Source organism: Dasypus novemcinctus, chromosome 16 (genome assembly GCF_030445035.2).
Source record: "Dasypus novemcinctus isolate mDasNov1 chromosome 16, mDasNov1.1.hap2, whole genome shotgun sequence".
NCBI classification, from domain to species: domain Eukaryota; kingdom Metazoa; phylum Chordata; class Mammalia; order Cingulata; family Dasypodidae; genus Dasypus; species Dasypus novemcinctus.
Window position 1 is genome coordinate 37,950,110 of NC_080688.1, and position 72,089 is coordinate 38,022,198.

Consider the following 72,089-nt stretch of genomic DNA (forward strand, 5'->3'; position numbering starts at 1 on the left):
ATCAAGGATGGTGTGCATGCAAGAAATCCCTTTGGAGTACCCATTGGAGATATCCACAATCTCATCCTGCTGACGATTGTGAGGGGCACATCTCAGGCAGGGAAGAAGGAGTTAGACCACTAGCAGTCTCTGTTAGTGGTGGCAACATCAAGAGGTACAGGGAAGAAGGCTTTGTTTTGGTTGACAACTACAGAAGGGTTCTGGGACTGGAAGGCTTCAGATGAAGATGGAAGAAGAGGGCAAGAGAAAGGACTTTGAACTTAAGATCTTGCTTGCAATTCCCACTGTGTCCCTCACTGGCTGTGTGGATCCCCCATTCTGAGCTCCAGGCACAGCTTGAGAGGAAGTTGACTAATGCTAAGGTCTCCTTCAGGAATGTTAATGCTATGATGTCACTGGAACTGAACAGAAGCTTTTAGAGCAAGGTTGTGGCATTGATGGAGTTACTAAAGAGGTTCTGATTACTTGTAGAGTTTGCAAGGGTGTTGTTATCTTCAGTTGTAGGAATTGAAATATTATTCCTGTGCCTATTAAGTCACTGATCCTTAACCTCTTTGGGATTACTAATCCCTTAGAGATGCTGCTGAAAATCATAGATTATCTCCTAAGAAAACTGTGTATTCACAGAAATTTGTAGGCCCCTCAAAGCTAAACATTTTAAGTATTCCCAATTAATAAAAACTTTTCAAGCCTAGTTAAGCCTCTATGGTCTCCTTGCATCCAGATGGATATCACTTTATTCTTTTCTAAAATACTGTGTTTATAGCTTATATATTAAAATATTTTGGAAATTCCTCCTAAATGTTGTTGAATATGTAAGTTAATTTTGAGCAGCTATCAGTCATAACTTTTCGCCTTGCCTGATGGTGCATCATTTCCATCTTAATTCCCCTGTTATTAAGGCTTACTTTGCTCACTTGTTGTTGTCACCTCATCTTCTTGCTAACCTTCTCTCATTCTGTAGCATATCTCTAGAACACAATTTCATGTTCTTGCATAAATATATGATATTTATGTATATGTAGGTACACCCAAATCCTTACCTCAAGTTCAGACTTTTCTTTTGGGCTCCAGATCCAAATATTCAACATATTTACTTGTGACCTCCACGTGTCACAAAGTTAACATGTTAGAAGCTGCAATGTCGATCTCTACTTAAACTTCCATCTCACAGCTGGCCCTTCCTGGTCCCAACATCTCTGTAAATGGAACCACAATGCAACTAGTTGCTCAGGTCAGATACTTCAGAAGCATCTTCAATATCTCCCTTCCTCTCATCATAATTCTCAGTCACATATTTATTTCTATTTCCAACTGGACATCCTAGACAAAGCTACCATTATCTCAATCTTGATTCTTATAACAGCCTTGCAGTTGGTCTCCCAGCTTTCTAGTCTGTCCCTCAACCAGCAACCAAAGCTATATTCTTCAGATGCAAATCTGAGAAACAACCCAAATGCCCATCAAGAAGAGAATGAATAAACAAATTACCATTCATTCATACAACAGAGTGCTAAAAAAGAACACGAATAAAAAGAAATGATTACCTGCTCTCTGTAACAGTAGGAATGAATCTCAAATACACTAAAATGAGGAAAAGAAGTCTGACACAGCTACACAGTTTCATTCCATTTATATGAAGTTAAAGAGCAGCCAAACTAATCTATGGTGGTAGATATTGCCTGGAAAGGAGCATAAGGGAACTTTTTGAAATTTCCTGGAAATGTGCCATGCCTTATTTTGGGTGAGTGCATGTAATTGTCAGAACACATCCAAGCGAACACCTAAGATGTGTGCTTTTTATTACATGTAAACTGTATCTCAATTTGAAACACAAATTTGTTCATTTGTCATTTTTCTATTAAAAACCACTAATTGCTCTCAGAGTAAAGTTTGAGGTCCTCTGTTCGGCCTATGAACTTCTATATGACCTGGACACCGTTTACTTCTCTGGCTTCATTTATTGCTCTTCTATTTGTCCCTACCCAATCCTCCAGGGACATTGACCCCTTTCAATACATATGACAAACTCTTTCCCCATCTCAGGGCTTTTTACCTGACAATATGTTCATACTGCAGCTTAAATGTCACTTCCTCAGATTAGGTTAGGTGCTCCATCAAGCATTCCCAGAGCACTCTGCACTCTGATTCACAGCACTAATCCCAATTACATTCTATCCTTATTTGTGTAATTATTTAATTTTCTCTTTCCTGCTAGACTATAGCTCCATAAGGACAGCAGTCATTTTCTGTCTTATTAAGCATGCAATAAACATTTATTACTGATTGAACAAGTAGGAGAAATAATCACTTGTCTTCAGTATCCGCCTATTTCAGGCCAAACAGTCTTAGATTTATCTACCCTCTTCCAAAAGAAACAACCACTGTGGTAAGGTATTTGGATTAATAACACCATTAAATGTTTTAGTTTGCATAGCACTTCCATTCCACGGGTGTACTCTGCAACAAAAGCTCCTTATAATGTTTTTCAGACGGCCCGAATTTTTTAACACAGGGAATTAAGTCTGATGGCTTAATAAGCTTTACCCCAAATTTAGTTAGAACTTTGTAAAATTTATTTTATTAATAGCACCAAAAGCATTCTCGACCAACCTAAAAGTGTGTCTGTTTCCTTGGGACAGCCAGCAGTAGTTACTCTTTAGATGTGGAGTAATCTAATGAGAAATAACATGGGAAGGTAAGTATTTAAAAAAAAAATCAACATTTTCATGATGAAGAAAGGAAGGAAGAAGAGGTTAAGGGAACTTGCTAAGGAGGTCGCACAGCCGGGAGCTGATGGTTAAGCCCTGGCCTGCCCACTCTCAGCCAGTGAAACGAAAAGTCTCTGGACAGGTCTGGGAGCGCAGAAGCCCAGTCGGCTGCAGCCCCTGTCGTGCTGGCCGATCACCGTCACCGACCTAGAGCGCCCGGGCGCAGTGCCCGCCCGCTGGTGCGCTCAGCGCTGTGCCCTGCGGAGAAGAAAGACGAAAACCACTCGCTCCTTCCCACAAAGAAGGAACCCTGGCGGCCAGGGTGAGACGTCTCCCCGGCCAGCACCGGGAGGCCAGGGGCACCCAGCAGGCTCGGGGTGCAAGGCCCGCCCCAGGAAAAGGCAGAGTGGGAGAAGGGCGGCGAAAGGGGGACGGGCGCAAAGGTTAGTCCCGCTGGCACGGAGGAGATAAAGGTGGGGGTAGAGGAGGAGAGAGGCAGTGTCGGCCAACGGCAATAAACAGGCCTCTCACCAGGGCCTCCGAGGAACACTGGGGAGTAGGAAGAAATAAGCCCATTAATAAACGGGAAGGGAAGGAAATGACTGCTTCAAGAATGTCTGGGGCCCCAGACTATTTTAAAAATATCTTTAGCAAGAAAGCTAGAGAGGCCCCGCATAAATAGCAGGGGATCAGTGTCAGCCTGATGGCTCTAAGAGCTCAAGCGAAGGGAGGAAAGCTTGGGAAGGCGAGGAGCCGGGAGCCGGCCTGTCCCACAGGGGAGACGGCTAGGTGCCGCCTTAAGAAAAAAAGTCCCTCAGGCTGGGTCCCTTCCCTGGGGGGCGGGAATCACACAGGCCCAGACCTGCCTAGACTTGAATCCTTTTACTAGCTCCACCAATTTCCCAAAACTTTCTACATCAAAGTTTCTTCATCTGCAGAAGGAAGCTGAGAAGGGTACCTTCTCGGAGGGCTCTTGGAATTAAACAAGAGGGTAAGAAGCTCAACAAATGGCAGGTATTTGCATTTACAATCTCTTATCTATTAAGTCCCAAATCCAAAAACCTCTGAAAACCAAAAGGTTTGGGGGTAACTCTTCTGGCAACAAAGGCTGCTTCCATCTAAGGCAGAGGCTGAGCTGAACTGCTGCTGGCTATTTATCATTTATGCTTACTCCACTTAAAGTGAATATTCATATACTTAACTGCAGAAAAATTTATGTGTTTGCTGCTCCAGACCCACTGGGGGGTGTTATGTAATATACAGTATATGACCATCATTTCTTCTCTGAAATCTAAAACATTTCTGAAACATTGTTTCCCAGGCTTCAGAGAAGAGGTTAAGGACCTATATCACTGGGAATCTCAGACCCTTATTGGGAGCAGCACAGCCTTCGTGTGGAATCCAGACCTTATAGCTCCAGAAGAATAACCTCAGAAATAAGCCCCGCCCCCCAATTTTGTGGGGGACTTAGATCCATCAGCCCTGCTCAGAAAGATGGCAGGCAAGGAGGGTGTTTAATTTATTAACTGCTAATATGGTTGTGCAACAAGCTTGATCTCTCAATTGCAAAATCCCATTTGGAAGAGGTGAAACTGTAAAGTGATCACCATTACTTGAAGTGTCAAAGTTCAGAAAATATAAGAGCTTGATGGAAAGATGTTTCCCCAAGTCAGATTGACACTAGAGTTCATGGAATTTTATTTTAAAAAGGGCACCTCTTTTATTCAGTGCTAAGTTCTTTTTTTCTATTGTGGTTTGATGTTAGTCTTTAGAAAAGATACTTGCTGTGGATTCAAAACTGGGATTTTGAGCGTACAGGTATAACAATTATGTAGCAAGACTCTGGTTCAGCAGCTTTCACAGGACAAGGAGAAATTGAAAGCACTGGAAATCTGGATGTATAGGTACTAGGAAGAATACGCTCGAACTGGGTAGCCAGGATTTGGGGGGTGAGGCAGGTGAGGGTGGTGAGGGCAGAGGTAATGATGTGTTAACCATGGGATTGGGCAGGGGTTAAAACTGTTAAAGAGGGAAAAGATGACTCTAAAGAGAAGCGGGAACACAGCTTCTGGCTCACCTGGGGCTTCTCGTGGACAGGTGAGTGTATTTGCGTGGATAGGTGTCTGTGTGTGCCACGCACACTCCTTATTGGTCCACCTTTATTCCTTGATGGCATGTCTCCCTCTACCTCCCCAGGAACACATAGGAAATTTCCATATTCCACCTACCGTGGCCATGCTCCGGCAGGAAAGACACTCCCATGACCTTGATTCATCTTGGCCCAGGGCATATGTGCCTATTTCCCAAGCTCACTTCCCAGAGCTGCCATGTTTCAGAGCTGCTGAGGTCCACCTACAGGAGGCAGGGTAGCTTGGTGGTTGATAGCACGGCCTCCCTGCGCTGGGGTTTGAACCCCGATTGTGCTTGACCTTGACCAAGTTACTTAATATCCCTAGACTGTATTTCTAAGTCTGTAAAATGGGGATGATAACAAAGTACCTGACTCCTGGGGTTTTTGTGAGGATTAATGAGATAATTCCTATAAAGCTGAGTAGGGGCCTGGCCCAACACTTTCTCCACCTGCTGTTTCCAGCACCCTCTGCTCGCAGCAGCTCCTGGGAACCCAGCCCGCCCAGCAGTCCTGCTTGGGCAGATGCCCCAGCTCTGGCTGAGGCCATCGACACTGAAGTGCAAACATCATTTCATTTTGAGGTCTCCCTGGCCAACAACTGTTCGTTTGGGGATTGCAATGGTTCATTTCATGTGTCAACTTGGCTCGCTCATGGCGACCAGTTGTTTGGTCAAACACTGGTCTAGTTTTTACTGAGGAAGATTTCATAGACGGGACTAGCATCTACAATGAGTTCACTTGAAGTAAAGGAGATTCCCCTCCACATTATGGGTGGGCCTCACTGATCAGCTGGAGGCCTTAATGGCAAGAATGAGGGTGCCGGGGATTGGAAGGAGTTATGCCTCAAGACTACACCCTCCCCTCCTTCCTGTGTTTCCAGTCTAAGGAATTCAGACTCAAGAATTTACCATTTCTCTTACCGGAATTTCCAGCCTCTGGCCTGCCACCCCCACAAGTGTGTGAGCCAATTCCTCGTAATAAACCTCTTCATATATATATATATACTTGTTTCTCTGGAGAATGCTGATTGACACAGGGATTCATTATTTTCTTAATCATATTACGGCCTCTGTCCCCAAATCCCTCGGCTGAGTAGTCCTGCTACTTCCTACTTTCCCTGCCCCGGGAAACTCTCCTGGCTGTCTTTTCTATTCTAGACCCAATGCTGGTGTGACAGTATGGGGCCAGTCTCCCTGTGTCTTTGCTCTGATGTGACAGCAGGGAGGGACCTGCATTCACAGGCCTCAGGGTGTCATCATGCCTTAGATGCCTTTTGGGGCCCTTTAAGCTTTATTGGCACAAAGGATTCAAAGGATCTTTTTCCAACGTCAGATGAGAAATTCTAGAAGAGGTATTTGAATGATGCCCTTTAGAATTTGACAAATGCTCACTTGCCTTTCTCCAGCTTCTTACTGATGTTGAGATATTTCTTTGATTGTGGGAGTTCTCATCTTTATTTTCATACTTCCAAGGCAGTTGCCTTGTCAAAAACAGAGGGTTGTAGTAAAGAGGACTTTGCCTACCTCTTGAATGGTCTCCCTGTCTCACCTCAGTCTTCAAACCTGTCGTCCAAAGGGTGGTCAAAGACACAGCTAAGGGGTTACTTAGCATGACCTTTATCCATCCCCACCCCTGCCTGGAGAACACGGGGCATGATTGCCCATTTTGAAAACAGTACTGAAATCACTTCAGTAAAATAAACATTAAGGATAAATAAACATAGGATCTAAGAATTAAGAGTTATGAGCAAGTAGATCCATGACGTACACAGCACATATTAACCCAAAAGCAGAGATTTCGTCCCTTTGACCCTTGCTAGGATGCCATCCAGTGATAATTATAACATTTGTTAAGTACTTCCTTGTGCCCGTCAGGATGACAAGCCCTTTACAACATCGTTGCTATTATGATTCCTAAAGTTATTATGGGTATTACGACCTACCTCACACAGAAGAGAAAACAGAGAGGTTAAGGAGGTCAGGAAATGACAGAACCAAGATTCAGGTCTACGTCTGTATGACTCAGAAGCCAGCCACTTGCTGCATGACTTTCCCAGTCATTGCCCTTTTTAAGGCTTATCTTAGCCATAATACAACATCGGCAGTGAATGCGGAAATGTAGCCAGATTTTCCTTCTTCTTTTAAAATTATACCATGTCTACAATGTACGGCATTTGCTGATGTTTTTCTTTCGTAGTTTCTTGTCTATTTATTCCTGTATTCATTCACTCACTTATACATTTGGCGCTCTCCTGTCTCTTTCTACAAACACACAGGAATAACTAATATAGTTGCTGTCCTTGAGGAATTCACAGTGGAATCTGTTTAAAATTTGCTGTGGCGAAATTTGCTACAAAGTGCAGATTCTTTTCCTGGAAGATAAGAGCAAAGAGAAATATGGAAGCAAAAAAAAGAAGACATCTTCCTAGAAAAAAGCCCATTGAATAAAAGGTTATTAAATGATTGTCACTTGATGAGTGCCCTGCCATTTGTGAGTTTCTGCGAGGAAGAGGAAAGTCTTCTCCATGTGCAGGATAGAGGCAAGTGAACTCTCCATTTCTGATAACAAGGGAATCAGAGCCTGTTCAGTGCCACCAAAGACCTTTTCAAACAGCATCAATATCGTTAATGAACATTTTCTGAAAGAGGGAGAGACTGGGTTACCCAGCTGCCTGACCGAGAGCCGTGAAAGCTGTCTACAAATACTTAAAGTGTGTAAGTGAAGACTTGATTGCTTTAAAACATCTAGGCGCTAACATGGTTTATCAAGATGCAGAGGGGTCTGCTGAGGCATTTCAGAGCCCCAGAAGCTTTTTATTGGTGCTCTAGGGGGTGCGGCACAAACCTACCTGTGAGTGGGGTGTAAATCCTGAGTGGAAAGGACCTCTGAGGACAGTATCAGTGAGGAGGAGATAACGCCCTGGAAGATGCCGGTGTAAGGAGAGGGCCTCCACACGCCCTCCTGACGGATCATCGGAGTTTAATAGCACTCCAGAGCAGTGGCAAGTATTCAGTAGCACTGCAGTGAGGAGAGTTTTGAAAAAGTATTGGAGAGAACATGGCGGAAAATGACTCAAACTCAGGGAAGTTAAGGGTTGATGATCCGGCTTGTAGATAACCAGGGACCTCATTTCATTTGGGTCTTCCGTAACTATCCACCTTTCCTTTATGTTCTTTGGAACTTCCCCGAAAGGGTGGAATGAGAAAAGAATACAGACTTTCAAAGTAGTTAAAACTGTCTTCTTTTGTGGCAACTCTAGTAAAAGGGTCTCTAGACGAACTTGAAACTCTAAATGATGATGAAGCTATTAAGGCTAACATTTCTTGGAACACTTATGACTATCATTTATCCAGAGAGCAGTTAATGTGGATAATTGGATTTTGGAGATATATGCACTGATTTGGGGACAAGTGGGAGTTGTTGTGTAACAAAATGGAAACACGTGGAAAGGAATTGTGTTAAACCTGGTTGTCCAAGATGAAGGCCAATGGAATAGAACTTAGATTATTAATGATCTGTAAATACCCTCAGAGAAATGGTGAATTGATGAGGCCTCAGTAAGGACTAAATTGTGTAACTACAAGTTATTTGTAACAGACCCCACCAACAACAGGGAATCAGAGCAGACCAAAAAAAAAAAAACCCCTCTGCTGCAGATGGCATGAAGACAAAGAGAACTTCCCTATGCCTTGGGTAAGAGGTGGCTAATGACTTCTTTACAAATATTGAATACTATAAGCCCTGAGCAAGGGGCAGAATGTCTTAGTTCCATCCAAAAGCTATAAATGAATTTAAATGGGAACATACGGTTATTTAACATTTCTATAGGTCTGTATGTTTGCCAAAAGATTTATAATCACTTGTTATTTAATATTCATAACATCCCTCTGAAGCAGAATTTCCCATACTGGGACTGTGAGGCCCTGGGGGTGCTGGAGGAATTCCAAGAGGGTCATGGGGATTGGAGCTATAGTATTTCAAGCAGCTGTCTGCCGGTGATGGAAAATCGAGGGCTAAAGGAGTGAGGCATGGAGCCCCCTGCACCCTTCGTTCCCTGGGCAAGTCTCCCTCTGAGACCTGGGGCCCTTTCTCAGGACCAGTGTTGCTTTCCTACAGAGTCCTAAGGTTCTGCCCAACCCCCTGTCCTTGTAGCTGCCAGCATAGCCCCTGGAAAGTGCAGCAGAGGAGAGAAGGCACAGGCTCTGGGGTCCTGTGTTTGAATTTCGGCGTTGGTCCCAGCTAGCTGTATGACTTCGGCAAGTTCTCAACCTTCTGAGTCTTAAGCGCTACATCTGAAATGGTGGCTAGTCATACTTGCTGTGCAGAGCTCTTATAAAGAGTGAATAAGATATACCCAATGGTAGGCACTTAATGATCAGTAGTGCTTTGATGCTTCAAAAAACAAGCACAAGGATCTTTTCATTTGGAAGTTATCCTTTTAATTTCTGTGATGGAAACAAGGGATACATCTATGCATATCTATCTATCTATTTATCTATCTAGATAGATAAATCTAGATATCTATCTAGATATATAACATCACAAATACTTAAATATGTATGGTGCTTGCAGATCAACTTCAGTCTTGTTTTTGAGCACCACTATTCTAAAGGGAAGTGTTATGTGATCACAGTTGAAGAAAACCAGGAGGTACTCAGCTACTCAGTAAAAAAGTTCTGTATTTTGTCTATTGGTGAGGCAGGGAGAGGAGAGAGATTTCCTTGTGTGCACCCCTGCAACTGCCAACCTCTGTCAGCTAAGGAAAAGAAAACCTAAAAATTTTCACTCACCTGCATTATATTATATTTAAGGAGAATCACAAACATAACTTGCATATAGCTGATCCAGAAAGATCTCACCTAAATTAAAGATGAATAATCCAGAGGGAACCAGCACAGTCTCTATACGTGAAAAAAGGATGAAAATTGAGAAAAGCAAATTAGAGAAAAGGTTCACTAGAAATATATTTCCACAAAACCATTGGAATTTATGACCCAACATACTGCCATGAATTAAACAAACAAACAAAACCTTAATGAAGCAGTCACCTTTAAATAAACAAGAGCTCAAGAAACATATTTAATAGCTCAGGAAATATTTGGCAATACAGCAGGAGGTGAAACAGGAACTTAGCAAAGAAGATGACTTAGAAATGAAGACTACCGAAAGCAACAGAAATGAGATGGAATCTTTTGGAAACAAGCCAAGGGCCCACAGGATTGGAATGAGAAAAATGAATGAAATTAAAAGGAAATAAGCAAAACGTTTATGAAGGATTAGAAGTAAGATGATAGATATGAAGGGCAGATAAAGACTTAAATTATACCTGATTTTTTTTTTGAGTCTTGAAAAAGAAAACCAACCAAAAGTATGAAACAGGAATAATATATTAACAAATAAATCTTTAAAGCTTTCCACATATGAAAGACCCAATATACAGATTTGAAAGGAGTGGCTGCTGCAGGAAAAATTAGCAGAGTATTCAATATTGAGAGATACCTAGAAAAAAGGGTTATTTGACTTTCAAGATACAAAAGAATCCTTTGGATTTCCTGGCAACAAGAAATTGAAAATATCAGACTGGTCTTAAGCTTCACCACAGCAACACTTAGCACTAGAAGAGATTTGAGCAATGTCTACAAAATATGAGCAAAGACTTTTATACCCAGCCAAATCATTTCCAAGTAAAAAAGCAGAAGACAAACATTTTTGAACATCCAAAAACTGAGGAAAATGGGACCAATTCCCATCTATTTTGCAAATGGACATAAAATGATACCTTTAATGAAGTCAATTTAATTTTTACATATGGGAATCTATACCTTGAAAACAGAATATACTTCCCAACTACCTTTGTATAGTCACAAAAATTAACCATACACAGGGCCACAAAGATGAATTCCAAAAATCGAAATGAGTACAGAAAAGTTTCTCTGATCAGAAAGCAATTCATCTAGAAATTAATCATAAAACCAGGGGTAAAAAAAATTCTGCCATTTGGATAATACTAATATACTCTTTCTTGAGCAGCTCTAATATCAGGGATTTATTTGAATAATAACACCTGGAAAATGAAAATATTTAATATCAGAATCTATGGGATAATCTAAAGCAAAGCTCTGAAAAAATTTAAAGGTTTAATATTAATAATAATATAACAGAAATAAAACAGCTATAAATTTGACCAAAAAGTGAAAATTTAACAAACATGTAGATTATGTATTATGTAGAAGATGAGAACTTTAAACTGCAATTTGAGAAAAAAAGATTTGAAGAAATGGAAAGACATACCTTATTCTTGAATAGGAAGACATACAGCAAAAAATTTAATTCTTCTAAAGATATCTATAACTGTAATGTAAAGCCAATAAAAACACAGGATTTTTTAAAAAAAGCTAGATAAACTTTTTTCTAAAGTTTAAAAGAAAAATCAGCAGGCATGATTCCATTTCTGGGAAGAGTGGGGTAGGTTATTTAGACCAAACTTCCTACCGAAAACAACTAAAATTTGGATAACACTTAAAAACCAAGTGATTCGTTTTTGCTGTTGACACTTTTCCATGGAAAACTGAGTTGTAAAACCAAGCTTTGGTTTCGATAGCCTCTCAGAATGAAGAAGACAGCTGTCAAAGGTCAGGGCTCACCCAGGGTAGTGGGGGCTGTCATAGGAGACCCTCACTCAACCTTAAGCTGTGATTCCCAGGGCTTTGCCCTCAGGGTAAGGGTGAACTAGAGGTACACCTCCTCCCCTGTCCCCTAGCCCAAGGGACCATGGGGAGAGTTGCCTTGATACCAAGCAAAGCAGGGAAAAGAAAGGAAAACCTGTCCCTGAATAGGATGTTGCCATTAAATCCTTGGAGAGTATTTGCAGGTATTTGCAGCCCAAATGCGTGTCATTGGAATGGGTCAAGAAACTTCAACTTTTGAATTTAGTTTGAAATAGTACCAAACTGTCGTATTTCCAAGAACCTGGCAGAATCAAGCTAATAATCTCTGAAGGCAGGTACTTTCATTCAAGGTCTCATGGATTTTTAAAAAATGATTTTCAAGGGCAGAAAGCAGTGCAGTTAAAAACCACCAAACACACCTGAAAGTAAGGCATGGTTAGCTAGTGCCAGAAAGAAAGAAAGAAAAAAACAACCAACCACCAAAAAAAACAAAAACAAAAACAAAAAATATCAGAGGAGGTTCACACAACTTTAAGGATTTAAATGATTAGATTTGCACTATAAACAGCTATGCTAACTTGGTTTAAATAAATGAAGATAAGCTTTAAAATATCTGCAAGGGGTAGGAAGCAATAAAAAGTGGCATGGCAGATTTGAAAACGACCAAATAGAATGTCTAGAAATGTAGAATACAGTATCTTAGCTTGCCAGGCTGCTATGACAAACACCTTGAACAGCAAGCAAATTCAAGGGCTTGCTTCCTTCCAAAGTCAGTAGTGTTCTGGTGCTGACTTGCCACAATCCTTAGGGTTCCTTGACTTGCTTCTCCACCTCCCATCACAGGATGCTCTCTTTCTCCTTGTGTCTGCTCTTCTGGTTTCCTGCTGGCTTCTAGCATCTGGCTCCTCCTCGTGGCTTTCTCTGATTTCTGGTTTCCAGGTTCTTCTCTTTATAAGGTCTCTAGTAATAAGAATTAAGACCCATCCTGAGTCAATTACCTCAATTTTTAACTAAAACTAACATCTTCAAAAGGTTCATTTACCAATAAATTCACATCCACAGGAATGTGGATTGAGATGATGTTTATGTCTTTTGAGGGAGTACATAACTCAACCACATACAGTAACAGACATTAAACACTCAATGGATGGACTTGGCAGCAGATTAGACACATTGGAGAAGAGAATTATAAGATTGAAGACAGTGCTAATAAATTATACAGAATTGTAGTGCAGAGGCAAAGAAATGGAAAATAAGAGAAAGAGAGGTTAGGAGATATGGAGGATAGAGAGAGAAGGTTTACCAAAAGTGTAAATTATATTTCAAAAGGAGAGAGGAAAATAGGATGGGGCAGTGGGTTGATTATTATCTATATTTAAGATAATAATATGTCTTAAAGTCAGATAAATGAAAATAAATTCACAAGCCATCATAAGAAAACTGCAGAATATTACAGACAAAGATAAACAGCCATTGTTGGAGTGGAGGATGATTAATGAGTACATGTGGTTCTACCAGATATCAGACTACATTGTAAAGTGATAGCAATTAATACCTCATGGTACTGGTACACAAATAAACAGATAGATCCATGTATTAGGATAAAGACACCAGAAACAAATCAAAGATATATGGAAATTTAGTGTATGACAAAAGTAGGCAGCTCAAATCAATAGGGAAAAGATGGCTTAGTCAGTAAATGATACTGAAATATATAGGCCTCTGGGAAAAAGTATATACTTGGTTTCTGACCTCATGTATTAGTCCAATTAAATTCTACATGGACACGAGATTTAGAAAGGGAGAAAAGATGAAAAAGTCCTAGAAGAAAAAACAATGTGTTTTAAAAATAAAGTCAAAGGTAGCAAAGATATTTTATGTATAACAAAAACCTGAGAAACTTTTCCTACCTAAAAAAAATATATGAAGTATGTATTACACAATATCATCAATGAATAAAAAATAATGAACCAGGATAAGCATGTGCAACTCACATTACTGATAAGAGACAAATTTTCCTTGAAGTGTGAAGAACTTATATAAATCAATGTGAAAATAATAATCAAATGTAAAATGGCAAAATCTATAAAACACTTTGCCAAAAGAATAAAATTAAAATGGCTTTTGTATTAGGGTTCTCTAGAGAAACAGAACTGTTTATAGAGATTGGCTCAAATGGCCATGGGGATTGAAAGATTAGAATTCTGTAGGGCAAGCTGCCAGGTTGAAAGTGATAAAATTGAAGTTATATTTCCTAGGAGAAACTGGCTGGCAGAAGAAAAGGCAGAAATATTTCTTACTGACTTCTGAAATCCTCAGTTCTGACTTTAAGCGCTCCAAATCATTGAATGAAGAGACTCCCCTCATGCTGAGGGTAATCTGCTGTGTTCATTGTAAATACACACAACTGTAGATGCAATCAACTGACTGATTATATAAATCCATCTACAAAATATCCTCACAGTAGCAATCAGATCAGTGCCTGCTTGAACAAAGAACTGGACACCATAACCTAGCCAAGTAAAGTGTGAAGTTAACCATCGTAGCTTTTAAACATATGAAAAGATACTTAACTCCATTCATAAAAAGAGAAATGCAAATTTAAACTAAAATGTGATACTACTTTTCATTCATCAGATTGGCAAAGAAGACATTTGACAGTACCTTATGTTAGTGAGGATGTAAGGAAAGAGGGTCTCTCATACATTGCTGGTGAGAAGGTAACATGGTACAATTTTCTTCCTTCTACACATCAAAATTTAAATTGCAAGCCCTTGGATCCAGAAGTTTTACATCTAGGAATATCTGTTACAGATACATTCACAAATATATGAAAAGGAGTGTTTAAGTTTATTCATTATGACATTTTTAAAACAAAACCTTGATCTCTGTCTATAGGGAACTTATTAAATACATCCTTACAATGGAGTCTTTTGCAGCTGTTAAAAAGAATGAGGCTGATCTATATATAAGAGCATGGAATAAGCATCAAGATTTATCACCAGGTGATTAAATCAAGGTGCTGAAAGGTGAGAATACTCTGTTACCATTGTGGACAATGTATACATATTTGCTTGTATTTGCGTAGGACTACCTGTGGAAGCATAAACAAGAACTTGGTACTGTGGGGACCCAGGCCTAAGGACAGGTGGGGGAGAAAGAGTTACTTTTACTGCATACCCATGGGTACCTTTGGAATGTTTTAGCATGTGCCTATATCATCTCTTCCAAATGTGTGTGTGTGTATATATATATGAGTTCTCCATCAAAGAATCTGCCTCACTGGTTTTAAAGTATTCACTTTGGGCCCTTTCCCATTCACCCACTCATACCTCCAACCTTCACTTCTACCAAAAACTAAAATCAAAAGCAGAAATATGTATTGCCAGAGAGGGAAGATGGGGAATGAGGTGGGAACAGAGATAGGAATCTCTAGTCTCTGTAAAATCAAAGCACAATCATGATCCATCTGCAATATCATGGGAAAAATGATAAACTTTGTTGAGTTATTACAGAGCAGCATTTTTGTCTGATTTCCACAGTAATCACAGACCTATACCAATTATAGCTGTGAAATATGGGGAAAAGGGGTTCAAAGTACTGGAAGAGACTTCTCAACTTGCTTTGGGCTCAGCCAAACTAGAATGTGCTCCATTCTGTGAAGAGAGCTACTCACCGACTGCCTCTGTGGGCGCTAGGGTTTTCAGTGTCATTTGGGGCTACACAGCACTGGTACACACACTTGACAGTACCAGAAAGGTGTTGTTCATTTTAACTGCTGTAGCAGTTTGATATTGTTATAAATTCCAAAAATAGATATTGTATTTTATTTGTAAACTGGTCTGTACCTGGGCATGATTAAATTATGATTAGGACTTTGATTGGGCCACGTCAGTAGGGTATTGATAAAAGGCATGGCAAAGGACAGAGTTGGGGGTTTTTGATGCTGGGGTTTTGATGTTGGAGTTAGATGCTGAAGTCTTAAGCTGGAGCCCCAGGAAGTAAGCACACAGAGGAAAAAGAAGCAAGCCCTGGGAAGAGAGGATCCATAAGCCCAGAGAGAAGTAACCTATGCTTTGTGGCCTGGTATCTGTAAGCTCCTACCCCAAATAAATATCCTTTATAAAAACCAACCAATTTCTGGTGCTTTGCACCAGCACCTCTTTGGCTGACTAGTACAGAATTTGGTATCAAGGAGTAGGGAAGTGCTTTTGCAATTACCAAAATGTTGGAATGGTTTTATAAATGCATAAAGGGTATTTCTGGAAGAATTGTGAAGTGCTTAATGGAAGAGGCCTAGATCACTTTGAAGAGACTATTGATAGCAATATGGATGTTAAAGAGACTTTTTATGATGCCTTAGAAGTAAATGATGAAACTATTATTGGAAACTGGAGGAAAGGTGATCCGTGTTTTAAAGTTGCAGAGAACTTAGCAAGATGAACCCTTGATGTTTTACGGAAGGCAGAATTTGAAAATGGTGAGCCTGAGCATTAAACTGAAATAATTTCCAGGAAAACGGACTTGGCCCAGTGGTTAGGGCATCTGTCTACCACATGGGAGGTCCGCGGTTCAAGCCCCGGGCCTCCTTGACCTGTGTGGAGCTGGCCCATGCGCAGTGCTGATGCGCGCAAGGAGTGCCTTGCCACACAGGGGTGTCCCCCACGTAGGGGAGCCCCATGCGCAAGGAGTGCACCCATAAGGAGAGCCGCCCAGCGTGAAGGAGGGAGCAGCCTGCCCAGGAATGGCTCCACCCACACTTCCCGTGCCGCTGACGACAACAGAAGTGGACAAAGAAACAAGACGCAGCAAAAAGACACAGAAAACAGACAACCGGGGGAGGGGAGGAGGGGAGGGGAATTAAATAAATAAAAATAAATCTTTAAAAAAAAAAAAAAAAAGAAATAATTTCCAAAGTAAACCCAGAGAATGCGGCTTGGCTTCTGCTTGCAGCTTATAGCAAAATGCTAGATGAGAGAGATATGCTGAGGAATGAACTGTTGGGCACAAAGAAAACAGAAACAGATTCTGGAAATTCCAAGCCTCTAGAAATCAAGCTCCCAGATGAAAGTGCCCCACTGGAGGACTTAACTAAACTTGGAACTTGTACATCAGGATGGAAGATGCAGTTATCTAAGAAAGACTTGTGGTAAGTCTTACTGTCTGATAGCTTGGACCCCTGCTTCCTGCATGCCAAACCAACAAGTTTTTTGAGAGAGCTGTATGAACAAAACCACTGTCGGTTTGGACTAAAAGGGATATGGAAAGGAGAGACTGAAGGAGAAAAAGCTTTCAGAGGAAAACCATGGAAGCTGGGATCTGGAATTAAGGCATCACCTTGGGCCAAGAGAGGAAACCCACCCATGTGTACAGAGAGGGTGAGTTTGCCCGAGCAGTTGAAGAGGGTGGATGTTCCCACCCAATGTTTGGGGAGAGTTTTGCCATTCCAGGGTGCAAAGAAGGTGGAGCATGTTCCTCAAGCCATTAGGGAAGTTAAGGTCTGAGAGGGGTGGATCTGTTCCCAATGGATTAGGGACTGCCAGCTGGTTAACTTGTTGCTCTGAGAAGGTTTAGCCTGTATGCCAAAGGTTGGGGGAATGTTGTCTTCATGTCACTGTACTAGGGGGGTTAAGGCTCTTAACCTAAAGATTGGGTAAGGTGTGGCAATCAACGCTCTTGGAGGGTGAGGTCTGGGGTTTGGTTGACACCCAGATGCTGGATGAGGGTAGAACCAAGAAAATGGCCATTGGGCAAGCTATGGAAAGGGTGGGTTCCCATAAGGCACCAAGGAGAAGAAATCATCATCTTAAAAATGACTCTCAGACTTTGAAATCAAATGGAGGATGTCCTGCAGGTTTATTGAACTGTTCTGGACTCATAACTTATGTTTCCCTCCCAATTTCTCCTTATTGTAATGAAAATTTTTATCCTTTGTCTGTCCATTTGTGTATTGGAAGCAGATAAATTGTTTTGTAAGTTTCAGATGTCAACATCCAGGTGAGACTTTGCCGCAAGACAAACTGTATTTCTTTAAATTGATTGTGATATGATTAAGTACTTGCATTGTTACTGATCTAAGGTTTTTTAATATTGTAATGCCTTTTTTTAATTTAGAGGGTGGAGTGTGGCAGTCTGATATAGTTATGAATTCCAAAAATAGATATTGGATTATATTTGTACACTGGTCTGTACCTGGGCATGATTAAGTTATGACTAGGGCTTTGATTGGACCATGTCATTAGATGTTGAGTCCTTACCCCTTGGCGGGTGGGGACTCACAGATAAAAGGCATGGCAAAGGACAGAATTGGGCTTTTTGATGCTGGAGGGTTTTTTTTTTTTTTTTTTTAAGATTTGTTTATTTATTTCTTTCCCTTTCCCCCCTTCCCCAGTTGTCTGTTCTCTGTGTCTATTCACTGAGTGTTCTTCTTTGTCCGCTTCTGTTGTTGTTAGCGGCACAGGAATCTGTGTTTCTTTTTGTTGTTGTTGCATCATCTTGTTGTGTCAGCTCTGTGTGTGTGCAGCGCCATTCTTGGGCAGGCTGAACTTTCTTTCACGCTGGGCGGCTCTCCTTATGGAGTGCGCTCCTTGCGTGTGGGGCTCCCCTACGTGGGGGACACCCCTGTGTGGCACAGCATTACTTGCACACATCAGCACTGTGCATGGGCCAGCTCCACACAGGTCAAGGAGGCCCGATGTTTGAACCGTGGACTTCCCATGTGGTAGGTGGATGCCCTAACCACTGGGCCACATCCCCTTCCCTTGATGCTGGAGTTTTGATGTTGGAGTTTGATGCTGAGTCTTAAGCTGGAGTCCCTGGAAGTAAGCACACAGAGGAAAAGGAAGCAAGTACTGGGAAGAGAGGAATCCAGGAAGCCTGAACCCTCACAGAAGTCGTGAGCCATCTTGCTCCAAATATACTTTGGTGAAGGAAGTAAACTATGCTTTATGGCCTGGTATCTGTAAGCTCCTACCCCAAATAAATACCCTTTATAAAGATCAACCGATTTCTGGTATTTTGCATCAGCACCCCTTTGGCTGACTAATGCATCTGCGGACAACAAAATTTTATATTTGAGAAATTTGAATTCATATTATACAATGGATTGTTCATTGACAAGATAATCTAAAGTTGTCTACATAAATTATATTATTGAAAAGTATTTATTGACTTTTCTAGTTGTTACTACAAGAATCTATGCAAATGCTTGTTCTTCAGAAAGTGTGACCTGCCCTTGGTGACAAATTAACTGAATGAATAATTATTTAAATAAAGTTGTGATAAAAGCATCAAAGGAAAAAGTATATAATGCTATGAGAGTAAGACACAGGGGAACCCAGCTGCTCCTAAAGAGACTGAGACAACTTCCCTGGAGAAAAGACCTTTAAACCAAGAAACGAGAATCAGCCAGGTGAAGAATGTGGTGGTGGTGGCGATGGTGGTGGTGGGGATGGACATTGTAGCAGAGGGAATATCACATGAGGTACGATATGGTAAGAAAGAGCTTGACATAGTTGAAGACCGGAAATAACAAATCAACCAACACACAAACCAAGCAGTGTGTCTGGATCACAGTGGGGCAAGGGAGGATTAGTGTGAGATGATGCTGCAGATACTCAACAAGTTATGGTTGAATGGCTTTATAAATGGAGGTGTTACTTGCTTAACATGGGCAGAACTCCATCTCATTCATTATTCTATGTATTTCTTGGTGCCCCACAAATGGAGCACTGACCTGGGTTGTGTGGCAAAGCTTTTGTCCTTGTCGTCATATTGCCTGAAATAGAGACTCAGAAGAATGTTTTTCTATCACACACACACAAAAATCCTGATAGAAATAAATGGTTCATGCTCAACTCCTTCTAGAAAGTCTCCAATTTCATTATGTGAAAAGTTCAGCAACTAGAACAAATGACTAACAACCTGCAACGTGTGATTTTTCAGGACTTGACCTTGATGCCTGATGGCTGAGTTAATGGCCCCAAAATGAGTAAAAGCATTTTACTGAACCCGAAACTCTGGGATTAAGTGTCAGTCATATGGATGGGTGCTGGAGCAAAGGAAATATTTAAACAAATGCTCAGCTCTAGACTAGGTAACTCATTCACTCATTGGTAGCTTTTAGGTGACTTCTTTGGGGGTGGTTTTCATTTTGTATGGTAAGTGTTTGGGAAAGCATTTGCAGAAGTCCCATAGGTCTTACTACACTAGAATCTTTTGGGAGTTGCAAGTAGAAATGGATCAAGTAAGATGATTGTTCAAACAAGCCAGTCCTGTGTTTAGAAGCAGCATGTACATGGCGTTATTGACAAAAATGAGTCACTGAAGGAAGTATGTGGATGGATGTGAAAAGAGAGGAGAGAACCCTAAAATATAACAGTTCCACCGAAGAGTGGAGCTCGAAACAGAGTTTATGTCACACTTGGCTATTTCTAATAGCCCAGTTAAAAGTGGGAAGTGAACGGTCGCTGCTGGTAACTGGCTCTCTGTGAGCAGTATGGACATAGAGGTGGCTCTGGCAGGGTCCAGACTTCAGAAGAGGTGGCATAGGCGTCCACCTAAATTTCCAGACCCATGAAGACCTTCTGATCCCTTACTCCCCATGAAAGCTATGCCTGAAATTTCATGCTGAGCACCCATTCCTTTAGCTAAAGACTTTGATCTGCAATAAATCAGGACAATGCGTTTGACTATTATCAATTATACATTCAAAGGTCATTGGGGCTCCAAGGCTGGTTAGACTTTGTTTTCTTTTTTTCTTTCTTTTATCTCCCACTGTTCTGTAAGCTTCATGGGGACAGAGACCTTGTTTTTCTATTTTCTGTTTCAATCTCGTGTCTAGCAAAGAGTAGGGAATAAATGAATTTTTGAGGAAAAATAGAAGGAATGTAATTAACCCAGCCCCTTAATTTGCAGACAAGAAAACTGAACAGGGAGCAAACTCTCATCCAGAGTCTTGCAACGAGCAAGCAGAAATGGGATTGAAATCAGATTTTCCAACTCCTCGCCCAGTGCTCTGTCCTCTTCAGTAAGTTACCAGTATGACTCGATTCATTAGGATTAGAACGGAAAACACATTTCACTGAGGGTCAAGGAGAACAAACATGAGGTCAAGGACCACTAGAGTAGGGGTACTATATGAGGAGGGTCTTTGGGGGACAAAATATGGTGAACGTAGATAGAGAGGAGGTGTTGAAGATGATCGAGGCCCACCGAGGTTTGCCGAGCAAAGTCTTCAGAGCACAGAAGGTGTATCTTTTTTAGCCTGCTTGTTTTTGCCTAAATTTGTTTTTAATAAAGCCTTGGAAAAAGCCAAAGTTTCTGGAGCTGCAGAGGGCTTCTCGTTGACTGCTTGGGAATGCATACTTTATAATATGCCGACAGTTCTCCCCTTGTTGACACGGATGCCGAGTGTGTGCTTGGGTGTTGTGTGTGTGTGGTTTTTTTCTCTTTTAATAATCAGACAATAGTTTGCATCTGTACATTGGCAAGGAACCATAAGATGAGCATCCAAACAAAGAGGAAAGAAGCCAGACAGGCAAGTGGGCCAGCTGGGAAAGAAAATCCAGATCCTTTGCCTTCAGTCCCCATGGATGAAAGGATTTAAAGTTCACTGTGGGGAAAGGAGCGTGGAGGGGCCTCTAATCCATCATCAGTGAATACAAAATGAAGAAACGATCATTTTCAAAGCAGTTTGCATCTTGTCTCACATTTTGTTATCTTAAAAGTCTCTAAAGTGAAGGGCATCTGAGAGATCCGGGCAGTTGGAGGAGCAGCAGAGGAGGAATTGGGGCTGGAGGGTGGAGTGGACGGCGAGGCACTGAGGGCAGAGAGGTCCGGGCCTCCCAGCCCACACGCCACTGAGTACTGACGAGGGAGCAGAGCCGTACCTGGCTTGCTGTCAGAGCCCCAGAATGGATGGATTATGTTTCTGTTCCCAGCCAAAGGGAGGGCAGGCTTTGGACTTTGAGTCATTAAAGACTATTCCTAACTGAGAGCCCGAGCTGGGCTGATGCAGGGCCAGACTTGGCTTAGGCCGGGTTTACACGTTCCGGTGTGAGAACAGTACCAGATGTTGGACTACGGGTCTACATTGAGTCAATCTATTCCTGTGTATTTGGCCATAGAATTAACAATTATTTGAAAAGATCTGCTGCTTTGATCGAGCTGCTAAACAGAAAACCCCACAGTGATGGATTTACCTACAGCCAGAGCAGGTTTTGGAAACCTCAAGTGGCTTTTAGGATTTCACCTTAGACATCGGGAAGCTCCAGTACCTGAAGCAGGGTTGAGACTGGTTAAAGAATATCATTAAAATGGCAGCAGTTTGGATTACTGTTTTTTTGTTTGTTTGTTGTTGTTTCATTTTTTTAGATTTCAGTTTAAAAATTAATTTCGTTAGTTTAATTGATGTCTAGGACATTACTTTAAGGAGTCTGAGGGGCATATTTATTTTGAATTCAGGTTGTAAAGCACAAACTTCCTAACCAAAACAAACGTTAGGGATGCAGAGTTTTTTAAAAAGCTTAAAATAAGAACATGTTCTGAACGTTTTTATTAAGGACATTTCTATTATGAATAAGGCCATGCTTTTTAGTATCAGTAATGGTAAATGATGATGATGAAGGAGAAAGAGTAAAGAATAAAGGAAGCAGAAAAAAATTAAGACAATAGTGACGGCAAAATTAGTCAGTCTTCTTATCAGACATTTACATGTTAAAACTGCTTGACATAACCCAGCAGGAAATTGAACAAGTGATTCTATGTCCAGACTTGGAAACAAAAATAACTGCTCAGGGCCTACACACATTAGTTTGTTCAAACTTAACGCTGATAAAAGTCTCTTTGGCTAGAGCTGTAATGTGCATTTATAAGACCAGAGGGTGAGGCTGGAGGTTGATTGACGCTAAAACAATTACAAATGTATAACACAGGAAAATGTGTTTAGTGGAAGTTTTAGCTGCTAGGTGGTAGCCATGGAAATGATGCAGAATAGATGATACTGCTTATGATTTAGCATCTTTAACTTTGGAGAAAAAAGAAAACTGGCTTCACTATCTCTTTATCCACTACACACATATTCTCTCTCTCTCTCACAGATGTTTCGAATTCTTGTTTTTAAATTTCTTCCCATTCCAGGGTTTCTTAGTGCTTCCCCAGAATGAGAGGGTTTTGAAGTTTCTGACTTATAACCTTGGGGAAAAGCGGACATTCTGTCAGTCAAACCCTCAAGCCAAGACCCCATCCCTCCAGCAGCCTCAGACGCCTTTCCAAACAGTCTCTCTCTGGTCTCCACGAGTTCCCTTGCATACCAAACGCATGTTCTATTTATATGTTTCTTTGTCCTGAACAAGATTTGGCCCCATTGTGTGGGAGCAACACCAGAAAAGAAAAACAGAATCCCTCCACTGAGAGAAAATGGATATTGCAGTTTTGAGAAATTTACATACTTTGCTCATTCCATTTAATGGTGATGTCAGCGTCAAAAAAATATGTCTTCTGAAAATCACACACCCACATTTTAAAAAATGCTGGGACTCACCAGCTCTGTCTGTCAAGTGGGCTGTCATTAAAAGGAGAATGTAAACACTCCCTTGCCTGCTTGCCTGTCCCTCTGCCCCCTTCCATTTCGCCTCATCAGTCCCCTAAAGAACCTAACAAATTAGCCCAGACTCCATTTGGATGGAATTAAGGGCCTGTCTGCAAAGGGGCGAGGGGTATTAATGGAGAAGGGGCAGGGGGAGGACATGGAAGGGGAGGCGGGAATGCGGGACTCGAGACTGGGCGACTGGCTCCGGCGTTTTATGGAGGCAGAGAGAAGGGGCGGCTGACACTTTACAGATTGGCTGTATCGTTCAGGGAATTTGGCATTTCTGCCACAGGCTCCGGGCCGCCCTGCTAAGCACTTTCTTTCCCCCTGCTGGTAAAAGTGCCGGAGAAAAGGGTTAAATAAATGTTTGTGATATGATAAGGTGCTTGTTTATTCAAGGAATGACAGATTATTGGCTCCGAAGGCAGCCCTGAAAAATAGTGGAAAGGAACTCGCGGATGAGGTGATTTCCTCCTAAGATTCTGCCCTTGCCTAGGAACAATTTGCTCTGGGAATTGAGAAGGCCGCTTCCCCTGCAGCCGGGGACGGAAAGCTCTTGGTGAGGAGGGTCGGGGCCCAGCAGCCCTGGGGACCGGGACGGCCCGTCGTGGGGCTCGCTTTTCCTCTGCGGGCATTCCTCTCCGTGCCCTGGTGCTGGCCCCGCGGGGCGCATCCCGCCAGCAGCGCTCAGGTCCCGGCGAGGCTGCGGCGCACGCTGCCTCCCGCAGCTCCTCGAAGCCTGGGAAAAGGATTTTCTCGCTCAGTCGGGGAACGCTCTTCCCCAGGAAATCCTATGTGGCAGATTTCCTCCAGACACAGACAGCCGTGTCCATCCCATGGCCATTCTGACAAGCCCACGAGCACAGGTGCACAGGCTCCCACGCGTCTGCGGGTTTACGCACAGACACGCACTCCACCCCTTGAGCCTCCTTCCCGTCGGTCATCCTGCAGGAGCCCTCAGCTCCAGCTCCCCAAAACCTGCATTCACCTACGACTTTTTCCTAGGAGAGAAAGCGCCAGTGACTGCCAACCCCGCACATGACCGAGGGGCTAGGCCGGGTGGGCCTGGCGTCACGGAGCCCCGCGGGGCCGCTGCGGCCGGGCAGCCCCCCGCGCCCTGCGCGCCCCTGCTCCTGCCTCCCGCGGAAGGGGTCGGCCCCGCGTGCTTTCCCCAAGATCTGGCCCTTCCCCTTCTCCTCACCCCTTCTTCTGGCATGCCACAGAAGGATTGTTCGCATACTTGTCGACTGGAAGTGTTCATACAAGATGTTTGGCATAGTTTTCGTTTGAAGAGAACTCGGTGCCAAGAGCAAACATCAAGGGGGAAAAAATTCTGATTTAACTGCCGTTTTTCCAGGATCCTGGGAACTACTGTGTGACTTTCCACTCACGCTGCCGCCTTATCAGCCCTTGTGCTCATCTCTTAGACACAAAGCTTCAGCCTGAAAGCCCAGGACCCTTCAGGCACCACGAGGACGGTTTGGGTTGACTGCAGGGACTTTATCAAATATCCACGTTGGGCTATTTTTATTATTGCGTTCAGTACTAATAGGGCTTGCTTGAGTCTACCCAGTCATGTGCTCATTCTTGAACTACACGAGATAAGATCCCCGTCCCCAGGAGTTTACTGCCTGACTTTTGCAAAAACCAGATGTCAGAAAATGGTTTCCCTCTGCCCATCAGCAATGATTGAGGGGGTGGAGATGAGAAGGGGTGCAGTCAATTCATAACTCTCCCAGGGTGGGGCCTCTGCTTTGGCATTTATCCCATGTGACATTTTAATCGTCGTCTGCCTTTCCCCCATCATCTGTTGCTCCATAAGCTGCATCCCCAGAGTGCTCCGAGAATTCAAACTAATTTTAATATCAGCTTAATTAAACCATCCTTAGATACATAAATATGCCCCCCTCCACACATTATACTCAGACGCACTCATAGAGATATCATGGGTTCCAAAACTGGTAGTAAATGGTTTTTGGACTGCCAGTGGGGACATCTGGGAGTGTAGATTTGCCCTATCGTTGATGGCCATATCTGAATTATATGCTGTGATTCCAGATTAGGAAATACTAGAGGGACACTCCATCACTTCCATCAAGTCTGTAGGAGAGTGCCTGCCTGGACCTGCTCCCCGCAGTGAAATGTCCAGCAAAGCAGTGGGAACAGGCCACCTGGATCCACGAATTCACACCACAATTCCCAGAAAAGTCCTACCCTGCAGGGTAAGCATGTTAGCGACATTGGGTGTCAAGAGATTGCTCTAACGCTTCAAGTCAATTGATGACATGGGAACCATCTTACTAAAGGCACAGACACTGGTTGAACTCCAGGAATGAGACAGATGTGCATCACTCCACAGGGGCTTGTCTTCAGCTGGGTTCCCTCAAAGCCTACTGCCCTAAGATTGGGATTGGCATGTAAGTAATTTATTTGGGAGTTGATCCCTGGAAGCACCAGTAGGGGGTGATAATGAGTGGGTTGCTGCTGTGGGCAGCTGGGCTCAGTTCCACTGGGGCCATCTGGGAGATGGTGTAGGACATGTGAGAGCCCTCCCTCCTTAGGGGCAAGGAAGCTCATATAGTGATCCCCCAAGGCCTCTTCACCATACTGAGGGTTGTGCCAGGAGCATCAACTCCCAGATATCTCCAGTCTTGCCCTGTGTGCAAGTCCAGCATACTCCCTTAGCCAGAAAAGTTCTAAGGCAGAGAGTTGCAGGTACTTGCACTAAGGGTCACCAATGTGCAAGGGGAAAATGAGAATCAATAATGAACAGGTAGGACTCAGACTGTCTGCCATTTATCCCTCCCTCCCTCCTTCCTTCTTTGTGGAGGGGGGTTGTCCTGGGTATTGTAGGATGTTTGGCAGCATTCTTAGTCTCTACCTACTAAATGCCAGTAGCACTACCCACCCCCACCCTCAGTTGTGATGACCAAAAATATCTCCAGGGATTGCCAACAGTTTCCTTGGGGTAAAATCACCCCTGGTTGAGAACCACTACTCTAGTCCACACCTGGTGAGGACTGTGATATTCTAGCTCAAAGACTGCCTTTCAGGGGTCTCTGAGGACCTCCTTGATCATGAGGTGGGGGTCTCCACAGCTACTATCTATGGAGTATCAATTATATGCCAGACATAGTTTAGTCTTCTTTAGATGGAGTTATCATGTGGACTAAATTTCTCCCATTATGATGGGGAAATGGAGGCTCAGAAAGTTACCCAGCCAAGGTGTTCCAATGTCCCAGGTCTAGTAAATGGTGGCACTGGGATTCACACTTAGGTCTTTTTTGTTCCAAAGCCTGTTCTCTTTCTACTCTCCCTCTCATCCTCCCCGCTTTCAGTATACATAGTCCAGTCTACTCTGAGGAGCTGGCTGAACCAAGTCGGTCAGGAGATCCCTTCAGCTTTCCCAAACAACCTCCTTTGTGACCTCTGAACTTCTGGGATACATAATTGTGTGTATTCAGTCATTTTCAACAAAATTCCTCATGAACATTTTCTCTGCAGGTTTGTATTATTGCCCTGGGGAAACAGAGATGCGTCCAACTCCTTCTGCTCCAGGAGTCCATATGCTAATGGAGGAGGTAGACTTGAGACTCTGCATCTACTATACATTAGGAAAGTGCCTAGAGCAGCATTGCAGTATGAGGTTGTTTTTCTCATGAAATAGGGATCAGCAATCATGACCTGTAGGCCAAATCTGGTCTGTGGCCTATTTTTGTAAGGCATATGAGTTAAGAATCGTTTTTACATTTGTCAAGGATTGTTAAATAAAACCATAAGCAAAGAAGAATAGATGGCAGAGTCTGTATATGGCCCCCAAAGCCTAAACTATTTATTATCTGGCCTTTTAAAAAATACTTGCCAACTCTAGTCTTGGAATGAAAGAAAGCATCTCCACAGCCATGAGTATGTGAATGCCTAGCAAATGATAATGAACTTTTTTTCTAGGTTCATGTAATAAAAGTTTTGATGAAGAGACTTTACCAGTCCTTCTCCCTTCAAGGAACTGTAACCCTACATAAGGATCACTTTACGGAAGAGTACAAATTAAGCACTGCATACTAGGTGGCCTCTACTGCCCAGAGCCTAGAAAATGTGTGGCCTGGTATAAGTTAAGTAACTGTAAGTACTGCTAACAAATTTTAAGTTTCTGAGGCTTTAATGCAAGAAAAGTTAATTTCTTGCCCAGACACAATTTGGCTATAGGAGTAGACTGCTTTGCTCACACAGTCACTCAGGGACTCATGGTGCTAGAGGCTTATTGTGTTTAATATGTCAACCTGGATGTTGACAGCTAGCTGGAAGATGGAGGAAGAGAGAGAATGCTGAGTCACCCATGGAAGGATTTTATGGGCCAGCTTGGTAGTGATGCTCCTCTCTTCTACTCCCATTTCATTGGCAGGAACTCAGTCACATGACCACACCTAACTGCAAGGGAGGCTGGGTAATATAGTCTGGCTGTGGGCCAAGGAATAAAGGGAATGGACTCTGAAGAGCACAAAGCAAAGGAGACCTTGAACAAAGCTGGAAATTGGTGCTTCAGTGAAGACAGTGAAACTTGGTGCTAATAAGAGGAGAGCTGATATTTGAAGTCTTATAGAACTGCCTACCTAGCCCTGATGTGGGCACGAAAGACCATTCCAGCTCTGGGACCTGGGATGAGTCCCTTACATCCCCAGGGCATAGATCAAGTGAAGGAGTTGGACTGCCTCCCATGGTCTGTGAGTCCACGTACAGCTTCTCAGACACAAGAGGGTCGCGTTAAGAGAGGGAGACCACCCACATGACCACCATTCTTACACAAAATATTGCGATCATCCATCAGACACTGTCTTTGTACAGGATATGGCAAAGCCTGCCTTGGGAAGAACCTAGGAGAAGGTTGCCTTTGATCCTTTTATAATCAACTGTGTGAGAAAGATTATGGGAAACCTTGGTGACATTCACCAGTACTCATGGCAGGATAATTTAAGCATTCTGTTTAACAAAGCTCCCAGAACGCCAACCATGGACAGTGCACTAGCCATTGGGGAAGCAGAGATGAATGATCCTGGGTGGGGCTTCCGTTCACTTGAGGGGAGGCAGACAGGTAGAGAGAATATAAATTCAAAAGGATGGGGCTTGTGAAGGTAGTAAACACGGTGCCAAGAGGCTTAGGGAAACAGAAACTAACCTGGCCGTGGGTGTGCAGAGAAGAGGGGTCAAGAAAGACAGGGGAGTGGGGTATATGGGAACCGCTTATATTTTTTAATGTAACATTTTGTGTGATCTATGTATCTTTAAAAATAAAAGACAATAAGAAAACTTGCTGAAAAATGATCACCTCATTTTCCCGATATATTTGTATATTTTATATAATTTGTTTCTTTGATATTCATAATGAAATGGAAAAGTTAAAAATTTCTAGAGACTGAGGAGAAAGTTGCAATCTGAAGAGATGGAAGAAAAGAAGGAGACATCTAATGATCAAGTCTACTGCAATAGTTTGATGAAGTAAGTAAAATGGATGTAAGTCTGGTTCAATTCAAAAACATACCGCATAGGTCATTAATACCATCTTAGCCACTCAACAAAGTTTTGGTACTTAAATTATCTGTTTAATTTCTCTACTTAAAAAAATACAAAAAACAAATAGAAGACACCACACATAATTGAAAAGATATTAGAGAAAATCAATTAGTTCCAAATATTTGTATATACTAACAATTATATGGATAAAAGCAAGGTAATCAAATCAACATTATTATTACTATTGAGTAAAATTGATATGGAAAATGTAAAATATCATTGTAAAGACAAAGGGATTATATATAAATAGAATAAAATATTAATAAAATTAAAAATTTAAAAATTTAAAAAAATACAATTTTTTGAAAAAGAAAGACTTCCCAGAGAAGATGCCAACTGAGCTGAATGGTGAATGCATTAGCTAAGTGAGCTGTGTGTTCAGAGGAGGAGGAAGAAAGGCAGGGAGAGTGTTCAAGGGAAAAAGCACAACATGAATAAAGGCTTGAAGCACGGAAGAGCAGAGTGGGTTTGAAGAGCTACAGGCGGCTTGATGTTGCTAAAAGAACATGGCAAGTTTTAGATGGATCATTCTCCCCTATCAGAACAAAAATAATTTTCCTCTTCTTAAAATTATAAAACTAATACTTGTGCATTGTAAGAACTTTAGAAAATATATGAAAGCATAATCAACATTAAAGAAAACATTACATGTAATTGCTAGAGGCTTTTTGGAATACATTCTTCCAATCTTTTTTCTCTATCCATATTTTTAGATAGCTGAGATTACGAGGCATATGGTACATTTTAACAAACAGCCCCAACTTCTAACAGACTGAATTGTACAAAATTATATAAAATATTTCCTGAAGAATTTGCCACTCATACAATCCTTCAAATAATCTAGACCCCGCCACCCCCACCCCATCCTAGGGTCAAGAGGACCACAGAGAGTGCAGACTTGGTCTGAATTTCTGATTATATTTTTAATTATAGTTTTGTATTATGCCCTCAGCTTGCATTAAGATATAGTATTTTTATATGAAATTTGCTCTAAGGATATCTATCTCCTTTAAGAGGTCCCAAGAGAAACATTCTTCTTATCTTATTGCTAAGAAATGTTTTGTTTTACCTTAACAGAGGGCATGATTTTTAAAAAAATCTATGTAAAATGCAAACCAGGTAACAGAGTATTTTCTTCTATTTGTTGGCCACTAGGATATTAGAAATGAAGGCACAGATTCCTTTTACCCACCATGTAGGACTTTACAGCACCCATATTTGTGTTCTAAATTTTTATCTAGCCTACCTTATTCTGTCCTTATCCATACCCATTTATACATATATATATATATGTATATGTATACACATACATGTATCTATTTCTTTCTTTCTTTATATGTGTCTGTATGTATATTTTTCTACATATATCTACCTCTTATGGTATAATAATTTTTAATAATATTTTTGGAATGAGAAAATGTCTCAACAAACAAATTGAGATGATTTGGGCAGGGCCCGTCTAGAGATCAATTAGAGAACTGTGGCAATGTGAAAGGCAATACCTATTTGAATTAGGGCCATGGACATCTACATGGGAAGTAGGAAGTAGAACTGAGAAATGTTGCTAAGGCAGGAACATCTCCTCAATGACTGGCCAGTTGGACTGGAAAAAAAGAAATGACCTCTATGTTTCTGGCTTAGACAATCACACTGCAAGTTGGAGCAGACAGTAGTTTCAGAGGAAATAGGAAGCATTCATCTTTGAGCACAAGGTTTTGAGGAAGCGATCTAGGACAGCCAGATGGAGACATCCAAGCTTTGCCTATCACTTTGTTAGTTTATCTTCATTTGCTCCCAATATTTTTCTCTTCCTGGAATACAGCCACCTTAGCTTCTAATATTGATCAAATTTGAACTATCTGTTTGGCTCAGTTTAGTTCCTACACTTTCAATAAACCTTTTGCCCACTTATTTATTTTGACCTCCAATAACACTTATCAATATATTATTCACAGCAAAGACTTGAAGTGCCATATGTTTCTATTCCACCTGTTTTATCTCATAGGTCAAATTAATCCATTTATTTTTTTCAGTGAATATTTTGTGAGAACCATATATCTTATGCTAGTTGATGGGTACACAGGTGATGCAGGCATGGTCAGTCCCGCAGAGTTGACCGTCCATTTAAGAGGAGACTGTACAACAGGAACCATTCTCTCTGTGCCCCTAGAAGGCACCCAAGGTCCATTATCTTTATTGTTTCTCACAGTGGCTTGCTCAGGCTAAACACAGGGCCAAGGCTTGACAAATAGCAAATTATTATTTCACGCTTGCAGAAGAGAAATCCCATAGCAAATCTCGGTAGGTGAAATCTGATCTCTCTCCAAGCTACCAAACTACTCTTCTTAAATAATGTGAGTTTGTGCAATGTGAGTTGTGACAGTAAATAATACAGAAAATAATGATAATGTTAGGCCGGCTCCTGCTGTGCACACACCCCACCCAAAAAATGCAAAATCTTATCTGAAGCTCTGATATGCTGGTGGCAATTACAGGGTAGACTTTATTTTTAATAGCAGCCAGAAGGAATTCAGGTTGTGTCAGGTAATACTCAGATCTATGAGGCACGGGAGGTAATGTAATCGCGTTGCAGAAAGCAGAGAACTGTGAGTCAGGAGGGTTGTCATCAGGCTTTGGATCTGACCCTTACCGACTTGAACCTGGGTAAGCCAAAACTCTGCTCTCCCCCTCAGTGCCCGGATCCATAAAAGAAGGTGACTGGATGGGTGGGATTTCAGGACTCTTGGAATTTTTCTCCTTCTGTTTTCTTTCACATGATTTTCTTTTTAAGTGTCTTTTGTTAGAGTTTTCTGGAATGATAGTTACTCAGAGGGAGTCCTCTTTGCTCCAAGTATATCAATGGGAAGATCTAGATGTAAAAAATGACCAGCTTTAGAAGTGAAGCAATGTTTGGGCGTGACACTGAAGGGAGTTGTCTTATATAAACTTTCCCCACGGAATGTGAATGATTTATTAAGACGGACCTGATGTATCTGGGTTGAAGTGTTGTCCTGAAGTCTTGACACCTCCACAGTTCAGCCCTGGAGTGCAAGGGCATGGTCTTGAACCAGACAATTTGTCAGGTGGAGAAGGCACTACCGTGAAGTAGGAGTTACCCTGAGTGCTGACTCCACACTTACTACGCATGGACTTTGGGCAAGTTTCTTAATCTCTCTCTATCTGTTTCTTTACTTAGAAACTAAGCGTTGGACTGGACAGTCTTAAATTTCTCATCTAGCTGTAGCATTCTGTGACCTCTTATAAACCCGGTTATGTGTGCAAGTGTGTGTACATGAGTGATTCATGGGAAATGCTTTGTTTGCAGTTGCAAGCTCTTTTAGTTTTTACAGCAGTGACAATTCCTAACATTCTGAAAACAAACAGCTTCTTGGCTTGTTTAGTGCACCATAAAGTTGTGAAAAGCACACAGGCTTGGGAAGCAGAGAGACCTGGGCCCAAGTTCCATCCCGGCCATCTCTTAACTGTGTGGTTTTCATCAAGTCACTTTTAATTTCCAAGCTTCATGCTTCTCCTCCTTAAATGGGGAATTCTACTATCTCTGGTGTATGTTTTTTGTTGTTGTTGTGATGAGTGACTGGCACAGGTGTTGGCACATAGTACATGTTTAATAAATGGTGGTGATTATGTGATTATGTCTGCAGGCTGAATAAAGACATCTGAGTCTACTAATGGATGAACATTGCTGTCAGTTTCTGGTTCATGCAACAAAACAATGAAGTAACAACTTCTTGATGTAGGAGAAAAAAAAAAACAAAATGCACAAACTCTCTGGGGACTCCGTTTCTTCATTTATAAAACGAGGGGGGTGTAACAGATGATTTTTAAGCCCTCTCTATGACTAGATAATTTTTTCTCTGACTCACCAATTGGATCTGGATGTAATTCTAAAGTAATTCAGAGATAAATCCCAAGATGGGGTTTTAAGTAATAGCAGCATCTTTGCAATAAATTTTTAAAATGACTGCTTTAGAGGACAATATAATAATTTGGATGTATAATTCAAGTCAGGTTATTTTCATAATATATATCAAATGCCTACTTTGCTACATTCCAGTGTTCTTGTTAAATTTTGTAGCAACAACTTAGACATGTGGGAAGAACAGGAAAAGAAGCAGGAAGAGATGGAAACAGTAAAGGTAGAAGGTCAGGACAAGAGCAAGGTGACCAGGCAAAGTGGGTTCTGTCTTCTCGCAGGCCAGACAATGACTTGCTTGTTTAAGAGTGCCTTAGTTTACATAATGGATATAGTTCTGAAAGTAGCTTAGAAATATTTGTAATTCAAATCATATTTTAACTGTAACATAGGCATGTTCTGCTTAAAACTCTCCTGTGGTAAAAGAGAGGCTATTCTCTAATACTAAATCTATATTGGATTTTTGTAAAGAAAAGTGGAACTCAGGAAGCAGATGTGGCTCAAGAGATTGGGCTCCCGCCTACCAAACAGGAGGTCTTGGGTTCTATTCCCGGGGTCTTCTGGTAAAGGTGAGCTGGCCCGTGCAGAGTGCGGGTCTGCACAGAGAGCTGGCGCAACAAAAATAGACAAAGAGGTGAGAAAATGAGAGACACAACAAACCAGGGACCTGAGGTGGCTCAAGCAGTTGAGTGCTTCTCTGGCATTGGAGGTCCCAGGATCAGTTCCCGGTGCTTCCTAAAGAGAAGACAAGAAGAGAGGACAAACAGACACGGAGAGCACACAATGAATGGACACAGAGAGCAGACAGCAAATGCAAAAACCACAAGGAGGGGAGATTTAAAAAATTACATTAAATAAACCTTAAAAAAAAAAGTGGAACTCTAGTTCTTTTCCTGGAGAGGAAAAATAATGCCAAACAACCCTGATGGGCGCTGTTGTGGGAACAGCTCTTCTGGCCTCCTGGGCTCTCTGGGGAAAGTGGATGGAGAGGAGGAATAGACCTCTATTCCAGAACTGGACTTTGAATGGGACGTTGGCCAAACTTGGCCCAATTTCTCAACTGAGAGAAAGCACTGATCACAGCTGAATGCTGACTCAAAGCCAGCTTGCTGTGGACACTTGGTCTTTGCCAGGCGAGCTCAGCACTCTCTCCCTCAGACGTTTATTGGGCCAGAGGAAGGAAATGCTGGGAGAGGAATCTATGCTCTATCCCCCTTCTACTGCACACTTCCAGCTTTTATATGGCTCTGATAATTTGGGGTGGGGTATGGCTGGTGGGAGACAGGGAGGAGAAGGCTGGCAAGGAGAAGAGAAAGGCAATGGGACCACCCATGAAGATGATGGGCTTAGGGAAAGCCAGGAAAGCCTAGGAGGGAGTCTTCAGGGAACAAGAGAACAATTTGAGTAAACTTGGGGACTAAGGGAAAGAAGGGAAGGGATTCAGGGAAACCCGAAGAACAGGATGGAGAAGAAAGAGAAAGAGTAACTTCCCTGGGTGGACCGTGAGAAGAGACACACGAGATCTGGTGCTGATCCAGATATAAAGCCAAACCTCCTTGATTTAGAAAAATTTACTGTGATGAACTCTTCCATGTGAAGCCCAGTATGTAGGAATTTCCTTTAACTGTTTCTTCTTTATGCATTCCTGGAATTACAAGGAGTTGGGACATGATAGCTCACTTTCCAGAAAGATTCATGATAGGATTTCCTATTCTGCAGATAAAAAGCATTTACAGGAGTAGTTTTAACAAATAAGAATATCATACTAAAATGTCATCGGGGAAAAAGAGAAGACTAGAGAGGGGGAGGTGTTACTATTAAGAACAGGTTTTTGTTCATATTTGAAGCCACTGTTTTCATTTCAATAGACACTTAGAACTATGTAACTGTGATATCAAGGTTCTACTATCCAACATTTTCTGCCCTGGTATTTCAGTTTCCTGGGCTGCTGAGACAAATACTTTGAAATGGATTGGGTTAAACAAGGGGAATTTATTCTCTCACCGTTTTGAGGTTAGGAAAAGTCCAACTCGAGGTAACAAGGTGATGCTTTCTACCCAGTGACCAGCATTCAGGGGCTGGCTGTTGACAATCCTTGGTCCTTGGTTTGTCACATGGCAAGGCACGTGGCAGCATCTCCTGGTGGCTCCCTTCTCTTCCAGGTTTTGCTGATTGTCAGCTTCTGGCTGCTCCCTCTGACTTCCTCTCCTTGTGCCTCAATTTCATTCTGCTTATAAAATACTCCAGTAGTAGGATTAGGACCCATCCTGGGCCATGCCTTAACTGAAGTAACCTCATCAAAAGGCCCTACTTAACCATGGGTTCACAACCACAGGAATGGGCTCAGTTTGAGAACATGTTTTTCTGGGGGTTACATCCAACTTCAAACCACCATACCTAAGGAAGGCACAAATACATGGAACTTACAGATGATTCAAATGTCCACTTCACTGCTTTCTTTGTCAAAGCAGTTATGTAAAAGAATAAGATGGTTTATAGGAATTTTAGTTCTTCTGCAGTACCTATTTTCCTGGGAAAGCCGAGAGGCCATCAGGTAAAGGAAACAAAGAGGAGTTAAGTCAAATCACTTAAATAATCCACACATTATATAAGCAATCTTTGGTAAATAACCAGGGTAAAAATCAACATATTTAACTACTATTTCACAGTATTGACCAATCAGACTGGATCTTGAATATAAACAGCTCATATCAGTAAAATAATGTTCCTATAGCAGCAGATTCTTCTCCTTAGAAGTTTGCTCTCTTACAATGATGTACTTAATTACTTAGTATTATTTGTTCATTATCTTCCTTTCCCTCCAGACTGGAAGGCTATTGAGGGGGTTCCATAGTACTCTGGAGGCACTCAAATAATCTGACCACAAATACCATGCCCGTGAACCATATAGAAAACACCGTATCTCATTGTGTTGTGGCTGCTTTAAAAGTACCACAGAGAAGTGGAAAGGACGTTGATACGTAAGGACACCAGCTCAATTCATGCCCCTGCTCTATTTTTCACTTGCTGCATGACCTTGGATGAGTCACCTCCCCTCCCACTACCCCCAACTCCTTCGGTATGAAATGCCAGGATTGGATTTGCTGATCTCTGAGGTCAATTCCAGCTCAGATAGTTTGTAATTCAGCATGCCTATAAGGTAGACAGGGAAGGTTTATTTGTGACCAGAACAAATCCTTAGGAACTTATGAAAACTGCATAAAAGTGGGAACACGATTTTGCATTAAATATGCTTGGGTTGCACAATGGAAATGTTTCTTTCGTGGGCGAGGAAGGCCATAAGATATGATGGCTTTGTCTGCACCAAGCCTCCTGGGCAACTCTGACCAAGCTAAAGATACCTATCACTTTTGCTCAAGGTCCATTTCCTACTGATTTGTCACATGGTTGAATTATTGTTGAGTTGAAGTCCAAAAGGGGAAATATTTTGCAATCTTGAGTTGGACCCTGGAGCTATACAATCATGATTAGCACTGCAGATTTTCCCAGAAATGTTCAGTGCACCGGGGCCTTCTCTAACCCTAATACTTCCTTGCATATTTTGTGAGCCTACGCTGCCAATGTGCTGCCAAGGACATATTCCCAAACGGGAGAGGGAAGAGATTTCATTTTGCCTCTTGCCGAACCATTTTTTTTTCCTTAGTTATACATGAAATGAACTTTCAAACAAGACTTCTTTTCAACAGATCAGTTTAAAAAGCATTTTAGGAGTAAGGCCACATTTATTAACTTTGAATAAGCACCCACTGTCCTCAGAGAGTCTATGATAATGACAGTTAAAAAATTTATAGCATGCTGTGTTCAAAAGATCCTGGGGCAGGCATTGAAAAGTTCTAGCTCTTCCACCTGTTGGGTGTATGATCCTGTGCAAGTCACTGCCTCTCTGAACCTGTTCACATCTCTGTAAAATCAGGGGTTCTTAAGTTTTTTGTTCCATGGACTCCTTTGCCAGTTAGGTGAAAACCACAGACCCTTTACTAAGTCCACACTATACTATGTATTATTTAATAAACATATCACACTTGCACCAACATGTCCCCATGGGAATAATGTTTTTTGAATTTCAATTCAAGCTCATAGACCCCTTGCTAAGAACCCCTGCTGTAAAATAGTCACCTGGGTGCAAGAAGCTCTGTAGGTTTTGTGGGAGGCAGGTGAAAAGATGAAGAGGGCAGAGAAACAGATGGGCTGTGGGTTCTCACAGCCAAAGCTCTTTTGTATGTGTTGGGTCTGCAGGCAATTTCATTTTAGAAAGGATTCTGCTGCTTATAAAGTTGGGAAACCACTAAGACACTGTCATTTCTAAAGAAAAAATCCTCTGAGTTCAAGTTCATGAACATTAGCTCAGGAACACATGCGTGTGCACACACACACACCCTCCAAAAAGAAAATAAACAATACCACTTAATGTTCATGGATCACATTTACTGAAAAAAGAAGCCTGGTGTCATTCTACTGTTAAATTCTCCCTTAATGCTTCATCATCTCCAAAATGCACTTCACAGGTGCTGATGAGAGTTAGGGAAGCCTTGCATTTGATTGAACCTTCAGCTGAAACCTGAGTAAATTAGAACTGAAAGGACACTTAGGGCCCATCTATTTAACCCCTTCATTTTATATGTGCGGAATCTAACATATAAAAGGCAGGTGACGTGCCCAAAGTCACAGAACCAGGTTGGTGGCAGAGCAACCATTAGAAGCCAGAGCTCCTAAATCCCAGCCAAGTGCCCTTTCCACCATACCATGTTCTCGGCAAATGATGAAACTACAAAAGTGATGTCTGCATGTCCTGTATTGATCAATTCAACAATGAACATGTTTTCTGTCCACCTCTGTAGTGTGTGTTGATCTTTAGATCTATTGAGACCCTAAAAAAAATAGGGCACATACGCATATACAAACACACACAGGAGCTTTGCTAAGGGGATAAAGGTAATGAAAATTCCTTGGCAAGTGGATACTTCAAAGCTGTAGATGGTTTATCTGAAGGAGACTTTGAATAGAGTGCAGTGTTTTATGGGTTCTCATAAGCCTCAGTAAATGCGCCTTGCTGAATAAGCAGAAACATTTTTAATGACTACTGGTGAGCTATAGACACAGATCTGTGGTGGTGCATTAGAGCTGGGCTTTCCGGGACCTTCAGTTTCCTGCACTCCAAGCCTGGAGGTGGACTTTAAGTCTATGCCACCGGTTTAGCAGTAATGAACCAAGAGAGCCCAGGGTTCTATTTTTTGAAGGTTGGTGGCCAGTTACTTTTTTTCTGTCTCAGCAAATGCTATTTCTAACACACTAAGAACCTCCTGTTAACTCATTTTAGCTTCACAATATCCCTGTGAGGTGTGTCTTACAGGAGTTCAGAGCCCCTTCTTCAAGTGGGAAGTGGGTGGTGGGCCTGCTGAGATGGGTTCAGTAGAGTTTGCTGAGTTCAAACAGGGGGTAGGGCCCCTGTCTGTGGAAGTTCAGGGAAACCAGGCTATAGTGTGGGAGGCTAGAGGTCTAGAGAAGACAAAGGATCCAAGACCTGGGCTCAAGATTCAAGGCAGGAGACTGAGACCAAGACAAGTCCCAGAGAGCCAAGGGGACTTTAAGAGCAGCCCAAACCAGAAGTTAGGTATTGCTTCAGCAGTGGCTGGAGCTCTACTTGGAGGCTCTCCCAGCAGGAAGCTCTCTCAGACCCACTCTGTGACTTTTCTGCTTTTGGGGCCTTTGAACAGTTCCATTTTCAAGCAGAAGCTTGGAATTTTAAGAATTTTAAAACTCTACGCTCCAATAGTGTGGAGTTTACATTCCTGGGTAGAATGAGCAAAATGGGGCATTTTCAGGACATGGCAAGCCTTCAGATTCTAGGTTACAAACTTGAGGGCTGTGGCTTTCTGGGGTCTCTATCAGGACTCACACTGAGTCCCTTAAACTTACCCTCTCATTTGCAGCAGCTCCATGCAGAGTTCCTGTCCTGTCCTCAGTCTGATGCCTCTTTTGATAATTAAAACTCCCTTTCAGGAGATGGGGGAGAGTAATTGCTAATTGACCACCTTGGAGATGTGTATGGGCACACCAAGGCAAGTCTGGAAGAGTTAACAAAACCTAACTATAGAACACAGGATAAGAAAAAGATACCAAACACAGAGAGTAAAGTGAAGTGAAGCTGAATTGCTGTTCCCTCTTCTTTCTACATCGAAGGAAACAAAACAGGAATTTGGAAGGATTGAGCTCAGGATGGGCGTGGCCTCTCCAATGGCTGGATCTGTAGAAAATAGTTGGGTGGTAGAATTTAAATTCAGGAAGGAGAAGAGACAAATTTTTAAAAAATATAGTAAGTTCTAAAAGCTATCCACACAAGATATCTGACTACTTTGGGTGGAAATGTAAAAAGAGAATCAGAAACCTGGCAACAGCCTTCTTCCTGGATTTAAAATGATTTGTATGGGGGAAAGTGTGGGAGGGGGAAGGGGTATAAGGTAATCCCCTATATTTTTGACATAGCGTTTATATAATCTAAAGCTTCTTTAAAAATAAAGGAAGAAAATAAAATAAAATGACTTGTGTCCTTTCTGACTTCTTTTACCCCTAGGGCTTATAAGTCTTTATACCCTAAAATGGGGTGGGAGAAAAGTAGCTGAGACTTACATCCTAAATTGAAAGCGTGAAGTTTTCTAAGACAATAAGAGAAAGTGGCACAGACCAGGAATAAAAGGGAGACAAAGACTTGGGAATGAGAGGACTGACTGGGACAGTTGTGGGGGAGAGAGAAAAGAGGATAATGTGGGGAAGGGAAAGGAATCTACATAGAACACTTTGTATCAGCCAAGGAGCAGTCACGTGAAGTCCCCACACATGCATAACATGAAAGAGGAATAATGAGTGAGACAGACTATTTCCAACTTTCCCCCTTCACTCACAACTCTACAAAGTCTAACATTGAAAACTTCCTTGAAATTCTGTGTGTATTCCCTTGGACTGATCAACTACACTCTGATGACTAGGTTATACCTATGATTTTCAGTGTGGATCTTGGGGAGGTCCTGAAGAAAGAAGCTCTTTGGTCAGAAAGGAATCCAGAATGTTTTGGCAGCAGTACTGTAGTGAAGTATGTGCCTTGAGCACATGCTCCAAGGTCACTTACTTGTTCTGCAGTCATATAGTTCTATTTTGGGTTTGAAAGGTAGAAATAGGTATCATGCCAACTGCATTAGATAGTAGCCTAAAAAACAGGTGCTCATTATGTTACTATTTCTGTAGATCAGGAATACAAGTGCAGCTTAATTGGAAGGTTCTGGTTTAGAGTTTTCATGCAGTCAGAATGTCAGCGGAGGCTGCCTCAGCTGAAAACTTGACCAGGGCTGGAGGATCTGCTTCCAAGATGGCTCATCCATATACTTGTTGTTGGGGGGCTTTGGTTCTCTATGAGAGGAACCTCTCCAATAAAACTGCTGGAGTGTCCTTACGTCATGGCAGCTGACATTTCCCAGAGCAAGCAATCCAAGAGATAGTGAGCAAGGAATAAAATTGCCTTTTCTGACCTAGTTCTGGAAGTAGTACACCATTGCTTCTACTTTATTCTGTTCTTAAGAAGCAAATGACTAAGTCCAGCCCACTCTCAAGGGGAGGGGATTGTCCTCCACCACTCTAATGGAAGAGTATCAGAGAATTTGTTGACACATTTGAAAACCACAAGACCAGTGCAAAGTTGGAGGTCTATGTAGTCAGGCTTGAGAAACACAAATTTAAAGTATATGTCTTTGACTGTATCTAAAATTTTTAAGCATTTGATAAGAAATATCCACACACATAACTCACACAAATTTTATGTATCCTTTTGTCTCTAGCATATGATATAATTTTCCATGATGCATAAATAGAGTGAAAATGTTGCATGTAGACATAAATTAACTTATCTAATTTGCATTCTTTATGATGTTTCAGGGCCAGTATTAGATTCTTGGTCACAAAAACAACTAGGACACAATCTCTGGCCACACTGACACAGGGAATCAGGGGTATAGGTGGGGTAAAAGTTGTTTGAATATATGGGATAAGGTGGCACACAAAGATGTATTCTACCTGGTATGGGCGCCAGGGAAAGGAATCTGAAAAGTCCTCCAAGGGGAAGGAAGGATTTCATTTGAACCAATTCTTGAAAGATTTGGTGTAGTATATTTGTCGTGAGACAGCGAGAGGGAACACATGAACACACACACTGGGCTGGGCACATATAGGCAGCCATGTATATTTTTCAATATCCCAAGTAGTCCTCCCTACCTTGTAGTCAACCTTTCAAAGATTCTTTCTCCACCTATTGACCTGGATCTGGATCAAAACAGAATGTCCAAAGAAGCTTAAGGGAGATATGCCACTTCACCTGGAGATTGTTTCCATCTCTTATCTCAGGAGGTCCAGGGAGGTAAGAAGGACCTTTTCCAGCTGCTTCTTTATATTGTTCCTCTATTCTCCTTTCCAGCTGCTCCACCCTAACAGCCTTGAATCTTCCAAACTGATGAGGTTAGGACAGAATTTCTGATAAATGGCCATTTAAGATCTTCGTCAAAATCATGACCTGTTCCACTTAGAGTTTTAGCTCTTGTCCTCTGACTTCTCGTTTCCTAATTTAGAAGTTTCTGTCAAGTTTGTCAGTCAGATTGATTGGCATATAGTGTTTCCTCCTTTGTGTCCTCCTTTTTCTTTTTAGAGACTGGAAGTCTATTACTGAACTTCTCCATCTCCATAGAAATACAGATAGACAAAAGAGAGCTATTTGCTTCTCTGTTGTTATCAGCATCAGTTATGAATTTGATACAGTTATGAATTCCAAAAATAGATATTGGATTATGTTTGTAAACTCGTCTGTACCTAGTCATGATTAAATTATGATTAGGGCTTTGACTGGGCCACATCAGTAGGACACTGAGTCCCTACCCCTTGGTAGGTGGGGACTTACAGATAAAAGACATGGCAAAGGACAGAGTTGGAGTTTTGATGTTGGAGTTTGGAGCTGGAGCACAGGAAGTGAACACACAGGAAATGAACACGAGGAATAGAGATGGCTCCTTGCACATGGCAGAAGCCCTGGGGAGAGAGACAGAGCTGTTTGCCTGATAGTCTACAGCTGACCTTATGGAGTGAGCACAGAAACTTACCCAGAGAGAAATGAGCCCCAGGAAGAGAGGAACACTCAGCCCAGAGAGAAACAAGTCCTGGGAAGGGAGGAACCCAGGAAGCCTGAACCCCTGGCAGACATCAGCAGCCATCTTACTCCAACAGGTAGCAAAAGACTTTGGTGAGGGAAGTAACTTATGCTTTATGGCCCGGTAACTGTAAGTTTCTATCCCAAATAAATACCCTTTATAAAAGCCAACAGATTTCTGGTATTTTGTATCAGCAAACCTTTGGCTGACTAATACAACATCTTTGGGAAACCATTCCATAGATAAACTGATTTCGGGACATTAGCACATTTGATAGGAGGCAGCTATGCAAATAGTGAATTTTGTACAAAGAGCACCTGTAGAAGAAAAAGATGCTACCCATGGGTACTCCTTCATCCCTCAGGGCAAAAGACATACATCTGTTTACCCATAAATCACACAAATAAGCACACATATATTACAAAGATCCTTTTCCCATCTTGTAGTCGACTGAGGAGAAAGGGGGCCTGTTGGTTCGCCTCAGCAGACACGGTCACCCCTGAGAGGCAGACGCGCGCCGTGTTTACACGCCACAGCCATCCCAGCTACTTTACCAAACACCTCCTGGCTTCTGCAGTGTGAGCCAGTCGGGCTCCCAGGACATCCTTCATTCTTTCCCAACGGTGCCTCCTGGGGCAGATGTTCTCTATCAAGAGCACCACTCTCCCAGCAAGGACTTGGCCAGCAACATCTCCCGGGCTTCTCGCGCCTTCAGGAGACGCGCCTTCAGGAGATGTCGTATGGTGTGGGGCCTTGGGCTACTCTCTCCCTACAAAGGCAGAAGACGTCATGGAATCCCAGGGTCTGTGGGGGAGGGTGGCTTAGTGGGCCATCTCCGTCCTGTAGAAGATCTCCCTACATTAGGATGAGCCCAGCCTGGGAGAAAGAATGTCGCCTGCCCCAAGAATCTCCTGGAGTGGATTCCACAGCTCCTTGGTCACAATCTCATTCCCAACCCCCTCTGCTGGCAGGACCTTCTTTTTCTTAGGGTAATGATGCTGTGAAAAACAGAGTCCTCTGCCATGCTCAGGGGTGCCCCCAGACCTAGCCCCACTATCCTGAACCCACAAGGGTTCTCCTGTGACTTTGGCCATTTGGAAGACATGAGAACCCTGCAGTCTGAGGGCAAGTGCTCAGTGTAAAGGGCGGGCACAATGCCTCAGACTCTCGGTGATGGCGCAGGCCTGGGGACCTCCCTCGGGGTGGGCCACGCTCACTTCCTGCATACTAAGCCCACACTTGGCGCTCTGATCTCCAAGCCCAAGCAGAGCAGAAGCAGTCGGACAGGTACAAGGCGGAGCTGGCTCAGGGCAAGCAGGACGGCATTGCCTGGCATGCAGTACATATTTGTTAATGAAACAACTATGAAATGGTGGCAGAAAAGTACAGCTAATAAAGAGAGAAGGCCCGGGGGGACCACCAAATCTGTTAAAATGGTTATTGTGATGCTTTGGGTCAATTAGTACAAGAAAAAGAACTCTGAATTGCAAATTGCTGATGCTGTGCCAGAGGATTTACGTTCACCCTCAGTTGCTATTGCCAGTCGCCCCATGAGGCTTGACTAACAGGGTTTTACGGGCACAGAAATGGAAGCACAAAGTGAGGTAGTTTGCCCAGGGCCCGTCAGCTAGGGAGGGGCAAGACGGTAGTTGTAACTCGGGTCTGTCCCGAAGGCCTGTGCTCTCACCCACCCCGTATTCTACTGACTTTTCTGAAGCCACTTCTTAGCCATTTCTTCCAACTGAGCTCCTCCTCTTCTCTCCACCAGCCTGATTCAGCCCCTGCCTGTCCCTCCTGCGGAGATGAACAGATAACTAACTGGCTTCTCTGTTTCCTCTCTCTTCCAACCATTTCATGTCTCATTTTTCAGGCTGCAGATCTGAGTGGTCTGTGTAAACATGAATGCGGATCAGGCCACTCCCCTGGTCAGAAATCTCAGATGCCCTTCTTTGGCCTGGCACCCAAGACCCTTTCTGATCCGCCCCCAGTTGTCCTTCCAGGCTCATTTCGGCCACCTCCCAACATACTGCTTGCACCCCTGCTCCCTCAACATCCTCTACGTGCACTCCGTGCTCTTGCTGTTCCGCGGTTGGGGAGCTCCCCCCCCACAAGGTGCGAAACACCTCAGCCCGCAGCACGCTGCCCCCAGCCACCACCGACAAGGCCCATTCAAACGTCACCCGGTCTGTGATGCCCTCCAGGACTCAAGAAGAACAGTCTCTCCATCGAATTCCTGTGACACTTAGCCTATTTAACAGACACGTTTAACCTGGTTGTACAGGTGTATTTTTTCTCTATTAAAGATAAAAATTTTTATATGTCCAAGAGTTTGTTTTCTTTATCCCCAATTCCCAGCATAGGCCCAGCTACATAGTAGATAATTAAGAATGACCAATAAATGATAGAAAGCAGTCAGTGTTCATAGGCTGAGTAATCAAGTGCTTGGAAGCACTGCTTAAGAAAGTGAAACAAAATGTGTTATTTATTTTAGAATGATTTGTGCTTACCAATACATTTTTAAAAATATTTGCGCTTACAAGGGTACACTTCAGTTATGTGGAAATACATTCCCCCAAACACTTCATTCCCTTTCAACAGCAGTTCAAGGAAGATTTTATTTGAAACAACAATGTTGTGTTGGGTATTGGTCCATGCCACTGAGTGCAGCATCAGTTCACAGGTCATCTCTTAAGACCAGAAATATACAGTTAAAAAATTAAATATATATAATATATATACAAATATACATATAAACATACACACACGAACATGTACATCAAGAGGCGCAGTGAAACCTTCCCCTGATCCCATGTGTCTTTGCCTGGCCCTCTCCGTGAGCACCCTGGGTTAATCGGGAAGTCGGGATAACCGTGATGAAGGGACCTGCCTGGTGGGCCTAACGGGTCCTCCATGTCCCACCTGGGCATCATGGCTCAGTTTCCTCAAACTGTGAAAAGGACACAGCATTGTTTATCAAAGGGGATGGTTTTAAGAGCAACACAACAAAACTCTTTGGATTTGGACGCCGTTAAATTTGAATACGGATAGGATCTAGGGTGAAGTTCACTTTTGTACTGTTCATAAAAGAAAGGGTTTAGAAAGCAAAGAAGAGTATAAACCAGAATCCTGGGGAAGGGGAAGAGGTGCGTGTGAAAGCATCTAAACAAACTGTTTGAAGCTGCCTCAAACAGTAGAAAGCAGTTATTTCCACACAGATGAATGATAATGACTGTCTCTGTCTGGAACAGTTTTCTATTTTCCCCCTTTTCCTAACTAACTTTCACTTATCTTTCAAGTCATGCCTCATTGTTACTTCCTGTGAGAAGCCTCCACTGACCCCGAGACTAAGAGTCTCACTCGTACGATATACTCTTATGCTACCCTCCACTTCCTCCACTGTTTTAATTCCTTGTTTATTATCTATCTTCCTTGCCAGTCAGCAAATTCCATAGAAACAATAGTGATGATGTCCATTGCACTTAGCACACTCCCTGGAGCACTGCCAAAAACTATTCGTTCAGTGAACGTATGAATGAAAAATTATATGCTTATTACAAATCACAGGCTCCTCTAAGAAAACTTTTCTGAACCAGTCACTAATAGAAGTGAACAATCCCTCTTTAGTCCTTCCTTCCTTGCCTCCTTCCTTCCAACAATCATTTATTAAATGCCTACTTTGTGTCAGACTCTGGGGTAGGTAACAAAGTAGACAAATTTCTCTACCTATGAAACCCACTGCATCCTGTTGACATATCTACAGAATGTCGCAATGTTTTGTGGCACTCATCTCCCCAACTAGGTCATAAGCACCTTGAACTCAAGGTCAGGGCCTTGTTCATTTTACATCACCAGACCTGGTACATGAATGGCACAGATTAAGCACTTTATAAATGTACATGAAGTGGTGAATAAAATATTTTAATTGATACAACTTGGGAAAAACAATTGAGTACCTCAAAATACTTATATCCTTTGACCCCAATAATTCCAACATTGCCGAGTAAATTGTTCAAAATTTCAACAAAAATACCTGTGTAAAGATATCCATTGCATTGTTATTTATTAATAGCAAAAATTGGGACCCACCTAACTATCCACCTGCCAAGTGAAGGGTTGTATAATCAATGGTACATGTCTACATGTTAGGATATTGTCCAAGTGTTATAAGTGCTGCTAAGAACATAGGAAAATGATTATGAAACAATGTTAAATAAGGAAGTATTGAAATTGTATTTTAAATATGTTTGTTTAAAAAAGCAAGCTAATCATAGGAAACACCATACCTAAAAGAAATATACCAAAATTTCATGTTTGGCTAATGGTCAGTGAATATTTTGGTTTCGCTTCCTTATGCTTAAGTAATGTACACATTTTCTTAAATAAGCATTTTCTCAATTAAAAGAAAAATTGGGGGAGCAGATGTAGCTCAGAGGTTGTGCAGCTGTTTCCCATGTACGAAGTACTGGGTTCGATTCCCAGGACCGCCTGAAAAATAAAAAATAAGACAAATTATATTTTAAAATAATAATAATACCATTAAAGACTATCACTCTGAGCCATAATGGAGTAATAGGAGCCAAATTTATTCTCTTACTTTAAACAAATAGAAAACTGGATGAAATATAAGAATAACAGCTTTAGATAACGAATAACAGATAGCAAGGGGAATGATTCCTGAGAAAGGGGAAACAAATGAGGTGAGCTCTACAACTGGTCAGCTCACCGCCTGAAGAGAATTTCAAGGACACAACCCAGGGAGGGGGATCCAAACAGTGCTGGGAGGTCTCCCTGAGTTGAGACAGAGTTCAGAGTTCAGAAGACTAGAATTTTCAGGGCAGTGCACCAAAGAGGGGGAGCTGCATGAAGAGAAAGAGGCTCAGAGAAAGGCTGAGGGTTTCCCTTGAGTGTTCCACTAAGTACTGATCTGTGCATTTATTTGTGTGAGGAAACTCCTGAGGTGGAGGAAAGAACCACTGGAAGGGAGCTGGTGGAAACACTGCCAGAGTTCATACAAGGCCTGGAATAGTTTTCCCACCAACACGAGAGGAAAGATGTCCTACACAGGGGTATAAATGGGGCCAAATGATTCCTAGAGTAAAAAGTTGTCCTGGAAATGTACTAGCAAATATAAAGAAGCCTTGAAAAGTTCAAACTGGTCTCAAATAAGTTAACTGATTTCCAGAACAAAGAGTAACAAATTTTAAAGGTCTATTAAAAAAATCTGGCAGCCGTCAATATGAAGTTCACAATATATGGCTTCTGACAAAAAATGTTCCTGCAAATAAGAATATTACCCATAACAGGAGGAAAAGCAATAGAAACAGACCCAGAAGTGACAAAGATAATAGAATTAATACACAAAGTTGTTAAAACTTTACTCCATAGGTTCAAAAATAAAAGGACTTTATGATGAGGAAAGAAATGAAATCTATGAGAAAGACCCAGATCAATCCTCTAGACATAAAAATTAAACTTGTATTATCAATAAGATTAAAAATGTACATTTTCTTGGGCTTAGGAGATGATTAGACACTACAGAAGGTATGATCAGTGAACTGTGAACAGCAATAGAATTTATATAAGATGAAAATCAGAGGAAAAAATGAAAAAAAAATACAGATGTTCTGTGAGCTATTGAATAGAACAAAGCAGCCTAAAATATATATAATTTAGAGTCACAGACAGTGAGGTAGGGCACTGAAAAACAATGCTACTAAAATTGGTCCCAAATTTCAACACCTCTTTGAGTCTTATGGAAAGCAGTATCAATGAAAACCCTTATAATGACACGTCTGGACTACAATTCAGACCAAAAGGCGTAAAGAAGGCTTCTTCTTGAGATTAATCCCACACACTCATACTTTTTATTTAAAAAAACATTTCAAGCCTATAAAAAATTGCAGGAATAATACAATTAGCACACATTCATCCTATATCCAGACTCACCAATTATTATAATTTTTCTATGGTTGATTCCTCTAGATAGAATAGATAGGATAGATGATAGATTAGATAGATAGATGGATATAGACAGATAGCTGGATATAGATAGATGCTGAGCTATTTAAGAATGAGTTACAGACATCAGGACAGTTTACTCCTGGATACATCAGCTTGTATCTCTTAAGAATAAAACCCTTCTTGCATATAACCATAATATAATTATCACAGTCAAGAAATTTAAAATTGGTACAATATTATTGTTTTATAGATGTTCCACATTCAAATTTCCAATCATCCCAATAATGTATTTCATAGCTTCCCAGGAACAAATATTATGCTTAGTTGTCCTGTTTTCTTTAGTTTCTTTTATGGAACAGTTCCTCAGCCCTTCTTTGTCTTTCTTGATTTGGGCATTTGTTTCTGTAGAATTTCCTTGTATTTGGATTTGTCTGTTTCTTCACTATGGATTCAAATTAAACATTTTTGGCAAGAGTACTGCATCCTACCATGAGGCATATTATGTAAATCAGTCCGATTGTTGGTGATTTAATTATTTGAATAAGATGCCAAATTTCTCACATGTTAAGATACCAATTTCTTTTGTAATTAGTAAATAAACTGTAGGATGATGCTCTGAGATTATGTAAATATCTTGTTCTCCAATGTGTTGGAGAACCCAAGCCCCCTCTCATTATTGATGATTTGCTAGGAAGACTCAGCAAAATAAGGCGTAGTCAACAAAAAGAAAAGGCATATGAGGGGAAGTCCAGGGGAAACCAGGCACAAGCTTCCAAGAGTCTTCTCCAATTGAATCATAGAGGACATGCTTAATTCCCCCAGCATAAGTTTTGGCAACACACGTGATTTGTTGTCTGCAAGGGAAGTTCATTGGAGAGAGTACCCAAGGTTTTTCCTGGGGGTTCATCATGTGGACACTCTCTGCCTAGCATGTGCCAAAATTCCAGGCTCCCAGAAGGAAAACAGGTGTTCGGCAAAAAAGAAAAAAATACTAGTTTTATAGTTTAGGTATAGTGAGTCACTCCCATCAGTTCTGGGAACCTTCCTGCAATGAAAGTTCTCAGACACCAGGCAAAGGCTAACATTGTAAACAGAACTTTCAAAGGATGGCAGTCTCAGGACTGCTATGCTAACTCTTTTCTGCACACCCAAAAGATTTTTAACTCAGTGGCTCTAGCATTTATTGATAATCCTTGACTAAATTAATTATTACAAAAATTGTGGTAACAAAATGGTGATTTCCTAATTGTCATTTCTTCTACATTTATTAACTAGTATTCTTATGTAAAGAAGAGCTTTCCCCTTCATGTCTTCACCAAATCATCCTTTTATTTTATTCTTTAAATTCTCTATATAAGAATCTATAACAGCCACCACTCTTTTTTAATGCTCAAATTGTCATTTGGCCAGTGGAAACCCTTTCAAGTTGGATCCTATACCCTTTTGACATACTTCAATGAGACTGTGATTTTTTCCCTTACTTTCTGGCACTGTAAGAGGCTACATGTGAGCCTGGAACCTTTCCTGCCCCAGATCTGGAAGCAGTGCTTTCCCTAAACATTTAAATTCACTAAAGTGATTTAAAGGGGAATGGCATTTAGAAACCGAAAGTTAAGTGTCCTCTTTGCTTCTAGAGTGCAATTGCATCTAGGTGCATCCAGTGGATAGAGTTAGCAAATATGATATAAAAATTATCAGGTTATACTGATACCTCCAGTTCCAATCCAACAACACAGGATTCTTTCTTTCCTTCCATTCATGTTATATTAGGTTGAAGCATTTTAAATATCCAATTGGGGGAGGGGTTGAAAACTATTGAATATCAGCAATTTTACAATTCAGCCTAATACAACCCTTTTCCCCCAGTGAGGATCCTGGTTCTCAAGGACATCAATTTCATGTAGTTCTTTTTGCTCTCTTCATTTTCAGAGTAGCATGTTCAAAAGTAATTTGAATTAATTCTTATTTTCTTCTGAATGTTTTTTTTTATCAAATTGATGCAGTTAGGTTCATTTATTAATTTTAATAAAATTTAAATTGTATTTAATTTTAAGATTTTTCCTACACTTGTTATTTAACTTTAATTTTGAATATACAAAACATTAGTATGATTCAATAGTCAAAGCATTATTTAAAAATTATACTCAGAGAAGAATCATTCTCTTTTCTGTATCTTTCATCTCATTCCTACTCATCTATGGTTTACAGTTTCATTAGTTTTGGTTTTCTCCTTTTGCATCTTTCTTTACAAAAGAAAAAAACATATTCATATTTTAATAACATATATATAACTATTGAGATATAATTAATATACCCTAAAATTCACCATTTAATATTATACAGTTCAGTTAGTTTTAGTGTATTCACAGAGTTGTGGGCTGCTATAACAAATGCCACAAACTGATAGGCTTAAACAACAGAAATTTATTGTCTCAAAGTTTGGGAGGCTGAAAGTCTAAAGCCAAGGGGTCAGCAGGATCATGCTTCTCTGAAGTCTGTAGCATTATGATAATGGCTTATCAGCAACCCATAACTCAGTCTTGCCCCTGTCACATGGCAATCTGTCTCCTTCTGTCTCTTACTCTTGACTGTCCAAATTTCCTCTTCTTATAAGAGCTCCAGTCATATCAGATTAGGGTCCACCCTCACTCAGTTTGACCTCACCTCTCCAAAGATCCTATTTACAAATGGGTTTATATCCACAGGACTTGAACTTGTCTTTGTGGGGGACATGCTTCAGTCCATAACCCTTACCACCAACTAATTTAAAACATTTCATTACTCCCAAAAGAAACCCATACTCATTTGCAGTCATTCCTCATTGCCCCTTAGGCCCTGCCCTTGGAAATCACTAATAAACCTGCCATGATGGCTTTACCTATTCTGGACATTTCACATAAATGGAATCATACAATATATGGTCTTCTCTGACATGCTTTCTTTTCCATCTGGGTAACTTATTATTTTGTTGTTGTTGTTGCCTAATTGACCTGACTAGAATCTCCAGGACCAGAGTGAATAGATGTGATGAGTGCAGTGTAGAAGGGAAGCTTTCAGTATTTCACCATTCAGTATGATATCAGTGTAGAGCTCAAGGTCATCCAGAGATGAGTACTTAGGGCCTTCTCAGGTCTTTCCTGGGCATGTGTACAACCTTGCACATGTGCTTGACTTTCTCCAGGAATATATTAGAACTTTTCAAAGCCTATGGACATTTCATTTCCCAGATCTTCCCTTTACATTTTTTTGCTAGCCTCCTTTTTTTTTTCTCTTTTTGCCTCAACTGGTATCACCTCCACAGGTAACTGCAATGTTAAACAATTGCCACAGATTATTGTCAATGTATGCTGTGGGGATAGAGCTCTTCAGATTGACCAGTCCCTGAGTCAGGTCAAACAATGCAAACCCTGTGATGTGAATGGGGCCTCTCCTGGGAGCTTCCATAAGGTCAAACTCTGAGAAGTCTCTGAGGGGAGTGGAAGTGGCTTGAGCAGTTGAGCACCTGCTTCCCATATGGGAGGTCCTGGGTTTGGTTGCCAGTGCCTCTTAACAGCAACAACAACAAAAAGCAAACACCAAGCAGACAAATGAAAAAGCCAACTCAGGGGAGCCGATGAGGTTCAGTTGTTAAGTGCCAGCTTTCCACATACGACGTCCTGAGTCCAAGCCCTAGCCCCTGTACCTCAAAAAAAAAAAAAAAAAAAAAAGTCTCTGAGAATGGGGTATTTTGAGGAGCTCCAAGCCCATTCTGTCCCCTCTAGTGGCTGTTTGTCTGCTGGTTTACATTATGAAGCTGCTGATTTTTATGGCTACTACAGAGCTGGGGAGAGGGAGATGGGAAGCAGGGCAGCTTAAAATGCCACAAATATTATTGTTCTTACCAAGATTTAGCCATTTTTCTTGAATAAACAGATTGTTGCAAACTTTGGCTAGTTTCCAGAGTTCTGAAAACATTGATTTTGACAGTTTTTTTCCAGTGTTCTTTTGCTTTTATAGAGGAATGAATTTTCAGATGTCCTTTCTCTGCCATTCCAGAAGCCCTGCCTTCTATATATTCTCATTTCCCCTTTTTTCTCACCCAAAATGGTAGCATAAAATACATGTTCTTTTAGTACCTTGATTTAAAAAAATTTACCAATATATTCAACATGTATCCAATTTACATGTATATCCAATACATATCCAATTTACAGGTATATACCATATTAATTCATAGAGAACTTCCTCAATTTTTTTAACAGCTTTGTAGTACTCTGCCTTGTGAATATATCATTATTTATTCAATCAGTATTATATCTATGGTCTTTTAGGTGGCTTTAATTCTTCGAGGTATTTACATAAACTTTGTACTAGATGTGATAATTTTTATACATTATGTGATTTAATCCTCAAATAATAATCCTTGAATAATTATTTGAAGTAGGTATAGGTGTTATTCTATTTAATAGACGAGCAACTGAAGCCTTTTGAAATGAAGAAAGTTGCTCAAGGTCACACATCCAGAAGGTGATGAAGTCAAGTCTAGAACTCTCAGGATTTTTTAGACCAAAGCTCTTGCTGAAACTGCTGTCATATATCGCAGTGAGTTCTTAAAATCCAAAGCAACCAGTGGCCAAAACCCCAGTATGGCACTGGCACCATGCAACTTGAACAGCTTCAGAAAAAATAATCCAGCCAGAGGGACAGGACAGAGGTATCTTCATGGTCTCCCAAGCATTAGAAAATTTGCCAGCAGACATAGCCTAAGAAGTAGAAGCCAAAAGAGAAGAGAGGAAATTTGAAGATACCACTTAGTAGCTAAGAGAGCTATGTTCGTGCATGCATGGGAGATATTTGGGGTCCTTCCATGGAAGATCTTAAAGACAGAGATTTTTTACAAAAACTAGTGAGAAGAGAACTAGAAAATAGTTATTTACTGCTACTGGGTTTGGCAGATTTAGCAAATAAAAAATATAGAATGCTTAGTTAAATTTGAATTTCAGGTAAATAACTCATTTTTTTTTAGCATAAGTATCCTGTGTTTCATCTGGCAATTCTAAGTAATGTATCTCCATTTTACCTCCCAGGCTGATGAGGCGTGAAGAAACCAGATATACATTGCACAGAGGCTGGAAATGTCACCATCATTGGAATGCCATCCTAGCATCTTGCATCATGCATTCAATATCACATGACCTTGAAGGTGTTTTTCTCTCAGTACTTGAGTTTCTCTTATTGCAAAATAGTATTCTCACTAGAGATAAGGAGAGCCAGTTAGTATATATAAGGCCCCTTTACACAAGTATCATGAACTCACTAATTTTCAAAAGAAATTACACTGTGTTTGGGGGGTTTCTTTATATTTCCTTGACTAATTTAGGGTAAACTCTCTCCATCCCATTTTGTCCCTTTTAAGGATAGGAAATTAAAAACTAACCAGCAGTCTTGAAATTTGGTCATGATATGCTCTATAATTGATAAATATGCTGTTCAGGAGAAAATTTGTTCTTTCATATATGGTATGAGATTTCTCGACAAGTTGACCAACATACCATTGGCCTCCAAGTAGACCCACCTCTATGCCCCTTAGCTCTCATATGGCTGCTTATCTAAACATAACGTGTGGACCGTGTAGCATACGCAGCCAGATAGACCAGGCAACCATATTGAAGCAAGCTGTGAAAATTGCTCTTGGTATATTAGGTTCCATGTCAAAATTGCAGTTCTTTGTCAAAACTCACCTCCCCAGGTTGAAACCAGAAAAGGTCCCATGCCTACTTTGTAAAATCCATTGATTTATTAGATAGCACCACTATACATCCGTTAATGCTCTACTCCCTTCTCCATTAAACACAGATGTTCACCAACTCATCAATAGCTGCATGATTCTCTGTAACAGATTTTGTTTGATCCTTTTGGAGAGCAAAACTTTAAGTGCTACAGAAATAGGGAATTTATGATTTTCTTATAGAACCCTTAAATAACACCGGGTCTGAATGTCCTCCTTTTTTAGTCAATCATTTCTTTCTAAATCTCAAACATTTCAGAACACACCCCTTTGTCCAGAAAAGGTCTGAATATGTATTTTCTCTTAGCACTTTCTAAAATTCTTTCTTCATAGCCATTCCAACTGAAAAAATTCCAAGAAAAAAAATGATTCCACTATAGATTTTTACCTGATCCACTCATATAGCATCTAAATATAATCATGAGATATTTTCAGGATCTTAGATCTCCTTGACAAAAATCCTAAAAATGATTATAAAATAAAATCTTAGTAAATTTTTAAAAAAGGAGTCAAAGTAAAAACTTATCCCAAGAACTTAGAATTCACAAAGTTGGGATATTTTGAAATTTTATACATGAACATGTAGTCACATAAAAAATAAGCAAGTTGTTTCATTTAATTATCTCAAAAGCTTTATTGGGCTGGTCATACTTTTAGTATTCCCTTTATGGGATCAGATTTTTCAAAAGAAAAATTTCTAAATTTCTTCTGATTATAAACTGTAGTTTAAAATGCAAGTGAAGTGAAACTTTCCCAAATAACTAATTCTAGCTTAAAATTAGAAATTATTTGTAAGTTTAATTGCCATAGCACCTATTGGAGATGCTTCAATTTCTTAAAGCATAATGTTCACTGTTCTACAAAAATTGTTTCCTAAAATAGACACCCAATTTGTAAAATCATTAGAAAACAAAGTTGTTGGTGAACAATCTGCAAGATAGCAGTAGAATGAGGAGTTCCTAGAGTCAGGTCGTGCTGTAGGACAGTTAGTAATCACCCAAAGCTATCTAGTACACCTGTATGGGGGCTCCAGGAGACCAGAAGACATCCTGTGACATCCTTGAAAGAATGGAGGGAGGAGACTGCCCCTCTGCAGGGAAGATTCCTGAGTAGAGCACACTATGCTACGGAGGTACCAATCATCCACTGGTGGCACAAGCTGTCTTGGGGTATTCTTTGGCTGGAATTGGAAGCTCCACTTCCCAAAATTGGGGAAGGAAAAGACAGTTGGGGAAGGAAGAGACAGTAGCTTCAGCTACTGGTTAAAGGTTAATCAGTAAAAGGTTAATCCTAAGAACAGCTAAAGTTTGAAACTGTCCAAGTCAGAAAGAGACCGGTAGGCACCATTTGACTCTGTCCCTGGCATGAGGGGAAGTGGGGTTGATTGAGAATCAAAATAATGGTAGGCGCCAGCTTCTTTCCACCCAGATCAAGCTGCAGCCCTAGCCTAGACTCCAGCCCCACCTCTGGCAAGGAGGAAGCTGGCAGAACCAGTACCACCTTCTCCAGGTACCTGCAGGTACATTTGATTGGCATAGACTGAAGAGTCAGAAGTCTATCTGGGTAACTGCAGTCATTTTGGACCAGCATGGCAAAGATTGCGGCCCATACCTGCAGCTCCATCCCCGCCCCTGGCATGGGAGGGAGGGGCATGAAGCTTCATCAGTCTCTCTGGGCAACTACAGTCTAGGCTGCAAAACTTGGATTATTACATATGGCTGAGATTCTGTCCCTATTCCTGGCAAAGGAGAAAGGTAAAAGAAGCTCCATCAGTCCATGGGGCAATGAGGGCAGCTTTAGCCTCCACAGCTTATAGGACCAACTACATACTCGGCTCCTACTACACAAACTGCAAGGGAGAAAAGACCAAAAAGCCCTAACCTAAAGAGATAAACTGCACCCAAAATAAATACTTCCAGTAAGACAGATGCCAAGACACCAACAAAAAATTACAGTCCCTACCAAGAAACAGGAAGACATGGACCAGTTAAAGGAACAAGACAAGTCTCCAGATGACATAAAGGGGTTGAGACAACTAATCATAGATGTTCAAACTAATCTCCTTAATACATTCAATGAGATAGCTAGAGAGAATAAGGATATTAAGAAACATTGGATGAGCACAAAGAAGAATTTGAAAGCATATATAGAAAAATAGCAGATCTTATGGGAATGAAAGTCACAATAAATGAAATTAAAAATACACTGGAATCATATAAGAATAGATCTGAGGAGGCAGAAGAAAGGATTGGTGAGCTTGAAGGCATGGTCTCCAAAAGTGAAAATACAAAAGAACAGATGAAGAATGGAAAAATATGAGCAAGTTCTCAGGGAATTAATTGACAGCAAGAGACATACAAACATATGTGTCATGGGTGTCACAGAAGGAGAAGAGAAGGGAAAAGGAGCAGAAGGAATATTTGAAGAAATAATGGTAGGAAATTTCCCAACCAATTGAAGGACATAGATATCCGTGTTCAAGAAGCACAACATACTCACATCCGAATAAATCTGAATAGACAACTCTGAGACACATACTAATCAGAATGTCAAATGCCAAAGCCAAAGAGAGAATTCTGAGAGCAGAAAGAGAAAAGCAATGCATAACATACAAGGGATGTAGCCAGCAAAAGGGATGCTGATGCAAAGTACCAGAAATCTGTTGTTTTTTATAAAGTGTATTTATTTGGGGTAAATGTTTACAGTCACAAGGCCATAAAGAGTATATTACTGGGGAGTGGGGGGGAGAAGGTAATGCATTTATATACTGAGTTTGGCTTAGAGAGGTCACTTGAGCAATAAGGAGGCTCTCAGGAGGCAACTCACAGGCACCCTACAACACTAGGCTAAGTTTTAATTTCAAGAGCAAAGGCTCACAAGCATAGTGGTCAATATTAAGGGCTCATCCCCCATCACTGACTCCCCACATCAACGATCCTCCCCTGCCCCATTTGTAACCATTCTGTGATCCAAAGCTTCTTCAAAAATGAAGCCAATAAAATAACCAAATACAATTAATAGGAAAATGAAATAATAAAGATAGTAGGTTTAAATACAAGAAATAAAATACATAAAAATTTAAAATAACTCAAAATAAAATTAAAAGATTGGGATATTAAAAATAATGAAAAATATTAAAAAATTTTTTTGACATTTTGCCTTTTCATCACATCTGTTGTCCTGTATGTAGAGTGAAACTTCCTTCCATTTATTCCCCAGGGTCTTACTTATTTTCATTTTGTTTTCTAAGAAGTTTTAGGTCACAGTAAAGTCACATACAGAATACAGGGAACTCCCATGTACCCAACATCCTCCCCCTTTTCTCCCTTCCTGTATCGATAACTTATTATATGTGGATGGTACCTCTGTTACAACTGACATACAAATAGTGAAATATAGCTACTAACTATGGTCAATGGTTTACATTATGGTTTACATTTTAAACCATACACTTTTATAAATTTGGATGATATTTAACATGGCCTGTGTCCATCATTGCAAGATCATGTGGAGCACTTCCGTTGCCCATTAAAGACCCCTTGTTCCATCTATGACTCCTGGGGATGAGCCTCCCTGGCACCGAGGGGTTACTACCAAGCACCAACTAGCAATGCAACTAGAAAAAAAACCTTAACTAAAAGGGGGACAAGGTAAAGCCAAATATGTTTATAGGGCTAAGAGACTTCAAAGTGAGTTGGGAGGTCATCCCAGAGATAATGTTTATTCACATCTCAGCAGGATCTCATAGACTGCCAAAGTAGATACTACCCCAAATAATGGGGCTCCTGAGCCCTCTGGAAACATGCAGATCCTATGGTCAGGGCAGATAGCTCTAGAATTTGGTACCTTGCCAGCAGGCCCTACTTTGGAGTTTGTGCTCCTGAGAGAGAGAAAGCTGAACTCAGTTATGGCTTCCCTAAACATGGCTCCTCTGTCCCCTCTATTTAAACCTATACTTGGTGCTGGAGTTTGTAGGTGTATGTCCAAGAGACTGGAATCTTTGAGCTGTCTATGTGCCAGCTGAGCCCAGAGCCTCAGCAGAGTTGTAACAACTACTCTCCCGTTCATTGTACTCACCCAGGACAACAAGGAGGTGAGGATTGACAACCACCATAACAAGGGAATGAGAGGCCCCAAAACTGTAAGCAAGAAATCCCTATTCATTGGCTATATAGGATCAAAGCTCCCTCTCAATTAGAGGTGGAGTGGACGTCACCATGCCAGAATCCTCAGGATTGGGGAATGGGCTATTGCCTAAAGTGGATTTACTGGTATTCTACTACAGACTTATTGTGATTCTAGCAATGAAAGAAATTACAACATTGATGTGGAGGCAGTGGCCGCTGCAGGTTCTGGGGGCAGGGAGAGGGAAAAACAGGTGTAATATTGAGGCCCTTTCAAGACTTGGGAATCATCCTTAATGACATTGCATCAACAGATATAGACCTTTTTATATTATTCCCATAACATGCAGAATTGTGTGGAAAAGAGTGTAAACTACAATGTGAACTATGGTCCATGCTCAGTGGCAATGCCCCAGGATGTGTTTATCAATTGCAATGAAGGATGTTGTTTATGTGGGAGAGGTGGGAGGTGTGGAAAGTGAGGCATATGGGAATCCCTATATTTTCTGTGTGACATTTGTGTCATCTAATTATCTTTAAAAAAATAAAACTATATATATTTTTTAAAAGAAAACACTATTACAACAACAACAACAGAAAAGAGTACATTACTTCCCTTACTAAAGTCTGTTGTCACCTTGTGGAGTAAGATGTTGCCGCATGTTGGAGAAAGAGGGCTGCTGGTATCTGCAAGGGTTCAGCCTTCCTCTTCCTCTTAAGGCTCCATGAGCTCATCTTCTTCTGATCAGTTATATGATGGCATAAGGCTCAGCTATCTTCAAGGGGCTCGTCTCTTTCCAGGATCAGCTGCTGTGCTCTCTCCACAAGGCTGGTGGTAAACTATCAGGTGAAAAGCTTGGCTCTTTCCCTGGAGCTCCAGTATCAAGACTCACCTCTCCTCTACTGTGTCATTTCCTGTGTGAGTGTACACCCATCAAGGAGATGGGGACTCAATGTCCTGCTGGTGTGGCTGAATCAAAGCCCTAATCTTACTTTAATCAAGTGAAAGCAAAACCTCTGGGTTTAATACAACCAAAGGGTATCATGCCCAGAGGAACAGACAAGTTTACAAACAATCAATATTTCTTTTTGGAATTCAATAATAATAATAATCAATAATATCAAACTGCCACAGATACCCAATAAAATTACTGATTTCTCCTCAGAAACCATGAAGGCAGGAAGACAGTGATATGATATATTTAAGATATCGCAAGAGAAAAACTTCCAGACAAGAATCTTACATCTGGCAAGTTTGTCTTTCAAAAATGAATATTCACAGATAAACAGAAACTGAGAGAATTTATAACAAAGAAATTGGCCTTGTAGGAAATTCTAAAGGCTGTGTTACAGTATGAAAAGAAAAGACAGAGGAGAGAGGCTTGGAAGAGAGTCTAGAAATGAAGATTATATCAGTAAAAGTAACTAAAAGTCTCAAAAGAGTAGTGAAAATTAAATATGACAGATAGGGAAGTGGACTTGGCCCAATGGATAGGGTGTCCACCTACCACATGGGAGGTCCTGGGTTCAAACCCCAGGCCTCCTTGACCCACGTGGAGCTGGCCCATGCACAGTGCTGATGTGCGTAAGGAGAGCCGTGCCACACAGGGGTGTCCCCCACGTAGGGGAGCCCCATGCACAAGCAGTGTGCCCCATAAAGAGAGCCGCCCAGCGTGAAAAAAAGTGCAGCCTGACCAAGAATGGCGCTGCACACACGGAGAGCTGACCACAGCAAGATGACGCAACAAAAAGAAACACAGATTCCTGGTGCCGCTGATAAGGATAGAAGTGGTCACAGAAGAACACACAGTGAATGAACACAAAGAGCAGACAACTGGGGGGGGGGGAAGGGGAGAGAAATAAAAAATAAATCTATAAATAAATAAATAAATAAATAAATATGACAGATAAAGCTCAAAGATCAAAATGGGTGAAAGAAGAACAGCCTTTACAGTAATAACATTGAATGTTAATGGATTAAACTCCCCAGTCAAAAGACACAGACTGGAAGAATGGATAAGAAAATATGAGCCATCTATATGCTGTCTGCAAGAGACTCACCTTAGATCCAAGGATATCAATAGATTGAAAGTGAAAGTCTGGAAAAAGATATTTCATGCATGCAGAAACCCCAAAAAAAAAAAAAAAAAAAAAAGCCAAAGTAGCTATACTTATATCACATGAAATAGACTTTAAAAGACACTAGTAATGCATAATCTGAGGAGGAATTCAGGAAAAAAATCCATTTACATTAGCAACTAAAAGAACCAAATATTTAAGAATAAACTTAACCAAGGATGTAAAGCACTTGTATTCAGAAAACTACAATGCATTGTTAAAAGAAATTTAAAATAATTCAGAGAACATTCCATGCTCATGGATTGACTAAATATCATTAAGATGTTGATTCTGCCCAAATGGATATACAGATGCAATGCAATCCTGATAAAAATTCCACCAGCATTTTTAATAAATAGAAAACACAATTATCAAATTTATTTGGAAGGGTAAGGGGTCCCAAATAGTCAGAAATATCTTAAAAAGGAAAAGCAAAGTTGGAGGACTCTCACTTCTAGACTTTAAATCATTTTACCTAGCTATAGTGGTAAAAACAGCATGACACTGGCATAAATACTGATACATAGACCAATGGAACTGAATTGATGGTTCAGAAATGGATCCTCACATCTATGGTCAAGTGATTTTTGACAATCCTGTCAAACCCACCCATCTCTGGCAGAACAGTCCATTCAACAAATGGTGCTGGGAGAAATGGATATCCATAGCCAAAAGAAAGAAAGAGAACCCCTGTCTCACACCTTATACAAATACTAACTCAACATGGATCAAAGCCCTAAATATAAAAGCAATAACCATAAAGCTTCTAGAAGAAAATGTGGGAAAACATCTTCAAGACCAGTAGTAGGTGGTGGATTCTTAAAGGAGATAAGAGGAGGACTAAGAAGGACTACTGATGTTTAACGTATGTAGAAGTTTTAATTAACTTTACCGTAAAAGCGTGGAAATGTGTAGAAGTGAAGATAACGGTTATAAATGGAATTGTGGCTGGAAAAGATAGTCTAGGGGTGTAAATGTCCACTGAAAGAAAGCTAGAGAGTAATCTAGGGATTGAATAACACAGTAAACCCAGAGGTGGATGAGAATTGTGATTGATAGTACGAATGCAAGAGTGTTCTTTGTGAGCTAGAGAAAATATACATCGCTATTGCAGGGTGTTGGGAATGTGGAAAAGCATGGGAAAAATACAACTGGAGTGACCTATGGACTGTGGTTAACAGCAATACCATAATATTCATGCATCTATGTCAAAGATGTACTGTGTTGCTAATGGGGAGTATGGAAAAAGTGTGCCAAATGTATGCTATGGATCATGGTTAGTGATACTAGTCTGATGATATTGTCTCATAATCAGTTCCACCATGGTGCAGTGTGTTGATAGAGGAGTGTTATATGGGAATTCTGCACATGTGCATGATTGTTTTGTAAATTCACAACTTCTGTAATAAAAATACATTTAAAAATAATAATACATTGGGTTGGGGAGAAAATACACCAAATGTACGATATGTACTACAGTTAGTAGCAAGATTTTGATGATATTCTTTCATGATTTATAACAAATGTCTCACAACAGTGCAAGGTTTTGGTGGTGGGTTGATGTATGGGACCCTGTATGATGTTATGCATCTTTGCTTTGTAATTTCACAACTTTTACTATGCACTTGGTGTTTGTGTATGTTCATGTATAAGTGATATAAAAACAAAAATTTAAAAAATAAGAATAATAGAGCAGGTTGGGGAAAAATACACCAAATGTAAGATACTTTTGTTAGTAGTAATATTTTGAGAATGCTCTTTCATCATCAGTTAAAAATGTTTCAGAACAATGCAAGTTATTGGTGGCAGGGTAAGGTATGAGAGCCCTGTATGATGTTATTGATGTTTGTTTTCTAAGTTCACAACTATTACTATACACCTATTGTTTAGGTATGATTATGTATGAGTGATATACTTCAATAAAATTTTTTAAAGTGTTATTCTTCACATGTTACAATGAGAGATCTGAAAGATTATGTGTCTTTCCCAAGGATATACAGTTGACATTTTAACCAAGGTCTTCTGCTTCTAACACAACCACACCACTACATTGAGATGAAACACTGCAACCAATATTGGTTTAAGGAGGTTGTATGGCTTAAATTATTGTCAGCAAGATTAACAATTTTGGCATTACTAACTTCAGTGTTGATATTAATATCAATACTAAATAAGGAGAATGCTGGTTTTGAAGGAACTCTGAGACTTTGGAGGGCAATAAAAGCTTTGTCATGCACAGAGGGCACAAATACAAAGACATAGTGACAAGAGACTTGACAGTTGGTTCCACATACCTATGGGTGCCTGCATGAGGTTCCATTTCTCAGCCCTGGAGGGCTGTGATGCCACCGATCATGTTCTACACTCTCTCCCTGGTGTTGCAGTCGCTGGAGTCAGGAGTCCAGCTTGAGACAGGTTCTCAATTCCCCATTCACAGGAGGTTCTCAGTGTAGTGCCCTTAACATGTCCAGATCTCACAACACCTTCCCTTCAATCTATAACAGCATTTGAGCTTTGTTGGGGGGAGCTCATTAGGCTACTATACAAGCCACGCTAATTAGCCATTCACCCATTCATAAACATGACCTGTGATGGTAATTTGGTCTTTACTTAGCAGAATAAAATCAAGAGGAATTCTGGTATGACTGGGAACCTACATTCAACATCTAAATTAAGTATTTACCACCTATTTCTCTGTCTTTATTTCTACTTTTAAAATATGTCTTAGAGGTTTTCAGATCACAGTGTCCAAAGGAACTATTAACTACTCCTCACTGTAGATTCTGCTCCTTCTGAGCTCAGAGTTGTGCAGTAGAATTCAGAGAAGCAGTAGGCTCCTCCTGCAGGCTTTATCTGGAAAATTCCACCTAGACCTTCTGGATCCTGGTCCCAATTCTACCTCATCACTTAGCCACTCTGGGTTTCATTTTCTTTCCCTGTAAAATGAAAAAAAAATTAAATGAAGCAATAGAACTCTAGATCCAAATTTTATAGGTTCCAAATGCCTGCTGGGAAAATAGTTTCTCACTTTTACTTAGACTCTCCTTTTGTGGAGGTTAGATGTGTTCAAATGTGGGGTACTGGAAAGAGAGGGAAGGGACCAGAAAGATGAGAACAAAGCTCAAGTTCCATCAAAGCCCAAGCTGTGGTTCCTGTCTATCCTGAAAATGGGGTTTCCCCAGTCATGGGAGTCAAAGTCTTACTTATCATTTATTACTTTATTATGAATAACAATCAAAATAATGGGTGTACACCACACAATCATAAAGAGCCAATGTTATTTTTATAACAAAATGTTTCAAAAAGGAACTGTTGGCTCCCTTTAGTCTGTGATTAGGTACAGATGAAAAATAGAAAGGTCAATTAAAAGTATGATGAAACTCTGTAGTACTTCAGGGGAAAAAAGTGAAAACAGACCCAGACAACATAATGTATTTGAAGACTTTAACTAATAGCTATTAGAGTTTGCAGAATGTTAACTGAAATTAACAAGATGATTATTTATAGAACTTCCTTGTTCCAAAAAGTTCTGTGACCACCTAAGCAGCTCAACTGTCTTCTACATGCAAAGAACGTGCCTTTTGAGCACACGAAAGAGAAAGTCCTCCAAAGTCTCCCATGAGGTCCTGTGTAGGAGGGAAACTCAGTCTTAGCCAAATGGATGTCCCACAGTGAGGAGCCTCACATGACCTGGTGAAGGATGAGTCAAGTTGCACCAAATCCATGGGAACAGCTTGTATTTATAGCAGAAGTTAGAGGATTGAGAGGTCATGGACTAGATCAGGAGCCAGGGTATTGTTTATTAATGCTGAGGGCCCTACTACGTGCCAGGACTCTTTTAGGTCCTTGGCAATCTATGGAGGACAAGGCCCTGCCTAGAGTTTAAAGTTTAGCAAAGGAGGCTGGCCCTAAAGGAGTAGGGCTTTCATTTCCTGGCTGTGCTGGCACAAGGATTATCCCAACTACAGAGACAAGCAGTCTTACAATTGTGACAAATGCAATGGAGGAGAAGTACAAGGTACAAAAGGCCTGAGACCGTGGCACAACATCCATCCCCAGAACCTCAGAGGTTAAAATAGGAATACGTGTTGCAATTTTCTGGGTTCGATGATATACCAGTGACCAGGTACTTCCCATACATTGCCTCATTAAAAACAGGGGTCCAACACCTCCCTTTGGAGAGGTTAATGATCCATAGTTTAGAGTGTGAGAGAGGGGCCTCTACTTAGAATTTGAATACTGACAAGTTTTCATTTGCAAGAAAAGAATCAGATTCAGAATTTCAAGTTTGCTAATATCGTATTAGAAGTGTGATAATATGCTATTGTTCGCATGCAAAGATGTGGTGACTGATCACACCTCAGTGCCATAATAGCGTTGTTTCGCTAAGTAATGGGAATGTGTTTGGACTTTTATAGGTTCTGCCAGGAAAGGATGGCTGGGAGTTAAGATACAGCATGGCCATGAATTGACTGGGAGTGAAGATGCAAATAGCCATGAATTGGGTGTCCTCATTCCCCATCCCACTCCCACCACCACCTAGCCCACCCACCTGCAAGTGTAATTGATTGCCTCAGTATATAGCTCAGGAGCTGGGCCCATTCTCACTGCTCTTTCTCAGTACAGCTTCTCAGGTGAGTACTACTGGGGTTTGAGTTTGGCACTGATTTCACCAATGTCAAGATGGTTTTATAAGCTACTGTGTACAAAGTTAAACATAAGTATTCAAATCCCTACTATGTATGGACTTTTCTGGTCAACTGAAAAAGTATTTCAGTAGACTAAAGCAAAGATTTGGTTTTAAGAGGCCAAAAACGTAGGACTGTATGCCACTAGGAACTTTTTCTATAATTCCAATGATTAAAAATAAAAAAAGAGAAATTTGTGGGTATTTATTAGTATCCATGCAATGCTATTTACCAGCACAATAAATAGCATGATTTCCCAGTTTCTCATTTTTCTTTCTTCAAAATATTTTAATAATAGAAAAATAAAAAATTAGAAAGCATATAAAACATTTCTGGCACATTTACATTTAACGTTTATTTCTTCCCCAAATTTGAGCAGAACAAAAAGGAATTGTGAAACCATGTGAATATTCCAACTGTATGAATGGGTAAGGTAGAAAATGTGGGGCAGATAGAATAAGTGGTAAAAAAAAAATTGTATGATTCATGTTGCTGATAAAAATCGTTGTCCTTTAAGTCAAAAGTTTTCAATAATGCCTAAAATAAAGCATTGTCTAAGAAACTTTAACATGGTCAAAATCTTTCCTACTCCTCTTAAATAACCAATGATTATTTTGGACATGTTTTGGAATGGGTTGTTAAAAATAATGGTTTAAAAAGGTTTCATTGAATTTCCTCCCACATAACACTTACCTTTTTGACATGTGGTCAGTTAAAGGTATTTTTGGATCTTACTAAATATTGGCAAAGGAGAGGTCGATAGCAGAGTGAAAGAATAGAGGGGAGAGAGTGGTTTCCCTGCCTTTGTTCCTTTCAGTCTATGGGCAGGTCCCACGGAGCCCCTGAGAATGCTAAAGCCCAGTCTGTGGTCATGTTTTCTCCAGCAGATCTGTTAGCATCCTCTCGACTCTCCATCCCTCATGCCTTCCAGCCATGGGCTTCTCCCCCCACTTAAAGGAAATGGGGGAGAACACTAATAGACCATGTGTGCAGAAGTACGCAGCTAGAGGCGAGGGAAGGAGCCTATACATTTCAGGAGGGAAACGAGGTAAGAAATTGGGGGGATGGGAGTCAGGAGGAAAAAGCATGCATACAGTAGTCCAGAATGTGAGACGGAAGGAGAGGTGGGTTAAGGCACACGGCTATGATCACTGCCACAACGAAATGACGTGATCTCAACTATGTCAATAGGCCTCTCAGCTGATTCCTGCATGAAAATGTGAAGCTGGAATCCCTCTCTATAATTTAGGGTTGTTTTTTTCTGGAATTCTTAAATTTTCCAATGCCACCTCTCTGGAACTTGGACGTTGTTGCTGCGGAGAGCCTTGGATCTTGAGATTCAAGTCGTTCACATGAGGTGATAGTTAAAGCAGTGATGCGCGCAAGGAGTGCCGTGCCATGAAGGAGTGCCCTGCCCGCATAGGGGAGCCCCACGCACAAGGAGTGCGCCCCATAAGGAGAGCCGCCCAGAGCGAAAGAAAGTGCAGCCTGCCCAGGAATGGTGCCGCCCACACAGAGAACTGACACAACAAGATGACGCAACAAAAGGAAAACACAGATTCCTGGTGCCGCTGATAAGGATAGAAGTGATCACAGAAGAACACACAACAAATGGACATAGAGAGCAGACAATTGGCGGGGCAGGGCAGGGGGAGCAGGGCAAGGAGAGAGAAAGAAATAAATTAATAAATCTTAAAAAAAAAAAAAAGATAACGTGGGGAGAGAGAAGACAGAAGAACCAAGAGCCACCTGAGAGTAGCAGCCACATTCAGAGGAAAGAAGGAGGAAGAGGAAGCATCATATGGAGAAGAAGGTGGAGAACCTGAACAGGGCTATTATAACGGGATGAAGGGGGATGACAAATGGACAGAGGAAATTGGATTTGGCACTTAAGATATCCGAGAGCACGGTCAGTAAAAAGCACGCATACTGAAATACGGAAAACCATTTCCCAGATTTGGGGCCCCCAGAGAAAGACGAGGTCAGCTGCACACTCAGCACCCCCAGTCCTCAGGGGTAGCACTCCAGGAAGTGGGCCAGAAGACCGAGAAGTCCAGGGGAAACGCCACGGAACCGAGGCTCCTTCAAGGAGCTGCATCCGCTTGCCCACTCTTTGGACTCACTTCGCACCCCTGGAGTTGGCTGGTCAAGGAGGATGCAGACAATTCCTGCTGCTCCTCCTGGTCTTGTCTTGGAGAAGAGCAGAGTCCACAGTGCTGACCCTTGATCTGCCGAGAGGCCTGAAGGTGTCGCACTCTGGTCTTTTCTTCAAAGGCAGGGAAACCAGAAAAAATAATTAGGAGGAAAGGGGAATGACAAGAAGGAAGAGGGGGTGTGAGGAAGGCCGAGGGTGGGGGTTGGCCCTTCGCAGGGACACTGAATCCTTGGGTGACCGTCTTTCCACGGAGGAGAAGTAATGGAGCCGTCGTGGGAGGAGGAGCCTGTCTGAAGGGACCTCGGCTTCCCTGTCAAGTCGTCCTTTCCCAACAAAACCACAAACGCCAAACGCGGGGCTGTGGGACGCAGAGCCAGGCCTTTGGGAATCCCCGTGAAAAAAGCGTTCTGTTCCTTAACACCTGTAACACTTTCCTAGTGCCCTTAAAGTCACAGGCATCTGTTTTTCAGTTTGCTCCTTGGAGACAGAAACAAGATTACAATATATATATAATGCTTTTTCCTCATGTCCTGCTATGCGCTGTGTTACACCCCAGCGATGGCTCTTCTATTCCTCCTTCAGCTGGCGGATCTGTGGATGGCCCACTCTCCCCGCCCCCAGGGTGAGTAACTGGGGGTATAGGCTTGCCTTAAAGCCTTGACTAAAGGGAATGTTCAAGAAATGGAATAGTCAGGCACCAGCAGTGTTTCAACTGCTAGTGTGGAAAAAAAATGTTTCTAATGATTTCTAACCCACTTTGCTGGTATGATAAGATGATCCAATAGAATGTTTCTTTGAAGATCTGGAATTTTATTTGGCCTCAGAGTCATCATTTAGATCAGCATTTGGGTCATCAGTGACCTCAGGGCCCATGGGACAAGCACAGAGGATTAGAGCCAGATGATCTGACTTTGAGGATTTGCTCTGCTTAGGAGCTGTGAGAGTCAGGAAAAGTCACTTAAATAAAAGAAAACAGAGCAAAACAGAAAAAAACAAACCAAGTCTCAGTTTCCTTCTCTGTAAAGTGGGAATAAGTAGCAAACCAACTACTTCACAGGATTATGTAAAGATTTAAAAAATCTTCTGTGAATGCATTTCCAGTAAATTAAAACACTCTGTAACTGTAAAGATGCTGTAGGACTAGACACATAGCTCTGGAGGATAGGGTTAAATCTATACCAACACAGCACAGTGAGCTCTAAATGTTAGATTTAAAAATAATCCCCCAAATTGACTTAGACTTTTTGCTCTTTGTCTCTTTGTCCTAAAAGTAGGTGCTGGAAAAAAAAATAAATGGAAGTTTTCTACTCAAGTTGCTTTTCAATTAGTCATCAGTATCCCCATAAAATAGATAAGGAAACCAAGACAGAGAAAGTTGTTGTTTTTAAAGTGGCTTTGAATGCCAAGCATCAGTGTTCAAACCTGAAATTAAGACCAGCAAAGATAAGCTACTGGAGGTTCTGTTTTCATGAAGACCTAAAGAGCATCCACAGAAAGACAATGGAGGGAAAGTAGGAATCAAGGCTGCACAGCAGGCCCTGGGCCTGATGCCAAGGGCCACCCCAAGAGCACATGGCAGGGCAGTCATCAGAAGAGGAGCCCAGCCTGAACACACAAACCTGAGCAGGGACTTGGGTGGGTAGAGTGGCCGGTGAGGTCCACATTAGAGGGTGCACTCCACTGTCCTTCTAACTCGGCCCTTTTGGCAGCTTGGGCCAAGTTCCTAGGTCGAGAAGGACTGTGATAACCGAATTCATGCACCAACAGAGTGATAACGTGGAGCCTCTAGAGAAATGGACAGGGCAAAGCTTTGTAAAAGGATGTCTTGTAGGTGGGAGAGGGGCCCTTTTGCCCCTCGGCACCAGGACTGACGGACACAAGCAATCAAGATGGTGCAGGATGTCAGAGCTATGCTGGCGATGCCTGGGAAGAGTGACATCAAAAGGACGGTCCCCAGGAAGGTGCTGCCGGGGCCTCCAGGGGAAGACTGCCGGGCCTCCCTTGATGACCGTGACAATCAAAGGCGGGAAATGAGATCCTCAAGGTATCAGTGCAAATAGAAGGTTTTCTTTCTTCTTCATCGCATTCCTTTGCATCCAGCAGTGCCTGTGTTTGATTAGAAAGTTTAGGATCTAATTTTTAGTTTGTTTCATTATTCACCCTTATAAATGTGTCCAGTCTTTTCCCTCTAGCTACAACCCCACCTGTCCCAAGAGGAGATGGCACAATGCAGCAGGTGAGAGCAGAGGCTGTGTCCGCAGCCCGAAGCTGGGCTTCCCCCTGTTCAGACTTTCTCACCCACATGACTTAAGAAGGTCATTCTATGCAGGGTTCCTCATTGTTAGATGAGAAAAATGAGAATGTGGACATAACAGAGTGCTGAAAGGACTGCATGCGATAAATATATGCAATTCTCAAAGCATCGTCTGGCACTTCATAAGCGCCCACTACTGAAAAACAAAAGCTCCTGTTTTCATCACTAATAAGGTGTTTAAATTAAAAACAGATTTAAGATGAATCTTCACCCATATATCAAGAAACTATGTCTTTTCTGTGTAAAGGATGCCTAGTTGTATAAGAATTGTCGTACACAGCTAGTTGCCCCTTGCCCATACTGTTTTCTCTTTCTATCTTACTTTCCATCAACGCATCCAAGATTTCTGCCTTGCCAATAATAAGGTTCTCGATTTCCTCCAAAATCTTTTTTCTTCAAATTTGAATTTCACATCATTGTTTATTATCCCATCACTTTCTAACATCTGTCAAAGCCCCCTTAAAATTTCCCTACATTTGCAGTATAGTTTTTTTTTTTTTTTCCCAAGGAAATTCACACTTTCCTGTTAGGATTTCATGAACTTTGCCAGACACATACGAACAATTGGTTTCCCATTCATGTTCTGCTTTTCAGGGATGCTGTGAGGATTACTTAAATGAAGTCTGCAGGGCACAATCTGCTCGTGGAGAAATACGATATATTAATATCACATTGAACAAAATAATAGTTTTAAGGCAATAAACAGTGACAATCTACTTGTTTCAATTAACCCAACCCCTGCTGGGGGAGACAATTGTTATGAACTCAGTCACTTGCAGTGGTTTTCCTATTTTTTAAGCATATATATTTCCACTGAACGGTAGTCAATATTGTTAATTAGCAATAATGCCAATACAGTATTATTCTTTCCTCCAAATTTGTATACAATGGGTTGCTAAGAAACTTACTCAAATATCCCTTTCTGGCTGCTCCCCCCTGCCTGTGTTCTTCTCCCCCATTCTGTGACAGGGGAAGTTTTCTTTTCCATGGGGCAAACAGATTGGTTCCATGGTGCAAATTTATGCAACTTTGAATTTCTTCCCAGCTTTTGCAGTCTTTTCCTAGGTCTGATCACCAATTTCTGCTTTTATGGGATTTAAAAAAAAAACAAATGATCTTAGTTCCAAATCCCTTCCATAAAAATGGTATTTTCCTGTAATAAGAAACTGGGTCAGCTAGCGTCATTGACTTCTCTTTTTACCTGTGAAGGCTGAGAAAATAAATCCGATATCTGAATAGATTGGTGTTCCACCATTCCATTAAGGACATTTCTTCATAGTAAATAACATAGCATTTACCATGGTTAATAATTGTACAGAATGTGGTTATTTTTTCGTTAGTGTATATCTCTCTTGTGTGCTATGGGTTTAAGGCCTAAGACTAAGGTCCAATTTTATGTGTGGCCTTGACATCTGGTAAAATTGGGAGGGTCTTAAATGGTCTAACCACAAATTCCCATCCCCCTGTGCGCTTAAGGAAAAGGTCCCCCAGCCAAACAATCGTCCTTGTCAAATGGATGAGGTGCAGTTCCTGTTTATAACTGAGTGGAAGGTTTTTGTTCCTGCCAGACCACAGAATTATTCAAGCAAGCCCGTCGCATCTTCCTGCGGGAACGCCACTCCACCCTCTTGATACTACAAAGTTGCCTTCCACAGCCCCTGTTGGCTCACCCTGCTCCTGTTCCCACGGCTGAACCCCACGGTGCCCTGATGGAACGCACCGTCCTCCTCCCCCATGCAGTGACTATAGGTGACGAATAAACTGTTGCCCACCTCATCTGTCCAGTGTCAGGGGTTGTGTGTCCAGCCATCCCCATAATCCTAGGGCAGAATCCGTCTCTCACCAATGGCGTGAAGCTAAGGGGACTAGAACAGCACTACCTTCCAGAAACTGGTAGTGCTCAGAACAGGGAGAGCAGGCCAACATAGGAGCTAAACACCTATGGTAGAAAGCTGACCATTTTCTTCTAACTTAAAAAAATGTAATTGGTTCAAACAACTCTTTTGGAAGCAAAGTATCCTTGACTCTCTGCTGCCAACCCTCCAAAAGGGGAGTCGGGAGCCACACATCCTACCCAAGGAGCCAGTCTAGAGCCTCACCTCCTGGAAAATGAGGTTTCAGTTTAGGCCTCTGCATGTTATATTAGTGAATTTCTTTCCTCCTTTTTCCTTTCTCTTTTACTTTCTTCCCTGATATGATAAGTGATAACAAATATCTTTTTTTATTTTTCAATGTAAATTTTGCTCTTTTGATGGAAGAGATGAGAAGGATGGGAGGGGACACATGGATGATGTCCTCATTTGATACATTCTCATAGGTCCAGCTCATACAAGTCTAGGAAGTGAGATATTCTCAGAAATGTTCCTGGGGAGCTTTGCTTTAGTTTGTTTCCCCTGGAAGCCTCCATGTCTTATTTGGCTACTGGGAAATTTGACACTTGATGCTATGAATGCAAGGAACATTTTTCTTTTTTAAAAAAATTCCTTTTTTTAAAAAAATTCTGGGCCTGCTGTAAAATCTCTAAGCAGGTCATTGCATTCCATAAGGAAAAAACCAAGACTTTCTTTAGTAATCCTTCTCTCTGTTCCTGCATAAGAAGGAAGAATTGGAAAGATGGTTTCCAGGTGCCATCAGGAGACATTGCTGATCTAGTGTCAAGTCACTACGGTAAGTGGATGCTGATAGTAGAAAGGCTGTGAGTGGAAGAGGATTGTGGGGGTAGCTATTTGGGCAAGCCCTCAAGGAAGAATTCCAGTAGGAACCTTTATTTTCAAAAGGTTTGAAGATACTGATTTTGTTTCATTCAAAACATGAAAATTCTGGCCAAATTTTTCTCAATAAAGTCATCAGAACAGGCACCAGTAATTCTTTTCTCTCAGTGCAATTAGAAATATGATTCTAAATACTGTGGGGGTCCAAGGTTGCCTTTACAAACACGTGGCCCCACCTACCCAGGATCGCAAATGCCGCTGATGAAGTGTGCTAAATGAATGGTGGCGAGGAGGTAAAAACATGCTGGGAACCACTGGAATCTTCATAGTGTGTGTGTGTGGCCCACAAGAAGAATTATTCCCAGCCCTCAGACTTTCCTAACATTGAACAATGTTAAGAGATCCAACATTTGATTTAGATTTGAGATTTAAAATTTAATGTGACA

General features: G+C 41.3%; 1 long non-coding RNA gene across 1 annotated transcript; it reads left to right on the forward strand.

Moving 5' to 3' along the window:
- The first annotated feature begins 2,943 nt into the window (after positions 1–2,943).
- LOC131273669 (uncharacterized) lies at positions 2,944–53,096 on the forward strand. The gene is made up of 3 exons (XR_009180946.2): positions 2,944–3,154; positions 3,650–3,725; positions 52,833–53,096. It is a non-coding gene; the product is annotated as an uncharacterized lncRNA (long non-coding RNA).
- Positions 53,097–72,089: the final 18,993 nt, after the last annotated feature.